The sequence below is a fragment of the Sinohyriopsis cumingii genome, chromosome 6 (assembly GCF_028554795.1).
Source record: "Sinohyriopsis cumingii isolate HCF-2022 chromosome 6, ASM2855479v2, whole genome shotgun sequence".
NCBI lineage: Eukaryota > Metazoa > Mollusca > Bivalvia > Unionida > Unionidae > Sinohyriopsis > Sinohyriopsis cumingii.
Window position 1 is genome coordinate 8,650,839 of NC_142966.1, and position 72,089 is coordinate 8,722,927.

At 36.3% G+C, this 72,089-nt stretch overlaps 1 protein-coding gene across 1 annotated transcript; it reads left to right on the top strand.

Moving 5' to 3' along the window:
• Window positions 1-27,002: 27,002 nt before the first annotated feature.
• On the top strand, window positions 27,003-36,686 carry LOC149796339 (uncharacterized). Its single transcript, XM_089961011.1, has 4 exons — window positions 27,003-27,138; window positions 29,892-30,016; window positions 34,021-34,146; window positions 34,658-36,686. Exons 1-4 carry the CDS (start codon window positions 27,006-27,008, stop codon window positions 34,826-34,828), a joined length of 555 nt encoding a protein of 184 aa, XP_089817137.1. The 5' UTR covers window positions 27,003-27,005; the 3' UTR covers window positions 34,829-36,686.
• The last annotated feature ends 35,403 nt before the right edge of the window (window positions 36,687-72,089 follow it).

Here is a 72,089-nt window from a genome sequence, read left to right on the forward strand (position 1 = left end):
ATAATAAGACCCGTTGTTTAAAATGCTTTACGCGCAACAAATAGGTTGCTTGTATAATCGTGCACGACTTTATGTGGCACCTGGATGATTTTGATATAGCGTCGAGTACATTAATTACTTCACGGCCACATATTGGCGGATCTGTCATTGTTTGTGTGGGTAGCGTTGAATACCAAACTTTGGAACCAGAGGTTCCTGCGTGAAGTGGTGCGACATACTTGATAAATTCAACAGGTGGAGCTAACCCGTACGAATCAAAATAAACAATTCCACGTGGATCAACCGCGTATGATACCCAATGAGTACCAGGTCCAGAACGTTCATCGAGATTAATAATACCTGTTTCAAGTTTGTTTGGGTGTTTCGGTAATTGATCTTGCATAAAAACACCTCTAAAGGCGGATATTTTTAATTTTTTAGCAGCATTAAGTAAATCAAAATTTGATGCTGGAACGTCTAACGAAGTGACCCTGGAAGCCTTAGGCCTCTCTCCCAACGAGATCCTGGCAATCTTAGACCGCGTCCTTTTTTTTGCTATATCGTCCACCAGTAATTTTATCAAAAATTTTTTTACCCGTCGCTCCAGCAGCTGTTCCAACAGCACCTAATGCGGCCGCTTTTGCTACGGCTGGAGCAGCTGCAGCTATTAATGCCGGAATGGCCGCGAGAAGTGGAAATATACCACCCGTTTTAACCATGTCTTTGATGGCGCTTGGGGAGAGATGGAATTGAACTCCAGGTTTTGATTCTAGGGCTTTATTGAAATGTTTAATCTGATTATTTGTCAGCGATAATTTGTTTGGACCACCACTAATATGATCTCGTTTTAGTGATATTTTAGTTCCGCATTTGATGGCGGTTTTTGATTGAAGCTTTTTCCCTGACCCGGGGTCAGAGTAACATTAACATGACTATACGACATTTTTATATAAAATATATTTTTCTAAATAACACGATTAAAGATTTTCCACTGGTGCATCAACAACTCTCATTCGACCACTACCACCTTCAAGTAACATGGCTTTGTCACTAAGTATGACCGCGATCGCTCTGTAATCAACACCACCGGTATTTAATGTTGCTTTGAGATGTATATCAACTACAGATTGTTTTGATAGATCAAGATGTTCTAATGAAAAATAATAAATCGGGTACAAGTTTTTAAAATCTAGTTGTGATATTTGCAACCCAGTATCAACATTTTGATCACGTCCCATAAATGACATCAAACGATGATATGCACGTCCTATATGATTTTGTGCATAATTTAGTTGTACATTCTCTGTTGGTTCTTGTTGTCCGTTTATCCGTAAGGAAATATTTGTGAGACCTAGTTGGTCAAATATCATATGAGAGTGAGTTTGTGAGTTTAAACGATCAGTTACCTGAAAAGCAATAAAAATATGTCGTGGTGCAGAAACACCCTGCTGTGATGCTATATGCCATGTAAACTGACTGTTAACGTTAGTTTGCATACTATCCGTGCTTGTTGTTAACCATGACAACAAGGATTTACCACCTGCATCCATGAAAGAAATCAGTTTTTGTTCTTCTGCGATCGTTGGAGTCATTACCGGCATCCATAGTGAATGTTTCAGTAATATTACTTTACCAGCGTCACCAACGGGTCTCCACAGAGCATCATTATCATCGTTTTTTCTTACAAGAACAACCGTGTGTCTAGCTCCAAAAATAACCTTTTTAACATTCCTGCAAAATCCAAAAATATGCGATAGTGGAATTGTACATGAAAAACCTCTATTGTCTCCTAGCAACATATTTCTACGTGCTGCAAATCCCAAGTTGAAATTTTCATTAGAACCATGAACCACTGGCCACACAGGAGCATCAGCGGTATTGGTATCATTTCTTGGTCGTCTTATATTATACGGATCACTTTCAGGGTTATCGGAGTTATCTTTCACAAACATCACTGTAGGACCTGCTGATCTTGTATAATCGTCAGAATATCTTGCTAATCCTATTATTGTTGTAGCAACGTCGACATCATTCTGAATTGATTCAATATTTTTTCCATCAATCATATATGTGGCGCCACTAAATAATGCCATGATCCCGTTGTTGACAAAACCAATTTTTACTGGATTTGCGTAATTAGTATTATCCGTTTTTATAATTGTACCTTCTACCTCAAGAAAGGCATCAGCGGGTAAAAAGTATCTACTTGTGTCATGAACTTGTAGTTCAATTCTTCCACGTTGATCTGGTTGTTTTGCGTCATAGGAATAAAATTGATAATCACGTACCGATTCATCCTTAAGGACGGGTGCTTCCATGTCAAATGCTGTGTCGGATACACGCTTGAACATTTTATTATAATTATTTTTCGTCTAACACGTTGATTACCGCTTTCGGGAAATTCCACCTCGGAAAGTTCCACCTCGGGAAGTTCCACTTCCTGATATTAAACTTGAGATATTATTTCCAAATTCACCGAGTCCTTGATCTGCTAACACCGCTAGTTTTTGATTTGCAGCTTGATTTATTATTTTGCTTACGTCTGCGGGCATCACCTCTGTACTTGCCAGTTTCACCGGTGGTTGTTGTTTTCGTCGCAATAATCGTGCTAGTCTTTCCTTGATCGCCGAGAATGCCTTACCAGCAACATTGACAATTGCACCAGGAGCTTTATCACGAACAATATCAATAGCCTTCATCGATAATTGTTTTGCTACAGGTGCTACTTTTGGAGCTATCCTTGTAAATAATCCCCGAATGACATCACCAAGTCCATTTCCGTAAATAACACTATAGATTGGTAATCGTGAGTTTACCGCTCTGACCTGTGCGGGTTTACGATGATTATCATGCACAATCATCTTATTTTATTTACCATTTATCTAACAACTAGTCATCAACGAGCTCATCAATAAGTTCTCGGTAAACGCCGATATCCATGATACCACCTTGAAATAGTCGCCGACAAATATCAGCTGCTTCATTGGTTATTTCTGGTGAATTATTTCCAGCTCGTTTTCCTCCTATGAGAACTTCTAACCGTGACACGTCATTGATGATATTATCAGGACATAGACCAGATCCTGTTTTAGGTTCATCTTGAGGTGTTTTAAATACTGGTGGTTGCATTACCGAAGTAAGTACTTCAGTGGTGGCCGGGGGTGATCCAGGTGGTGAATCTGTCGGTGTAAATGTCATTTTCGGTGCAGAAATTTTACGTAAAGGTGAAGGAATTTTCTTCGAGGAGGGTGATTTAAGTGACTCTTTAGCCCTTTTAATTTCCGACCTCAACCTTTGCTGTGGCGAAGAAGATTGTTGTTGTTCTATTTGTTGCAGAGGTGGAGGAAGCTGATACTGGGAGAGCTCTCCCTGTTCTGGTTGTTTCAGTCTCTCTCTGTAAAGTCTTTTTACTTCTTCATTATGTCTTTTAAATTCTTGACCTCTAGCTTGTTTTTTATTGTAATATACGCGATATATCCATTTAATGAAATCATCATCACCTGTTTTTCCATAAAAGGGTTTTAAAAAATTAGATTTATCAGATATATTATCTAATATCATCTCAGGTAATTCCTCTCTTTCAGTATTTCTAATAATATCAACAACTCCTTCGTTAAATCTTGCAATTAATTTTAAGCTCTCTCCTGCTGATTTGGATTTAGATGCAAATTTTTTTCTCACATCGGCGACTTCAGTACGAAGTTCTCCAATATTTTCAAGTATTTCCTCACCAACAGGTGGAGGTTGAGCCGCAGCTATGCCAGTTGGAAGGTCTCGTAAAATCTTCTTTGCCTGTTTAGTTCTTCTCGCTATTTTTTTCTGATACCGGAAGAAGATCTTCTTTGATGACTGTCGTAACTTTCTCAGTAGCTGCAGTGACGGGCTTAAATAGTTGTTTAGTTTCTTCTTCATACTCAACTTGTACTTCTTGCTGCGCTTGCAGATTTTTTCTAAATGAGTCTCTGACAGGAAGCAATTTTTTAATTGTTTCTAATCGTTCTCGAGCTGTTCTTACAGTATGAGATTCTGGATGTATCATTTTATTATAACATAATAATTTAATTAATATCAGCAGAAGAGGAGCAGCAGAGAGGGTGCCTACCAACGTTGGTCGTCAAAAAAAATAAACAAGAAATAAATAAACACGTAGAGTACTTTATTTTTTCAGCTACTATTTCAGACTGAGGTTTTATTAGTATAATCGTCCATTACAGAAGTAAAACATCTCAAGGAAAAGTTCATTTGTAAAATCTTGACCTTCTACGAGATGATTTTATTTGTTTGTTTTATTTGTTTTGTCGGAATTCTATGGTCTGTTCACCCTCTCTGCTGCTACACGAGAGTGTTTAGCTCAAATAACAGTTTAAGTAACAAGCCAAGTTAGGAAGAGATTTTGTTTGAAAAGTTGGAACCTATATACATCGTCTGAAAACGGCAAGGACAAAGCAAGAACGCTAGAGACTTTAGAGAAGTTTTTGGTGAGAAAAGTAATTGTACTAACATCTATAATACATTTGTATTTAATCATATATTCCAATTCTGTATTTTGCGTGTGATTATCCCAGCTGGGATTAGCAGGCAATCTACAAGATTGAGAAATATCACCTGCAATTAGTCTTTAACAGACTAAATACACACCTACCCCCAAGGGTAAACAATCCTTTATTGCTAAAGTAGTATATAAAGGGGTTACTTGTGGAATATTAGTGGGGTGTCCGCCTAAAATTACATACAGGTATCTATATAAGTGACCTTAGAATTAGTGTAAACAAAACAGTGTTGTGGAACCTGTAGTACTGAGTTGTGCTCAAGGGCCGAATTCACAACAATGGACACAGACACAGACACGATGGCTGCAAGATCGATGCCGCGGGGCACTAAGCTTAGCAACTATTTCCATACACGAGTCGTGGGCTCAAGGTTATATGCTGACCACCCAGAAGGATGCCAAACCTTAGATTTTGGCAGTGCAACATCCATGCCAAGGCAAGGGGAGGTCCTAATGGCCTTAAATACTCTCGGAATAGACATTGGAAAAATCGATGCCCTCCAAAACGGAGGAATAAACAAGCTGGTGTTATATCCTAAACAGAGTGCACCCCTTATCGAGACAGATACGGTGCAGATCAAGGGAATAACGGTATATGTAACCAAAACACAACCATTTATAAGGGACATTGAGCCAAGGACTACAGAGATTCATATAATGGGTTTGCCTTATGAAGTTGGAAATGAAGTACTTATCTCAAAAATAGAAAAGAAGTTTAATGCCAAGATCATAACACACAAGTTGGCGACAGTATGGGGTTTCGCCCCAATCAAGTAAGGAAATAGACTAATGTACACGAGCAGAGAAGATGCTAAGAAAATCCCCATTTTCTTTTACGTGATGGGATTCCGCTTAAAAAGCTGGCATAAAGGCTTGGAGAAGGACAGGGCCTGCCCCATGTGTTTGCAAACTGGCCACGGGCCAAGAGATTGCCCACAGACAGGAGCAACAGACGGGGCAACAACAACAACTTATGCCAGCAAAGCAACTTCAAAGAAGATGGAAACACACCACCACCACCACCAACAACAAAAAAAGAGATCCATGAGCAACAAATCCTAAATCTAATAAAGGATATTAGAGAAGGAAAACAATCAGAGGATAAAGAAACAGAAGAAACTCAAGCACTCCCGGAGATATATATCACAAGAGTAACCGATGGACAGAAAACCACTGAATGGGAGCAAATTCTAAGCCCCAATAAATCAGGGAAGATAACCACGCCAGTGAGGGAAAGACAAATACCGTTAAGAAACAGATTTGAAGTCTTACATGAGGAATCAATACAAGAAGTTGGAAGCAAGGGAAGTGACGACACGGGGTTTACACCTTTGACTTCGACCCCACTCCCGAGAAGGAATAGGAAAAAGAGGAAAGCAGACTCGGAATCGTCGCACGAAAAGAGTACAAATACTAAAAGCAAAAATGAGACGGAAGAATTAAAGAAAAAGAGCATTCAACATAAGAAGAAAAAAGAAAAAGATGAAATAGAGGGAAGTGAAATAGAAACAGAAATGGAAACAGACATGGAAAGTGAAACAGGAGATGATGATGAGGAAGATGAGACGGAGACAAGAACGGATGAAAATACGGAAGATACAAGTGATACAAGAGAAATGGAAACAACAATCGAAACAAGCAGTGCTATGCAGGAAACAAACTACACACAACATTCAGAGGGAGGGGGAGGGGGAGAACCAGTGCCCCCATCCATCTGACAAACGTATTTTTATAATATAAAACAAAATAAATATAAAACAAAAAATAGCATAGGAAAGTATAACCATATAGTGCGACAACCTGTGGAGAGATAGAAATGGAAGGAACGAACTTTAAGATTCTATCTATTAATGTTAATGGGATAAACAAGGATAAAATTCCTAAATTTCCAAAAGATATAATGTATGACATACTCTTTTTAAAAGAAACACACAACGGTTTTAATGCTGAAATAAAGGCTTTATGTGAAAACCATTTGGATGGAATAATTGTAACAAATAACTATGAAGGAAATGATGTTAAAGGGGGTGTTGCCACTCTAATTAAAAATAAAAGAGGTATTAAATAGGAAAGAATTGATGAAGGAAAATTCTTTAAAGGGAGATTACTACATACAATTATAGAAAAAAACACATTTTATCAATATGTACATGGCAGCAAATAGAGAGCATAAAAAATTGTTCTTAGAAAAACTCACAAAATATATGCAAAAGTTTACGTTGCAGGATGTGATTTTAGGGTGAGATTTCAACTGGATAGGCGAAAACATTGATAGGGAGGGGGAAATGACAAGTAACGACTAAAGAATTAAACAAGAAATTGAAAATTTCATATCTCAACATAAAATTGTAGACATATACAGAAGATTGAATATCCTTAGGAAGGAATATACTTATTTTTATAAATCTAATAAGGGGAGTCGTTTGGACAAATTTCTTTGTACTAATTATGATAACAAAAAATATAGGGAAGCAGGAATAACAGACCTAAACATATCAGACCATAAACTAATTTATATGAAAATGGTTTTCAATAATTTAAAAAAATGGGGAACAGGAAAATGGATGATAAACAATGCACTTTTAAAAGACGAAAATTTTACCAATGAGATAAAAAAGGAAATTAAGGATTTTAAAGAGAAAGGAAACATGGACATTATCAAGGAGTGGGAAGTTTTAAAAAAAAGGTTTTAAGGAAATAGCAATTAAACACTCTCGAATTAGAAGCACAAGACTAAAAATGGAAAAAGCAGCTATAAAATTTCAACTCCAAGAGGAAAACACAACAGACTTTGAAACAAAACTAAAAAAGAGATTAGAGGGAATAGTTGAAGAAGAAACGAGGGGGAAAGAAATTCGGGCAGGAAAATTCTCAAATATATAAAAAAAGCTGAGGGGTTAAACAAAAGGGAGGAGCTAAGAAGAGGGGGGGGGAGAGAAAGTATTAGATAGTTTAAAAACAAAAGATAGCAAAGTAATTACAGATAAAACAGAAATTTTTAATTACATAAAAGATTTTTATTCAACATTATACAAAACACAACATATTTCCGATATAGATGTTGATGAATACTTGTGTAACATCCCATGCGAGATGATATCATCAGAACATAAGGACTTATGTGATGATTTCATCTCGCAAGAAGAAATAATAGAAAGCATCTGAACATCCAATAAAGGAAAAGCACAAGATGGAGATGGACTCTCTGCAGACTTCTATACGAAATTCTGTGGGGAGTTGTCGCCAATACTTGAATGGTTATATAATAATATATTACTAAGAAATAAAGATATGTCAGAAAGTATGAGGGAGGGTGTAATTATTGTAATATACAAAGGGAAAGGGGAAAGAGAAGAACTTAAAAACTATAGACCCATCTCCCTCCTGAATATGGATTACAAAATACTAAGTAAAATTTAGCTGATAGAATGAAAAAAGAAATGGACAAAATAATTAACATGAACCAAACATGCGGGCCAAAAAACAGAGACATACAAAATAATATACTCAGTATAAGATCTGTAATAGATTATGTACAAATAAGTGGAAAAAGAGCTACCATGTTACTCTTTGATCAAGAAAAAGCTTTTGACAGATTAGAACATAATTATATACAAAATGTTTTTAAAAAAAATTGGCTTCGGAGAGAATTTCCGAAAATGGACTAAAATACTGTACAACAACGTAACCTCAACAGTACAGGTCAACGGAGCGATGACGGATACATTCGAAATACAAAGATCAGTGAGGCAGGGATGCCCACTATCTATGTTATTATACGTAATAGCCATTGAAATGATAGCCATCAGCATAAAACTGAATAAAGAAATAGTTGGTATAAAAGTTCCAAATGTAAAAGAAGAAGTAAAAATGCTGCAGCATGCAGACGATTGTACAAACTTTACAGAAGATCCTAATTCCTGTAAACACTTAACAAAGGAATTTGAAAAATTTGGAAAAGCTTCAGGATCGCAAATAAATCAGGAAAAAACAGAATTTCTGGAAATAGGAAACTGGCGAGGTAGATTTTGTTGGCATCCGTTAGTCTCGAGAGACGATGGAACTGCGCCCAGGAGAGATGTCCCGGTTGGTGGTTGTGCAGCGTCTGCTGTGGCTAAGTAGTCCAATGCGGGAGTGGCAGTCCTTGCTGCACTTGCTGCACTTGAAGGTTGTGTCAGGTGTTGGATGAAGCTGATTCTTCTTCCTCTGCGATCGTCTTTCATCAGCTAGCAAGCGTTGCTTGTCCTCTCCGGCTTTCAGACCAGTGATCAGAGCATGTCGCCAGCTTGATCTGTCTAGAGCGAGCTATTGCCAGGTGTTGACATCAATATCAACGGCTTTCATTTCGTGCTTGCAGACATCCTTGAAGCGGAGATGTGGCCGTCCGATCGACCTTTTGCTAGAGGCGAGTTCCGAATAAAGAATAAAGAATGTTTTTGGGGATCCGTCCGTCAACCATCCGATGTACATTGCCCAGCCATCTGATGCGGCGTTGGCGGAGGAGTGTGATCATGCTGAGAATCTTGGCACGCTCGAGCACCTCGTTGTTTGTTATTCGATTGCTCCAGGTGATCCCGAGTATGCGTCGGAGGCATCGCATGTGAAAGGCGCTCAGTCTTTTTTCTTGTGAGGCGTACAGAGTCCAGGTTTCACTGGCATACATGAGAGTGCTTAGCACGCATGCACGGTACACAGTGATCTTAGTGTTCATGGTCAACATGCTGTTGTTCCACACTCTCTGCGACAACCTGGAGAGAATTGTTGATGCCTTTCCGATCCGCTTGTTGAGCTCAGCTTCGAGCGAGAGGTTGTTGGTGATGGTAGAGCCGAGTAACATGAACTGACTCACCACCTCAAGTTCGTAGTTGTTGATGATGATGCTTGGGGGTTCCGCGTCCTGAACCATCACGTTTGTTTTCCTTAGGCTTATGGTTAACCCAAACTCATCACATGCTTTAGCAAAGCGGGCCATCAGGCGCTGAAGCTCAGCTTCTGTGTGGGTGGCTAGAGCAGCATCGTCTGCGAAGAGCATGTCCCTGATGGTTACTTCACGCACTTTGCTCTTTGCCTTCAGTCGTACCAGGTTGAACAGTCTGTCGTCTGATCGTTTGTGCAGGTAAATCCCTTCTGTGGACGTCCCAAAGGCGTGCTTGAGCAGGACTGCGAAGAAGATGCCGAAGAGCGTGGGGGCAAGGACACAGCCCTGTTTAACTCCAATGCGGATGTCAAAGGGGTCGGATGTTGAGCCATCGTACTGCACTGTGCCTTTCATGTCATTGTGGAAGGACTGGATCATGCTTAGCAGCTTTGGAGGGGAACCAATTTTCACCAGGATTGTGAAGAGTCCGTCTCTGCTGACCAGATCAAATGCCTTGGTGAGGTCTATAAAGGCTAGGAAGAGGGGTCTGTGTTGTTTTCTGCATTTTTCCTGCAGTTGCCTGACAGAGAGGATCATGTCGATTGTGGACCTCTCTGCGCGGAACCCGCACTGCGACTCTGGGTAAACTTTGTCAGCAAGCGTTTGCAGTCTGTTCAGGATGACGAGTGCAAAAACTTTACCCACGATGCTGAGAAGTGATATGCCCCTGTAGTTGTTGCAGTCGCTTCTGTCGCCCTTGTTCTTGTACAGGGTTATGATGTTAGCATCTCTCATGTCCTGAGGCACTGCCCCCTCGTCCCAGCACTGGCAGAGGAGGTCGTGCAGATGAGTGAGAAGCACGCTACATCCACACTTGATGAGTTCTGCTGTGATGCCATCCTTCCCTGGGGCTTTACCTAGGGACAGTTTCTCTAAGGCCTTCTTTAGTTCGTCTACAGTAGGTTTCTCGTCCAGTTCGGCCATGAGAGGGACGTTTTCGATGGCGTTGAGGGCATCATTGTTCACGTGGTTCTCTTTGGAGTACAGTTCGGAGTAGTATTCCACCCAACGCTCCATCTGCTTGCCCTTGTTGTGGATGGTATCGCCTGTGGCAGACTTCAGTGGTGCTGTCAGTTTCTTCGTGGGACCCGTTGCTTTCTTTATGCCATCGTACATGCCTCTGATGTTTCCAATATCTGCTGCTGACTGGAAATCTAATGTTTCCCTTGTGTCACACTTGTGCCGAAACGTGCAATCAAGACCAGCCTTGTCAGCAAGCCCAGGAAGAACGCACCTTGACGGGAACGTGGGTTAACGCGGAATTGTTCAAAGCTTTGGACCTGGGATACCAACTGTTAGAAGTATACGAAATTTACCACTTTCTGAAGACAAAAAATACCACAAGGGCGACGAGATTCAGAAACACATTTTCGCAAACTACATGGATGTTTTTTTTAAAACTGAAACAAGAAGCCAGCGGCTATTCTTCCTGGTGTCACACTCACTAAGATCAAAAGGCATTCAAAGATAAACACTGGGTACAGAAAGGTATCATTTTAGACCACATCGAGAAAAACGTAGGATTTAATCTTAATCAGCTACGAAGAAGATCTGGACATTGTTGAAGCCGACAAATTTGGAAATGTCATCATTGCGGCTTACATGACAGCCCAGGCTCTTTTAGAATTGTTCGAAGCTTTAGAACTGTTAGGTGATCGCGTCCTGTACTTTGACACGGATAGTTGCATTTACATCGATCGCTCGGATCAGCAACTCAGAGCGAAGGAAACCGTTTAGGAGCCTGGACAGACGAACACCCCGACGCGAAGAGTCTAAGTTTTGAAAGTGGCGGTCATACAAATTACGGCTACTAATACCGTGACAAACAAAGAGAAGTGCACATCGAGTGTAAAGTGAAAGGATTGACTCTCAATTATCGCACCAGTCCAGTGGTAAACTTTGGGGTATTGAAAGAAGCCTTCCAGTCTGGAGAGGATGAAAGTTTTTAAATTGACCATCTACGAACCGCACAAGATTGTACGTTTAGCCACTCACCAAATCGTCAGTCGACCCTCGAAAAGCTCTATCAAATCGTGTACCAGAAGCAATTTCGACTTCCCAATCACTTCACTTTGCCTTACGGTCACGTCAGTGTCGGACAGCATATAAAAAGGGACAATATGCAAGATCGATAGTTCAATGAAACTATCAAAACCGAACGAGAAAGATGAATCCTTTTAAATATGCATCATTCAAGTTGTGCCTTGCGATGAGAGCGATGCAGTAAATCATTATGGGAACTTTGCTATCAGTAGCTACTACAAATAAACCTACCATAGAAAGTGATGCTGTGTGTGTCAAACCTGACGGATGCGAAAGAAATGCTAATCGTTGTCGTGGACTCTCTACTGATTCTCATTGTCAGTGTTAACTTTCACGTGAGGCCATGAGTCTATCGCCCTTCGGATGTCATCCAAAACTGAACAAACACCTGCTGATATCACCCTGCCCTCATGAACACGAACCTGTGAAACACGAATATTCGTTCTCTGTTCGTTTGCCTGAATAGTGTAACTTTAAAAATCGTCTTCAAACCTTCCAAGGAAAATGGCCTATATATATGGGAGGACCACCACCCGAAGAATTAGCCAGAGCCGGACTTCTCTACTTGGGCGAAGGGGATAAAGTCAGCTGCTTCAGTTGCGGTGTGTCACTTCACCACTGACAGCACCAAGATTCGGCATACCTGGAGCAGGCTAGATGGTCCCCAAATTGTCAGTACCTACCGTTAGTGGGATCGAGTTATTCAAGTGACATACCATGTCCTTTAAGAAACCAGACTGGCTAGGAGTAAAACGTTGGACACCACAGAGACTAGCATTTAAACTCCATTCAAGTATTACCAAGCGAACTGCAAGAGAAGATCTACAAGGAAGTTTGGCAGAGACTTGCCAGAGCGAAATCTCAATGGGTGACTGTAGAACTTTTGTATCGAGAAATTCACAAGAGGAAAGTGAAAGAAGTCAACAAACGGATTAGATTTTTCTGGATCAAGTTAGCGTTCATCCTATTATTATGCGTTAAGCCGTTTACATTAGAAGATTTTACTGACAAACTAGACCGTTACCCTGAATGGAAATGATCAGAGATTACTCACTACGTTCATTATTATCGCTCTAGGAGAATATTTTAAATAAAATAATACTGACTGAGATGATCGTGGATACTTTGAAGTATTACATTCAGGGCTTGCCAGTGGAGTTGAGAGAACGCGTTTACCAAGAACCGGTCAAAATTCAAGTGAAGCGCAAAGAACAATTACATCCGTTACGTCACCGATGTTTAAACAACTGGTACCTGAATGCTATAATAAGACTAATTCATTTGAAACTGTTTCAGTGGTCAGACCTTGTTAAAACCTTCGTGGACGAGAAGTATCGTTCTGTAATGATTTTTGTTTACTACGAGGTATAAATATTGCAACGAATTGCAGAAGAAGAGTTGGAGGATTACAAAAGTCTTTTACACCAAGATATCTTAGTTGAAAAGGAAGCTTCTGAACGAAGTGTGATGTGAATGTTGTGACTGAACCATTTAGATTCGCTACTGGAGGACAATTATCTCCTAAAAACAGGCTACCATGTCACAGCCTTTATCTGAAGCGATACAACAGATTCCGTGGAAGGAAATCAATGACACTATTCAAACAGTAAAAGATTACCAACATTTACTTATTACGAGAGCTGTATCCATTGAATTGAGGACGACGTGTGACGTGTGTCTTAGTAACTTGTCTTCTGGGATGTCGTTTACCAGCCGATTCCTTGTGGACTCTTTTACGAACAGTACTTGCCACCAAATAAATCACGAAGGTGGTTCTTTCAAATGTCAGCGAGATAATTTTTCTGCTGAAAGTCTTGATTTTTCGTCTGGGTACTTCTCAACCTCTACAGGAAAAAAAGATTCGACAACGTTTAGTTACCTCAGATGTGTATGACGATGTATGTGTCGCATGTGACTTACACCCTCATTGGACAAGACTGGAAACATTGGGGTTTTGAGGCTCGGACCCAAGAAATGACCCATTCAATCGTCCTAGGAAAAAAAGTCACTTTTAAATCAGTATTAGTGACTTTGCCAGAAGAACCCGTCACCGAGGACAACCACTTCGTTCAGGACATGACTATCATGGACATTCCCGAAAGACCATTCAGGGAGGAGACTTGTGAGACATTACCCCATGTAGAGTCAATAAGAACATTACACACTATCCCCATGACATCTCGGTTACCAAAAACATGTTTTACAGAGTTTTGTTTATATTCCACTTTGATCGTTTGGATGTGTATTTTATCGTTGTACTTAACTATTTGGCTTTCATGTATTTTTGTCTTTCTTGTTTATTTTTAAAAAAATAATAAAAGAGTCCTGAAGAAAGTGTCACAAGCGATATTCTTGCACTATGGCTAAATCTGCTGTCTCTGCTCCCTCTTCCTCCACTTTCAAAGTCATCGAGGAACACTTGGATCGTGCCATTTGGGAGACCTTGTATGTTTGTCATCCTTTTAACATGTTAATTGCTGGACCTAGTGGTTCAGACAAAACCGAATTTTGCAATCGTTTGATCGAACATAAACATCATTTGATCGATCTTCGAACTCAATGAATCGTGTGGTGTTACAAACAGTGGCAATCGCGAGAAAGTCATGGCGATTCCATCGTGTTTATAAAAGGCATTCCTAACGACGACGATGGAATCGTGTCTGACCCCAGTCAAACTAATCTGGTCATTTTCGACATGTTAGGAGAAGACGAAGAAGAAATTAAGCTGTGGTTTACAGGCACAAGGCATCGTCGATCGTAATGCCAGTGTCATTTACATTACTCAAAATCCGTTTCATCAAAGTAAAGACCATCGCACCATCAGTCTCAATGTTCAATACGTGGTCTTGTGTAAAAGCCCTATAAATAAATCGCAAGTACAAGTCTTAGATAAACAGTTAGGAACGCATTGGCTGACTGATGCGTACGACGGTGCCACTCAAACCCCACATTACTATTTAGTCGTGGATTTGAAACCCACTAAACCCGATTATTTGCAATTTCGTACCCATTTGTTTCACCACTGGTGTCTAGACGGAGGGTCTGTCATGTACATGTCTCCGATGTCGACTCCATGAAAAAGAAATCTATGAAACCTCTTACACTTTTCGTCTGTCTCACACAGCGTCAACATTATATTGCTTCAGTCTCATATTCCCGTCAAATTGATTCGTGCAGTCGCAAACAAAACCCACAAATACGTGCTCGTGTCTTTGAAGCCAGTCTCAAAGAAGTCTTACGATGGTTTACGGTGACAGCACGTCAATTACTGCAAGGCATTATTCATATTCCTCATCAAAGCAAACGCTTTTTTGACAGAAACAAAGTAGCCTTGACGCAACTGGCCGATCCCCGTACCGACACACAAACCAAAAAGCAAATCATTTTGAAACTTGGAGGGAGCAGTTCACTACAAGGTGTCATCATTCGCTCCCTCCTAAAATGGGATCCTAACGCTCCAAAAGATCTCTCGCCACTTTCAAAAAAGCAAAACAAAACCCAAAGAAGAAAAAGAGCAACGCTGTCAAGACCAGGTCACAACCCTTAAAAAAAAAAAACACAGAAAAAGAAATAGAAAAGTCTACACGTAAGAGAGGCACTTCAGACAGGAAGCAACATTACATTCGCAAACCACGACTTGAAACGACCGCTACCGCGTCTCCAGAATAACTGACGCATCTAGATTTGCTCTAAAACTTTACACATGTGCATTATTTCTTTTTTAAGTTTCATAAATATCCATAAAAAATTCTCATTTCATTGCAAAACTTGCATGTACGTATTGAACATTTGATAAATATCCATGAAAAGCTTACAATCCATGTTAATATGCATGAAATATCCAATGCGTGATAAATATCCATCAAAATGATCCATCAAATGATCTCATTTCATTGCAAAACTTGCATATACGTATTGAAAATTTGATAAATATCCATAAAAAAACTTACAATTCGTGTTAATATGAATGAAATAACCAATGCGCAATAAATGACTCATCTAGATTCGCTATAAAATCTAATGCGTGAAAACTTATACATACAGCATAGCTCTAAAATCCGATCCGTAGAAGAATGTTCCTCTCACAGGGCCAAAATCCGATACCAAAAGCCCAATGCATTGCATACCTGCGCATTTAATCCGTGGCTTTGCTCAAGATCCGACAACAAAAGTGGCGAGACAACCCCAACAAAAACAGCTTCTACCCGCAAGAGAGGCACTTCGGACAGGACGCAACATTACATTCGCAAACGACGACCTGCAACGACCGCTACCGCGTCACCCGTAGCCTCAGGTTCATCCGCTTCTCCGTTGCTGGTGATGCCTGCCCAACACAATTTTATTCCAGTTCTTCCTCAGTTGATGAAACCATAGAAACCCGAGTCTCCAAGAACTTTACCTTCAGCGGTGACACCCTCCTCCTCTTTAGCTGAATTTGCAGCTACTCACAACGTGCCTGCTCCCAAAATCAAAGTCCAGTAGAGATCGGGCATTTTACAGAGTTTATTGGATTTTTCCAATCAAGAACTGTCCAGATTTAGTTCGTTGCAAACCCCTCCCGTACGTGTGATGACTGTCATCAAGTTGATACAACAAAGGCCTGAGACACAGCATGGGTGTCAGTGTTGCTGTATTCCTGAAGACCCAAATATGTCAACCACCAGAAAATATTCCTCTTCTAAACCCAAAGGAAAGAAAAGAAAAGGACTGCCTCTTCGTTTAATTAAACATAGGGACGTGCGCAAAATAAACTTCATTCATACTGCCTCCAAAGATGTCATCGATACCATGTGCGAATGTTGTTTGAAAGTCTTGAAAGGCACGATACCTTTGTCTAAACACCATAAACAATGCTTACACAAACATCGTCACGTTCTTCGCCGAATGGTTGAAACGAGAATACCCTTTCGTCATAAGAAGAAGATGTTGGTCCAATGCGGACGGAATGTTGCCTCTGTTGTTAGGACCTTTGTTGAAAGGAGTATTGGGAACCATGCTGGGAGAACTCGTGGGAGCAAGATAAAAGGGACCGCTGAAATCAGAAGATCTCGGACGTGACCCTTGAAATCGAATGGAAGGACGAAATCTGGTTTTAGTACCTTACAAAAGATGGATGGAATACCATCGCTGGCAAGAACAAAGACCCCGCATTTGCCTCCTAATCCAAATTTGACCGAGTTGTCCCAGTTCCAACCCGAATTACAGTCGTTGATGGATCGCCATGATATGTCTGAAACAGAAAAGTCCCAAAAGTATGCTCAGCTCTTGTAACGACTGCAACCATTTCACCAGAAAGCTCTAGACGAAACAGCTCCACCCACTCTGAATGATTTCAAAACCTTGATGAAAAGTCCATCACCCACATCCCCCCCCCCAGTGGTCATGGGTGACACAAACCCACTTAAGCCTGAGGAAGAAGAGGTATGAGAAGTCTTTCAAACACCGTCAGAAGCTCTCATTCCTAGTATGAGTACAGCGTCCTTGTTGACTCATTCCTCCCCACCCCAACGAGAAGAAATGAAAGCTTGGGTTAAACAGATGATGTCCACTCCTGCTTCGACAGAAGCGAAAAACGAGAAAGGGAAACCAGAAGTGAAAAAAGAAAAGAAGACAAAGGCCATTCCATTACTACATCCACCACTAGCTTCGACTTATACTCCAGTGGCCCATCGGACGCGTAAATCTATTTACAAACCACCCTTTAGCCCTGTCCAAAGAGTGGTTGACTTATTGACAAAAATCGAAAAGGAGTTAGCCAACATTTACTATGATCCATCCCATCCTGTGGGTTACGGAGGAGATCCGAAATTGTATCGCGCTGCGAAAACTCGATTGAAATGTCTCCGTTTACATCAAGTGCACCGAGGGTTACAAGTGCAAGCTACCTACACGTTACACAAGCCCATTCGACGAAAGTTCTAGAAGTTACACCCAAGTGGAAGACATTGATCATCAGTTAGTGCGAGCCCTCGAACTGGTGTTGAAACAAAGCGGTCGTCACCCTCTTCGATGGCAATCTGACAAAGGCACCGAATGTCTGAACCAATCTTTCCAAAAAGAGTTAAAGAAATGTGACATTCATTGTTTCACCACCGAGAATCCCGAATGCAAAGTCAGCATCGTGGAACGTTTTCAAAGTACCTTGAAGGAACGCATGTGGAAATATTTTATCCATCACCACACTCTCAAGTACATTGACTTCTTACCTCACCTGGTTCAAGCGTACAACCAAGCATAGGACGTGCCCCCAAAGAAGTGACTCCAGACAACGATGTGATCGTTTTTGAACGCTTGTTTGGTACGTTCCCGACGGTGGATGTCCTCGAGAAAAGTGGAATGTTGGCCGTAGGAGATTGGGTGTGCATTGGCAAACTCAAGCGCACTTTCGACAAAGGTTACTTAACCAACTGGACCACCGAATTGTTTCCTGTCACTGGATGAGTGCATGGTCGTCATTCTTCCGTCTATAAATTGGAAGACATGAATGAGAAAGTGTTAAAAGGAACGTTTTACTTGCCCGAGTTAAGACGCGTCATCAAAAAAGACGACGACGTGTACGATATCGAACACATTTTCGAACGAAGAACCCGTAAAGTGGGTAAACTACGTGCCAAACAGGTCAAAGTGCGTTTTAAAAGACATCCTCCCACTTGCGATTCTTGGATCGATGCTACGCAAGTCATCGACTATAAAAAGAAGTGAACATCACGCCTTTTCACACAGACTCAGCTACCACTACCGCTGCAGCGATCACTCCTACACCCAGTTCTTTTGTGCAAGATATACAAGGGAACCCTTGTGGGTTTTGTGTGGAGACCGTGTTCCTTAAACGCAAATAGTTTTTTTTTCTGCCAAATCTTTGTGGTGTATTGTGTCATCGGAGTAGCCATCGCTAAATTGAGCTTGCAACAAGGAGACAAACAATTGTGGACCATTTTATTGAGCAGTTGCATCGGTTACCTTCTTTCCAATTCTTCCTTGAAATACTCCTCTAACGGAAATAAGGGAAACCTTGCGTCATGTGTCAGTCACCACTCCAACAACAACAACCACATTTTGGACGGAGACACTCTTCTGACTTCCATTGACCCCTCGGAGAGCCACATAACTCTGGAATTATGAACAACAATAGCCAATTTTACTTAACCTTTCCCAGTGTTTCACAATAACACTTTGTGCTGTTACACGGCCAAATTACCTCAGGCCATCCAATTAGATCACGAAGCACATTGGGACGTGGCTTTGGTGGAAATCATTCACCATACACATACCAAAATCATCACTGAAAAGCAAACCACTTTCCAGGTCGAAATCCTCAATGCCCAATTGCAAGAATAAATAAAAAAAATCGGGTTTTCAGGGGACATCAAGTCAGCAAGCGATGCATCCTTCAATGTTTACACGTTGAAAATTCCTTCAAGTTATTATTTTAGTGGTGAACATTTGGTTGACACCCTTGTGGACAGGTTCGACTTATCCTTGGCAAAGCCCTGAACAGAGCCAAAAGAAGTAATAAGATTGAGTATCATAAAGTGGCTCGCCGCCTCATGATCACATTTCAGGATACCGACACACTGTCCCTCAGGTTTAATAGTGGTTTGTTTTAAATTTTGGGTGGACATCCACAGATGGTAGCACAAAATGTTAGTCCCAAAATCAATAGTAATCTTGATTTTGTTCAGGGCTTTTGTAAACCCGGTAGAAGATAACGAAGGACTCAATTTGATTTTTGTGTACTCCGATGCGGTGGAGTATAACGGGGTGGGACACACCTCCGTGCCGTTACTGTGTGTCATTCCTTTCAAAGTGGGTAGTACCACGGCCAATGACCAGGCATGTGCAAACACCTATCACCTACACCTTGAATTTGTACATCCTCACTATTTACCCTTCAGTACGAAGTATTTCGACACTGTCAACATTACTAGAACTGGGACAACATATTCCATTCTCCAAAGGAAAAGTCACGGTGAAACTACATTTCGAAAACGATTCTCCAATGAATCGTAAGTCATGTATCCAGTGTACGGAGGCGCCGCTCGACAGCGAGGACACGATTTAGGAGATATGTTGAAATCAGCCTTTCGTTCGGAGGCTCCGGTGTTGAAGCCGATGGTGACACGAGGATTACACACCTTGAAAGATGCCGCATTGACACAAGGCACATAATTTCACCAACATGTCATCATCGACAAACAAAACCCTGAAGAAGCTTTCTTGAGAGCAGGCAAAAATGTTTTGCTTCAAACAGGTAAGGACATTTGGGGCCAACGAGAACATCATATAGATGCCCAGAACGCTACTGAGTCGGGCATTGCCGCTTCCCTGCCACCACATCAAGGACAAGATAGAAAGAGACGACGAAGAAAACATCCCTTCAGAGGACTTCACACTCCTAAAGTTAGAAAAACAAAGCAAAAAAAGAGCTGCTCGAGACTTAGACGCTTTTGATTATTAAATCATATAAACAGAAATGATGAACCGAGAGCCTTGCATCTGCTCCAGATCGGAACTGGATCTGTTTTCCATGCCACCCACAATGTTGACAATGCATGAATCCCAATGGGTCGATTTTCATTCCGTTTCCTCTTTGAAGGACTCAGCTCTCATCGAGTTCAAAATCAAAGGACAACCCGAAGATTACATCGATCGGAATACCAGTTTGTTTTACCTAAAAGTCAAAGTCATCAAAACGGACGACACTGCTTCAGGAGCTGATGCTAGGGTAGCTCCCGCCAACAGTTGTATGCATTCCTTGTTCAGTTGATTTGTAACAAACTGGTCATGGATACTTAACCTTACGGAGCATATCTCTTGACGTAGGGAAAATATACCAAGAACAATAACAAGGATGTTAGCGTGATTTGGAAAGCTGAACAAAACAGCTGGTGAGAACACGTTTAACGACACAGCCTTGACAGCAGATGACGATCCTCACAATGTAGGCTTTAACGACCGTAGAAAGGAAATCCTACAAGGACGAAGTTTAAAACTGATGGATCGTTTGCACTTGGAGATGTGGTTGCAAGAGAAGTATTTGCTGAATGGTGTGGATATCCGCATTGAGACTGAATCGTAGCAGTACTTCATTCGATTTGATGGCCCATGCTAACGAATGCAAAACCATCATCCAATAATCCAGGCTCTACGTGCGTCGTGTGGAAGTGTTACATAAAGTGGGAAACGATAGCAGTGACACTTTGAGCAGAACGACTGCCAAGTATTCGATACGACGGATGGAAGTAAAAACTTTCATCATTGCCTCTGGACTCCGATCTAAGATAGAAGATCATCTGTTCCAAGGACAGTTACACAAACATTTAATCGTTGGCATCGTGAGCAATGCAGCACTGAACGGAGCCCAAGATAGAAATCCATTGCAATTTAAGCACTACAGAGTGTCCAAAATCGAAGTCCGTCGCGATGGCAAGGCCTTGTGTACTAGACCTGTCGAACCTAAATATACCCAGAAGAATTACCTGATATCGTACTTGTCTCTGTACTAAGCCACGGCACATTTAAGGACCAACACCAGTCACGGCATTTCGTACGATGATTGTACATTAGTTTACACTTTGTGGGCTTTTGATTTCACTCCAGACTATGGCAGTGGCCAGGGAAATTTCCACCCTATAAAATCTGGTCAACTGCTTGTGGAACTTCAGTTTGCTGAAGCTCTACACTAAATGGTGAATGTCATCATGTATTCAGAATTTGATAATACCATATAAATCAACAGTTTGAAGGAAGAGAAGTCATTCTCGACTATTAGAATCCATGGAAGACTGTTTTCCCTCTTTACATATTAGAGAATCTTTGGACATGGAAAGTGGGGAGACCGTGGAAGTAAAATTCCAAGACAAAGACGGAAAGGACATAGTGATAAAGTCCAGATGGCCAGAACAAGAACACTATTTATTCTCCTGTTTTGTCAAACACTTAGCAGAACACATTACGAAATTGATCAAGAAAGATTGCCATGGATGTAAAAACGATCATCCCAGTCAACTTCAACACGATAAATGTATGATGCTGAGTCAAGAAGACAATTTGGACTATTATCTGGAAGAAGCTTGGAGTCTCATTTCGGAAGAAGCCGTGTTACATCAGTGGTATAAAGACTTGTGTGATCATTCCTCTCCTCTATTGATGACTCTAGAGATCCATCACATCCAAGCTGTCTTGGGCCAGAGTGCAGAGACAAAACGAAGAATCGGTTACTTATCTGTCAAATTCAAAGAGAAAGTCAGGATTCAATTGATTACTTATCATTGCCTGTGAAGAAAAAAATCACAAGAAATGGATACCTGGGAACGTTATTGCCTTTTAAAACACAGTTCGTACACTGCTTCTTGGAATCCTGTTGTGCGCGCTAAAGATGAACTACCTCATAGCAAACCTCAAGACCATCAAGCTTATGTTATCAACACTGACGAAAGTCATCTCCCAGGAACCCACTGGGTAGCCGTCTACTTTCCTAAAGAAGGTTGTGTGGAGTATATCGATTCGTATGGATTGCCCCTTTTGGAAGACCATATCATTGACTTTATGGGAAAAAATACTCAGACAACACGATTCAATAATGTGAAATTACAACGCACATATTCCATGGTGAGGGGACAATATTGTGTGTATTTTCTGCATCATCGCAGTCTTGGATATTCTTTAGAACATTTAGTGACTTATTTTGATCGTTACTCCTGTAGAAACGATGAGAAAGTATATTGATGGTTTTGTGACCATTATGGTTATCTTTTGTCTTTAGCTAGAAAACGTATTAAACATAAATTGCCCAATGACTTCACTGGAAGTCTGACTTCAGTTCACAACGTTGTCAACCTTGCCCAAAATAGTTGGTTATTGGAAAAATATGTTTATTATTGATTGAATTGTTAATTAAAAAAAATTGTTGGTTGTTAGTTATTTGAGTCTGTCGTTTGTTTGCCATTTGTGTCATGAAGCATCCTTCAAATCAAACTATTTGAGCATTCCGACTCTAAACAGTGTATGGATGTTTTCGATCGCGTCGGCGCTTAAACCACATAAAGTCCAGTAGTCTACAGTCTGACCATCCCTTATTGACTCATCCTTCCTTGAAGATGTGCTCAAGATTAGCAAAGCTGAACGAAGCTTACGTGGATTTGAATCGTTCAGGCAAAGCTTGATACCGATTCCTGCAGAAATAGAGAAGGTCACAATGTTGAAAGTAACTGAAGACCTCATAGAAGAGCTCTTCAGAGAGGAAATAAACAATGAGAAAGAAGAACGGACGCAGAAGTACAGGCTTCAGAAACAGCAGAGATAGCAGAGAGAGCAGCATCAACAACATCAGCAGCAGGAACCTGACAGAGGTTTTGTCGACTGCCGAGTCAACACCGAAGAGTTCAAATCTTTAAGAAGAAGCAGGCCCTATCCTGTGGGAAAGCCTGTAGCCAGACGAGGCCGCAATATTAGATTATAAAAGTTTGCCATAGGTCCTCGTTCACAAAAAACAGTTTTTTTTTCATGGCTACCCAATACTCTAGAAGGAAGAGAAGAAGAAATAAGAAGATGAAAAATAAAAGAGGAATCGTATCTCACCTCATGCTAAGGCAAAGTTGTGAGGTGAAACCTTTGGTGAAGACACCTCCGCAGACAGTAACAGCACCACAACAGCGTCAACCCCAGCCACAGCCACTTCACCGTACAAAGACCAGTGGTTCGCCAGACTAAGAACTGGGAAAAAGAAATAAGGAGGCCACATCATCCACGCGTGTGGCATAGAAAAGAGAGAGAGTGAAGTTTCCCTTATCCCTCAAAGTGATGACTGGGATAGTAAAGCCAGTCATCCTCCCTCAGCGCTCCCATCCACACGAATCAGTTAGGAAACAATTGGAGTCGTCGATGTGTCTGCGGTGCCAGGCCTGGAAGATGTCATCATTAGCCAGGTGCATCTGGAGTTTGAAGAAAAAATCAGCCAATTATCAAGAAAAGAGATGATTCAAATTGCCACATTGTATGAATGTGGAGTAGTGTGATTATAAACACATACTCATTTTCTATTGTGTGCGAGTGTGTCTGTGTGTTTGTTTAAGCTCACGTACGTTTGTGTGGATAGTAGATTATTGGGGTTTGCAAGCGCTCACGTACGTTTGTGTAGATAGCAGAGTGATTTTTTACCTTCCCTTCTGTGTGGATGGCATAACTGTTTTTTTTTCTCCTGGTTTGTGGATATTATATTTTAGTTAAATTTGATTCTTCGCGTGTGTGATAGTAAATATTGTATTTTGTTTTGGCTTCTTCCGTGTGTGGATAGTATATTTTTGGTTTGATTTTGCTTCTTCGAGTGTGTGAATAGCAACATTGTCGGTTTTGTTGTTGTTCTTCCATGTGTGGATATTATAATTTGGGTTTGATTTTTCTTTTTGCGTGTGTGGATAGTATAGTTTGGGTTTGTTTTTTGCTCCTTCGCGTGTGTGGATAGTATAAGTTGGGTTTGTTTTTGATTCTTTGCATGTGGATAGTATATTTTGGGTGTTGAATTTGCTTCTTCGCGTGTGTGTAGTATATTTTAGTGATGTTTTTGCTCCTTCACGTGTGTGGATAGTATATCATATGTGAAGTGAGTGTATGGGGATGTTTTCCTTCACGTCCGTGCTTGACAAATATGCAGTCATAACGTTCGTTAATTGCGCCAATCGCGTTGAACCGAGTTAGAAGCACGACAGTGATGGAAAGCAGAGCTGCAATACAAAATCAGCCAGGCGTGATATAAAGATGGCTGCCGGCCTATGCATTATTACCTGCACCAGCACTAAGAGCCATTAGAGCCATTGAATTAAAACTGGCCTCTAATTGGAACTTAAGAGCAGGAGCAAAATGCACCACTCTATTACTTGTCTGGGATACCACTATTGAAGGAGAAAACACTATCGGAGTAGATGAAGACTTACATTTCGCGAAAAGGAAACAAAGTAGAAACAGGACAAGTGCACAGAGAAGGAAACTCAATCTGAATAAAGGGACTAGCCACTCTGTCACACCGGCTACTATACCTGACGATAAACTTGGCCACCTACACCTGATCCAGACTCCTCCAAAGACTAGTACTACAGCTACACAGACTATACAACAGCAGAAAAAGAAACAGCAAAAGGAGGTAGCTACGCAAAAGGGAGCTTCCACTTCAGACGCTGCTAATAACACTGAAGAAATGGAAGAAGAAGGCTTAACAGATGACATAGCAGCAGAAGAACTGGACACTGAGAGCGAAACATCGAACGAAGAACCGATAGCGACTTACTCGTATGAGCAACAAGCTGAAAACCTTGGACTATTGGAAACTCTGGATGACCCCAGAAAAGCCAATAACTTTATAAGCGCTGCTAAGTACATGGCACGGCGATCATTCAGGAAAAAGAAACCTACTATCCAACAATTGCAGTTTGCTCACCGGATATTATCTCTTTTCCATTTCTTCGCCTATGATAAGGCCCCACTGACTGCCCTGGCGGATTGTGCCAACGCTTTAGCCGAAAGATTTGGGTTGATGCATTACCACCAGAAACGTATCAGGAAATCTGGAGGAAGAAAAACAGCCGGAATACCTTCGGCCTGCTGAATTAAAAAGTCCTTTTTAGGCTAATCAAAATTGCCTATTATTTAATAAGGAACCGTTTTGGCTTGGTTTCCCTCCTTGACAAACTGTATTTGAATCCAATTTGATCCATTAGAACACCTCAAAAATCTTAAAGCTTAAGAAATCTAACAGTGACACAATTTTCTATATGTCGCATAGACATTTTAGTTAAATAGGAATTATAGGCTAAATTAGTTTGAACACTTGGTACTAGCATTAGATAGATTAAAATAGGAAGTAGGAAAATTATTTGACTCAAATGATTTGAACTAATTGCACAGGTGGCTGACACATTATTTGCAATTTTTAATGTCCATTAGTAAAACTGGACTTGAACTAAGATTGGGCTGGCGCTTTGGGGGAGTACTTGACGTCCGTGGCTGGCTTGCCGAGCATGTTTCCACCTTTATCACGCTCGGACATCGTACACGTGGCAGAATGTGGAACGATTTCCACCTGCCACAAGCCCAGGTGTCCTAATATGACGTCATCGCTGCCTACCAATCGTAGCGGGCGTCGCATACTGCTTGGGTTGACACCTGGGGCATTTCAATCCAACTAAGAAACATAAGTGTGTGGTGTGACTATTCCCACTCATGTTTAAAGCCTTTCAGTCATGTTGTTAGGGACTAGTTAGTCCTACACCTGAGTGGCTAAATTTAAAAGTACTCTGTGAGTACATAAAAGCTTAGGGGATGAGGCTTTCTTTCCTTCCCACAGGAGTAAATAAACATCACGCGGTGCGTGAATACAACAGTGATGCATGCTCCTAGGGAGTGAAAATCACTTTAATTCGAGTACGGAAGCAAGTTATTCGCGCCATTCTACAAAGAATAAAGGAAGATATTGTCATGAAAGTCTTGGAAGATATACTTCAGTGGACAGAGTCGTCTTTTGTAAAATGGGGACTGGAACAGATAAAGAAAGCAGAATAACTGATTAGAAATGTGTTGACACAAGAAATATAGAAGATTAAAGGAAGATGGTCAAAGGAAAGAAAGGAAAGAGAAAACATAAAGAAAAAGGAGAAGTTTGAGAAAGTAAACCAAAACTGAATAAAAGTCAAGGAGAAATTAATATCCATTGGCCATCCTGACTAGATGCCATATAATGTAGAAAAAGGAGAAGAAGAAGAAGAAAGGAATATTTGGAAATGTCAGAAGATGGTGTAAGAAGTGAAGAAATAGAAGAAGAAGCAGCAGAAGAACCCAAAGACCCTTTTCAGGGAGGCCACTCATATGCCCCTAAAAGAGTTGCTTTCTTGCCAAAAAAAATCGTTATATGTATAAGTGGTTTTCTGTTGTCTGTTGTCTATTGTATTGTTATATAAATCTTAGTCCCACTCTTTCGTCCCGATTGAGGTCAGTCTGGTGCACACCTGTACACCCGCTCTTTGCTCAGTACTGTGATGTCACCTCACATGGTTGCAACATTGTTACCAATCTCCCATACCGTGACGTCAGACGCTTTACAACTCCACTTTCCCTTGTCCCTATACAGGCCCAATATTCCCCATGTTAAATTCCCGTTGTCCCTAAACATCCCAAGGGGGGGGGGGGGGTCTGTAATGCATTAGTGTCCCCAAAGTGCCGGTCCTGTATTCCCATGTTAAATTCCCATTGTCCCTATACAGTCCCACGACCTTTTTGACTGTGTTTTCCATTGTCCATATACAGCCCCACTTCACTACTTATATATATATATATATATATATATATATATATATATATATATATATATATATATATATATATATATATATATATATATATATATATATATATATATATATGTTCCACTTTTTAAAACAAAATCTCTTCCTAATTTGGCTTGTTACTGAAACTGTTATTTTAGCTAGACACTCCCATGTGATATATTTGGGAGTTTCCAAGTTTCAGATGATATCAACTGATTGGTCGATACACCTACAATACAGTCTTATACTTCCTAGTCGTTGTATAAAGCCTCACACACGTGTTAAGCATCATTCACTGTGTTCTGTCATGAGTACCAACATGCATCGAGATCCAGGTAAGGTACACTCCATATAATAATGTGGGGGGGGGGGCTACTGGTAATGTACGTACGCATAGGAAACGGGAAAGGTGAAAGCTCAATAATAATTTGTTTAACATGTTTGAATTTTAGCGGACACTAGACAAACTTTCTAAAGTTACGCAGCTTATTTCCTTGATGCAGGCAGACATTCAACGTCAGTGGACTATCTGTTTTATAAAACACATTAGTATTAATCCTCGATTGGTTCTGTGTGGATTAAATATAGGCCGTTCTATAGAATTGGTACGTACCAAATGCTTGCTCCCCAAATTATAATTAACTGGTTACACTCGTAATAGATACATCAAACTGTTATATGCCAGCAGAAGTTTGTGCTGACAGAAACTCAATAATGTATAAATATTCTTATTATGTCTTGAAGCCTAACACTGGTTAGGCATTTGTTTAGAACATTGTGAGCACGCGAAGATATAGAATACACTTGTCAGATGTTATTTCACAGCAAATATTATGACACAGAATAATGTTGGCTTAAGTTGTTAACTATTAAATATTTCATATAAATTATTCCACTCATTATCAACATTAAACCTGCAAATTACAAAACAATTAATCAGACGCATTGATATTATAAAGAATAAATAAATAATAATGTAGAATGTGTGATGCCATTAAGATTGTCCAATATACTGTGAGAGTGATTTTATTTATCAACATTCAATCGTTGTTTTTGTTGTTGTGGGTTTAACGCCATTTTTAGCACATGATAGGCTATGCATGGCGGCCAGTATTAATGATGGAGGAAGAAACCGGGAAAACCCCAGGAAGAACCACTAACCCACGAGAAGCTACTGGCAAGCTTTCTCACATACCAACATATATATTCAGTGTGATATGTGACATAATATGTCTAGAGGGAATTTCAAAACAAGGTATAATAGTTAAGGTATAATTTTAAAAGGCGAAACCATGAAAACCTCGATATTTATTGTACTGTCAAATTAAATTGATATTAGCTTCTAATTATGCATAGCGTCTATCACTCCCCCCCCCCCACTCTCTCTCTCTCTCTCTCTCACACACACACAAACACACACACACACACTGACAAGAACACCAATGACAAACATTAAGTTATTGTGGGAATTATTTTGCAAAACGTGAATCTGGACATTATGTTTGCATGTGTATATATATGAATCTCCAAATAAAGCCCGTTTTAAATACGTAAATAAACACGTTTAAAAGGTAGAAAGATACTTAAACATACGTTGACCGAATACCTTAAGACGATTATTTGCTAACTTTAGGTGTGCCTATCGAATATTTAATATTGAACAAAGTCGTAATTTAAGGAGTTGAAATAGCTAAGGGTAAATTTTAAGTGATGTTTAGATCACAGGATCACTATTTCAGAAGATGACTCTTGTTTACTATTGAAACATAGATTCACTGAAATAACAAACACGTTGAAGACGGTCAAGGTATGGAAACATTAATAAAAATCTAACGTCTGTTTTCGCTGTCGAAATAGGTGCGTTTTAAGAGCATTTTTAAATGAGATCACAGTGTCATTGTGTTTACGTTCAAGTGGCAATTCGTTCCAGGTAATCGGTTATTTGGTAGTTAGTGGTCTCTAATTACTTAGTCTTGATAGTAGGAACAATGGGAATAGAGGAGCATATGTACCTAAAAGGGGTCTACAGTTCGGTCAAGTCTAATATATATTTTAGATTTTAGACAGGTAGAAGACAATGAACTGTAAATTAAGAAAACTATTTTGATACTGTAGCGATCGGACAACTAGTGGATGGTACAAAACAGGTGCAGCTGATTGTGGAGTAGTACTCGGTTCTTGACACCCTAAGGATAGCCATCTGTATGTTTACATTTTTGAAGTTTCTCTTGTTCATAGTGAAACAAGATAAATATAATGTACTAAGAAATGCACAAATGTTTTAGAGGCATCAAATAAACAATAATATGAATGCAGTGGGCGCCTCTCAGTTCCATTTATGCAGTTCTGTGTTTGTTCATGACGTGTTAATAATAATAATAATAATAATAATAATAATAACAATAATAATAATAATAATAATAATAATAATGGTGTGTATGTAATGAGGCATGTTGCATGACTTTATCTAGGATCTACACTGCTCTATGCCTTGTATAATTGTATCGATTTCAACTGAGTTGCTAGATTGTGTACATTATAATATCATCATACTACTACAATTGGTAATTCGCCAGATGACGATCTTAGACACTCGTTACTGGCTAGGTGTATAAAATGATTACATCTGGTCCAAAAACAGAATCATGTGGACCTCCAACTAGACTGGGCTCCATGTAGGGACACAATATACGTTTCGTAGACGAAGTATGACTGGAACCATGGTATGGCTGTATCGCCACTGTCAAATACATGGTTGAAACGTTTACTAATATACCATGGTCAGTAAACCACCACTTTTAAAGTCAAGAAATAAATGTTATTATTAGTGTTGATACTTTTATTCTAAATTAGTAATCTTCTGATGGCTATGGAAGGGGTAATATTGAACATTTGCAGAGAATGGTACGTTTTGAGGAATTACACACATTTGCTTCTTTATTTTTTTAATATTTTATATGGAATTATAAAAACGTGCAGAAACTTCGCACTTCACATAAATGTTGTTACAAACTTATCTTTCAATTGTCGAATACTATATTAAAATGGGATGAAAAATTCGCCAATTTTTATTTCTGCACATTTAAAGCGCCCATCCCCCAAGGTTATGGACAACCCGTTGAATATCGTCAGCCTCAGATGTACGGGCAACAAGTTGGATACGGGCATCCAGGTCAACCAAATATAATCACAACGCAGGGCAATGTAGCCTATGTAAGTTTCATATATATGTATATATATATATATATATATATATATATATATATATATATATATATATATATATATATAGATATGTGTGTGTGTGTAAGAGAGAGAGAGAGAGAAAAAAGAGAGAGAGAGAGAGAGAGAGAGTTGCAGTAAAATAGAAATTGTTTCATTTTCTCATTTTTTCTTTTACTTTGTAAGTTTTCTCAATAGCTCGATATTTGCAAATATCCATTTAGCTCTGGTGTTATGTATTTTGAACGAATTAATGGTAACGAATCAACCATATTGACAAGAAACCGATTTAATTTTTTATACATAAAAAATTGAAGATTGACATATTTAATTTAAGTATACTATAATCATCTTCTGGATCTAATAGACTTTATGTTTCTATGCTTTTTGAAACAATTTAAAGCTTTAAATCATTTATTCAACCAAAACTTTGACTGTCCCTAGATATGTTTCATGATTCTTTAAAAACACTCCTCTAACTATACGCATGTAGGCACGCATGTATGTAAGTATATTAGCATGTATGAATGTATGTATGTATGTATGTATGTATGTATGTATGTATGTATGTATGTTGTATGCATGTATGTATGTATATGTATGTATGTATGTATGTATGTATGTATGTATGTATGTATGTATGTATGTATGTATGTATGTTTGTATGTATGTATGTATGTGTGTATGTATGTATGTATATGTATGTATGTATGTATGTATCTATGTATGTATGTATGTATATTAGCATGTATGTATGTTTATTAGCTTGTATGTATATATATATATATGTATGTATGTATGCATGCATGCATGCATGTATGGATGTATGTATGTATGTATGTATGTATGTATGTATCTATATTAGCATCTATATATGTATGTAGGGATGTATGTATGCATGTATGTATGTATGTATGTATGTTTGTATGTATGTATGTATGTATGTATGCATGTATGTATGTATGTATGTATGTATGTATGTATGGATGGATGGATGTATGTATGGATGGATGGATCGATGGATGGATGGATGGATGGATGTATGTTTGTATGCATGCATGTCTGTATGTATGCATGTTTGTATGTATGTATGTATGTATGTATGCATGTATGCATGTATGTATGTATGTATGTATGTATGTATGTATGTATGTGTATGTATGTATGTATGTATGTATGTATGTTTGTTTGTATATTAGCATGTATATATGTATGTACGTATTTCAGCATGTATTTATGTTTATTAGCTTGTATGTATATATATGTATGTATGTATGTATGTATGTATATTAGAATGAATGTATGTTTGTTAGCTTGTATGTATATATATATGTATGTATGTATGCATGCATGCATGCATGCATGTATGTATGTATGTATCTATGTATCTATGTATGCATGTATATTAGCATGTATATATGTATGTATGTATGTATGTATGTATGTATGTATGTATGTATGTATGTATGTATGTATGTATGTATGTTTGTATGTATGCATGTATGTATGTATGAATGTATGTATGTATGGATGGATGTATGGATGGATGGATGTATGTATGTATGTATGTTTGTGTCTGTATGTATGTATGTATGTATGTATGTATGTATGTATGTTTGGATGTATGTATGCATGTGTGTATGTGTGTGTATGTATGTGCGTATATGTATGTACGTTTGTGTGTAAACGTATGTATGTATATTTGTGTGTGTGGCCGTATGTATGTTTGGAAGGATGGGTTGATCGATCGATTAAGGGATGGATGGATGGATAAATGTATTGATGAATGGATTATTAGTTGGATGGATGTATCGGTGCGTGCGTGCGTGCATGCATGCATGTATGTGTGTATGTATGTATATATGTATGTATGGATGCATACATTTATGTACCTACGTCTGTATGTATGTATGTATGTATGGTATGTATGCAAGCATGTATGTATGTATGTATGTATGTATGTTTATCTATGCATGTTTGTGTGCGTACGTTTGTGTATGTATGTATGTAAGTATGTGTGTATGTATGTATGTATGGGTGGGTGAATGGATGGATGGATGGGTAGATGGAAGGATGGATGGATGGATGGAAGGAGGGAATAATGGATGGAATGATGGATGAATGGATGAATGGATGGATTAGTGGTTGGATTGATGTAGGGGTGTGAGAGTGAGTGTATGACTGACTGACTGACTGACTGACTTTATTTCCTCTTTAAAAGAGATTACATCAGATTAAACAAATTCATGATAATACAAGATCATAAAATAGAACAGAAAATTGACATAAATACAATAGTAATACTGTGTCAGCTATCGTATTGACAAAACGAAATATCTCAATACCTGCAATTATGCAAATCTGCAATCATTTGGCTGAGCATGCCACTGATCTTTTAAACGTTGCATGATGATGATAATATTTCGAAAAGTTAATACGTCTATAGTGTTATGTGCTTAACATTAAGTCCGAGATAGCAACGAAAATGAAATGTAAAACTTATAACAGTGTAATTCTATATGTAGTTTCTTTTCTTCATATGACGCATGTATTTATGCATATATATACTTGTTTGCGCGTATGCGTGCGTGCATGCATTTATCTATGACTGACTGTCTAAATGACTTAGTAACCTCTACAACAAAGAGTATATCAGGTTGCTAAGATACATATTATACATATCATAGAATTATGAGACACATCATAGACGAGAACGCAAGCATGATATATACATCGTCAACTAATGCGTTTACAAAATGAGATATATAAATATAGAAAACCATATAGAAATCTCTTGGAAATAAACATAAACAAATACATAAACAAATACATAAACGCACACACAAACAGCTGTCAGACAACAAAATTTGCGGATATGACAAGAAGACTTTGGCCTTTAATTGTTTATATTTAATGTTAATTTACTACTTACTTTTAATATCATGTTAGGGCATGTTAGTTGATAGTAGGGCACACATTTTATTGTAGAATGAAGTTATGCTGTTTGCGGTCACCAACATGAGCCTATCTGATACGTCATCGTCAATAGACGACATGCAGTCAACCCTGCTTCCAAGAAGTGTCTCCAACAATATATCGTCTTCTTGATTGAATAAGTTAACCCCGTCTCTCACTTCTAAAGAGTCAATCACTCTCTCAAAGAAAACATTTCGTTCCTCAAGCAGCATTTCGCAGCCTAAAATAAGCATGTATGTATGTATGTATGTATGTATGTTTATCTATGCATGTTTGTGTGCGTACGTTTGTGTATGTATGTATGTAAGTATGTGTGTATGTATGTATGTATGGGTGGGTGAATGGATGGATGGATGGGTAGATGGAAGGATGGATGGATGGATGGAAGGAGGGAATAATGGATGGAATGATGGATGAATGGATGAATGGATGGATTAGTGGTTGGATTGATGTAGGGGTGTGAGAGTGAGTGTATGTATGTATGTATGTATGCATGCATGCATGCACGCAGGCAGGCAGGCATTTAGGTAGGTAGGTAGATCGGTAGGTAGGTTTACATGTATATATATATATATATATATATATATATATATATATATATATATATATATATATATATATATAATCGCTGTCATTATAATCCTCTGATATTTGCCATGATACTTTAAACACAGATTCTCTGTCTGTTCGTAATACTTCTAATACTACTACTACTGCTAGTACTACAACAACAACTACTACTACTACTACTAATTATTATTATAATTAATATTATTATTATTATTATTATTATTATTATTATTATTTATTTATTTATTTATTTTAAACGAACAAACGTATATTTTGTATTACGTTTTGACATTTCGAAAATAAAATACATAAAGTAAGGAAGTGAGAAACTCGTCTCATATGTAAGAAGGTCTTTATTTTCAAAATGTACATATCACAACCATTTTTTTACTCAGTTTATGGAAATAAGTTTTGTATTTGTTCTTTTTACAATTACTCAATTACATTAGGTATCCCCGAACACTGTGGTAGTATCAAGCGGAGTGCGACCACCAAATGGAACTGTGCTAGCGATCCTTGCGTGCATCTTCTGTTTTTGGCCAACAGGTGTCTGTGCCATCATGTATGCCAGTCAGGTGTGTAAACTAATGCTTAATTTCAGCATGTGGATCATGATTCGCTGTCTCGTATGTAAACAGCATATGGCTAAATTGGTCCCTATCTCTATTTATGCTTTTAGTTCTTAATATCATTAAGATAAAAGAATAATTTTATTTTTCAAGATATATTGTCTTGTCATTTCTTTAGGATTATTTTTATTTTGCGAAATAAAATCAGTTAAGGTATATCTATTTGATGAATTCGGCCTTAAATTTGTTATCATTGTAACTGAATTTTGTTATATATAAGAGAGAGAGAGAGAGAGAGAGAGAGAGAGAGAGAGAGAGAGAGAGATGGAGGGTGGGAGATGGGGTAAAATATCTTGAATTGTGAAATGAAACAGTAATATTATCGTCGGTGATACTAATTTATCCACGATGACCGGAACTTCCTGGCACGTTGCATCATCATACTAGTTAATTTCTTTTAATAAATATTCCTAAGAGCTATAAACCTTACTATCGTTTGATTGATATCTCGTTTCAGGCTAATAATGAGTCCGATAACAACGTGGCTTGGAGTAAATATAGAACGTCCAGGACACTTAGTATTGTTTCCATCATTGTGGGGTTAATTTGGATCGCAATTGCCATCTGGAGGATTGTGGTATCGATGTCCTATACAAGCTCATACTACTCGAAAACGTACTACGGCTAACCAAGTAAAAAAGTATACAGTTAAACAGACTAGTGTAATAACAAACTGCTGAGATGAAATACTTTATTTCTTTTGGGTGACATTAACTGACTTTGATACAGATCTGTAAATATTAGATTGCATGTCATTTAACATCATGACAATAAGGGGGCATTTTTGATTTAGTGAAAGTGTAGCCCCAACTGTCAAAGTTTATTATTGTGGAACCGATGTTTGCTCAAACTAATACATTATTCAAGTTTGGCATGTTTGTGAATATAATATTTTGGTGTGCAACAAATATGCAAGAACTTAAGTTTTTTGATTATATTTTCAATTGCCTTCAAAATTCTAATGAAATAAGTTCTTTGTCTAACATAGCAGATAACTGTAATGCGTACGCGTGTGTGTGTGTGTGTGTTTGTGTGTGTGTGTGTGTGTGTGTGTGTGTGTGTGTGTGAGGATATTAAACTAATTTTTAAAAAGTTAAGTCATATTGCTACGTTGTCTGCAGTGTGGCAGTTTATAGTGATGTCGAGCAGTCCTAACACTAACCTCCTAATGCTGAGTGCCAAAGGATGCAGTTGTTAGAACCACTGTTTTTACAAGTTTTTGGTACGATTCGACTTGGGTTTGAACCCGCGACCTTTTCCGTCAGAGGCGGTCGTTCCAACCACTATACCATCGGAACGGCGTAAACTGAAATGTACATGCATGCTTCTCATAAAGCACATACCCGTACAGTTAGTCTGTGGAAATTGTATCAATGTAATTCCATAATATTTTAACATGTTATCATTCCATTTTCAAACTCAAATGTGATATGGTTACATAAGATACAGAATCCCCACACCAATAAACAAGGATTTTTGAATGACCTGTAAGAACTGTCTTGCTTCTTGTATTCAATTCTCATTCAAAAGACAAATGTTAGATATTAATTTGTATGTTCAGTTCATTTATAAATCAGTGCAAATAAAAATTACATTGCTTATGTCGGGTATGTTAACCTCATTATTCCTAACGAAATTAAATATATCGATATATGCGCATGCTTATAGCGCATACAATTCAATTAATCATACTTATACACTAATATAACTGCATGTACAGAATATGTGTACATATATACATACACAAATATAAAAAGATCTATATCATGTGAAAGATATGTAGCATAACTGTTGTCATGATGAGTTATACATATATTTCCAATTGCTATTACTAATTGTATTCCTCGGAGAGTAGTGCGTGTATAACACAAATGCCAATAAACAATCCTTATCACTGAGATACAAATAAATTAAGATAAATTTTTAACATCTGTAAAGACATGATACTGTATATATTTGTATAAGAAATACAGGTTCACTTAAAGATATTTATTGAGGGACATATCGCTGCACTTATAAATGTCAGACCAGTTTACTAGTCCAAATAGTTTATAAACAACTAAAATGTCGATATGATAGTTTATACAGGACCGCATAGGATGCTTTACAATTTCGTTTTCGTCACATTGACCTACACTATATCTACGATAATTTGTATAAGACTGAATAGGACAGAACCAAACGTTGTCTATAAAATTTGGGAAAGACTGCATAGATTGCTCATCAATATTTCATTGAATTGCTCTTAAATAATTATCACATTTTAAACACATTTATAGGTTACTGCATTTGTATGGGAAAATATGAACGAGTTTTGGCATGGGATACTGCACGAACGTGTGAGTGCAGTATATCCTTCCAACAAAACGAGTTCATATTTTCCCATACAAAAGCAGGAACCTTTTTATTGTATGTTCATTTTTATCATATACTCATTTTTTTATAACTACATAAGGCTTATTAATAAAATACATTACAAGAAACAATGTATTTGATTTATTCTTTTTCACAAAATAAATTCATAACCGTAGATTGTTCAGTACACAATAACAGTATTCATGCGCACATAGCTCCGCCCACCGACCTTTATATTTCATATTGTACCTGTATGCTCAGTCACTCATTTGAAAAATAAATCCCATTCTTCTCTATTTGAAATTAAAATTTAAAGTCATATTATGAATGACTGCGCCATTGTACAAAGTTCCCAGCTGGTCAGGAATGGAGGAATTGAGCTGTTCTGTCAATCCAGTTAAATTCTGAATATCTCCATTTGTGTGTTTTCCGCACGAAGTACTTGTGCATGTGACTTGAGGGACTGGCGTTGACAACAAGCTGAACAACTGTTTTTGTTCTGCCATGGATAATTTTGAGTCGTAAGCTGGAAAAATATGAAAGTTTTAAAATCTAAATTCTTAATAAGATGCTGGATCCAACATTTTATTTTTAGAGAACAACAAATTCTTTTCATTTTGGAGTGCAGTACAGCCGACTTTGTAATGTGATTTCGATTTCAAAAATGTAGTCTGGATTATAGGCCTATATATTACAGTACATTTCCGCGATGTGGATCAGTATTTGGAAACCACGTAATTCTTATTAGCAGAAAGAGCCCAGAAAGTACATTTTGAGGCGATTAAAGATGCAAAAGGGCAAGTAGATTTATTCTCATTATTATTACCATTTAGAGATGGCATATTTGTATGCCCAGTCACTTCCATGATCTTTGTTGGAGGGACGCCAGCTTTCGACAGGTTTGTTACAGTAGGAATTACTGAATGGTTGGTAATTCTCCCCTGCATTTCTGCCCTTTTTGCGGCTCGTTTCATCAAACTACCCAGTTGATTAACCCCAATGGTCTCGGATAATACCTGCAATTTGTAATATTTTGCCCAGTAAAATATATTTTTATGTTGTTGAAATTTACACGTTCATAAAAATCTGTTTTCTTATATTTCACAAGGTTTAGTATTCGCAGAGTACAAAATGTATTCCATATTTTCCGATATGTTTTGTTTACTTTCATATAATTTTGTTTTCATTTATTCATTATTTGTCGTAAATGTTTTTACGAATATTATTTTCTGTATTTATATTTTTATTTTAAATAAGGACATTAATTGATTCTTTAGAAATATAATTACCATATCTGGGAAGTTTCTGTCAGTTTCTGAATTAGAATTGGTGTCAAATAAAAGGGGCTGTCGGTATCCATCATTTCCAAGGGCCTTCGTTTCAAATATTGCATGTAAAGATGAACTGGGTCTCGCTTCGGTGTTGTTCCAGTAGAAAACATGCGAGGTATTGTTGATCTGTATTCATCCTTCCCAGTACCGTCGAAGGTTTTGTTATCCCTCTCAGCATATTGAAGACATTTTGTACAGGTTGAATCGGTGAAAAATGATACATCTCCAAACTTTAATTTTCTGTGCTCGTCTCGGCCTTTAAATCCAAACATTTTTCCAAAAAACATAGTATAGTAAAAATTGCAAGATCGGCTCTGATGCTCTTGATTTTCTTCCAAATCGCATTCAAAGTGACGTTAAGACTTACCATGATGAGCATAAAGTCAACCCTATGGAAAACGCTGCTCGTACAGCTGACGAGTATTCATTATGTCATAAACTTTATTCTGTCAGTAGCACTTCCATTCATCAGTCGTATGTGCGTATGTGTGTTTGCGGTTTTGATTTCAACGTAGCCCTACTAATGTTCGAGTCATATCGATACGATGTGTGCAGCGTGGCAGCTTCTAGTGATGTCTAGCACTGATGCATCATGCCACCGACATGTAGCATCATGTCCAGCCCAGACGCATTATCCTGACATCAGGCCGATTATATCTAACACAAATCGCATAATGCTACCCCCACCCATCCCCAAGGCAGCAGCGGACGCTCTAGCCCCTTGGGCTACCGAAACCGTCCTCAGTCTTCTGGTAAAAAATTAAAAAAAATGTTTCAGTCTAATACAAGAACTTCCCAACCTCAACATTGCACAGCATTCAAGAGTCAAGAGATTGATATCATTGATCAGAACTACTTATCTCTTCCTACGTTTACTTATTGCACACAAGAAAGGGCACGTTAATTTTGATTGTCGCAAATTGAAATATAATCAACCTAATCAAGACAGACCTATTTCAGATGCTTTTATTTCTACGAGATCAAGGTGATGGTCATATATTGAAATCAATGCATGTTTGTTCAAACAACAACTAGTCTGATTTTATTAAGAGGAATTATAAATCATTCATTTCGAGATGTTCTATATCACCCTTATAGATATTTTAGGGGACAGGTGATCTTATCAGGGACTTTTATTATCAGATACTATGCCCCTTCCTGAGAAGTCATTTTCTGATCAAAGTGTTTGGATACAGGGAGCAGAGTGCGGCTTTGTTAATGTTCCTCTCCATTGTGTAAATTTGTCATCAGACGTAATCTCAGGACCCGTGACAGTCATAATAGTGTCGTTATGACCCAACATGAATAGGCAGTGACTGAACCGAGGATGAGGTTGTAGTTAATCAACTTGTAACTGACAAACTGACAAACGTTGTCTGTTCTTTGACAAAGAAATCCCTGATTTATATGAAGACTTGTGCAGACACATGAGTCGTATAGATAGGACACACCCAATCTATATCTATATCTATCTATCTATATATATATATATATATATATATATATATATACAAGCAAACTGGCTTTTAAACTGGTGTTATAAAACATTCAGATATACCAATAGAGTGCATATCACTTAGGAAGACATTGGGTTTGTAAAAACACCACATTGGAACAGAGATTCCTTTAATTCGAATCATTTGGACCTTCCATCCAACTGTATTAGAAAAACACTACAACTATAGGTACTTTTTTAAAGCAAGGACATAACAGGACACCTCATCCCAAGAAACAAACAAATTGAAAATAATAAAAATGAAACAAGAAAAAAAGAAACATATAATCTGAGTGAATATATATATATATATATATATATATATATATATATATATATATATATATATATATATATATATATATATATATATATATATATATATGGATAGACCAAAGCCTAATGCAAATAAATAATAAAATAAAATATAAATACATACGTATGCATTAGATTTTGGCTTGTATTTAATACTAAAAATCTATCACTAGGTATGATTAATGAAATAGAACAAACTAATAATAAATATTAATGGGAGATAGTGCAAAAATATTAATAAAGGAGCATTGATGAAATCAAATGGAAAGGAGGCTTTACAATACGCAACATAAAATCATTGTTTTCATTTGAATAAATAACATAACCATAACTATTGGCAACGAAGATTCTTTGCTATATATCACTATTGGCATGGAATAGGCATTGCTATATATAACTAATCATCTAAAGCAATAAAAGTAGCCAAAACATAAAAGCATACAAACTATCTTGAAACAGAACTTATAAATATTCCGGGAATATAGTCAGCGACAAATATACAACGTATATATTATACAATAAGGAGTTAAAATAAACCCACACAAGATAACAAATGAAAATAAATATTCCGGATGTAAGGGTCAGAAATATGGAAAAACGGGGGAAAGTCTTTATATCAATCTGCACGATCCATAATATTTGTGGAACCAGGATTCCCTGGAGATGTGCTACACAGTAAAGTCCACCCGCATAGCTTCAACATACTATACAAATTTCATTAACACATACCTGCTGACTTCTGTGTGGCAAAACAGGCACACATGCGTGATTCGAATGGTTCCAGAAAGGCAACGTTCGCTACAACTTCTGGTCTTTCTTTTGAAATGGAATTATATCCAGAAAATACAAAATAACTTTTTTTCGTGTTTCGAATATAGTTGTGTCCTAGCTAGAATGTAACGAAATTAAAAAGGATTTGTTGTTTTTGACCTTATAACTGATGCATTTAACACATTACAAATGTAGAACACTAAACGACATATAGAAAGAACTTAAATAGCGTAGTGATACGTTATGCAAATACTCTAATAAGTTTGAAATAGTCTTTTCATCCAAACATCTGAGCACATTATCAATTCGTGCTTATTTCTCTGTTTATCTGTCTCTTTTGACACATGCACATTCAGAGCCGCATATCGTCAGTCTCGTTTTTATCCAAACATCCCTGCAACACCGATACATAAATGGCTTATTTTGACGGCTATTTCGCTCCGTTTTCTGTCTGTCCGTCTATTTCCTTCTGGATCTCCTTCTGCACACACAATCGCATATCAAATTACGTCTTCACCCAAACACCGGAACACATATATATGGACAAGCAATTACATTGTCTACAATATTTACCTTACTTTATTTGGCCCCTTCCGATTGTTTGATTCTGTTCTTTTAAAAATACAGACACAAGCACGTCAATTCATGTGCATCTTCTATATAGGAGAATATTCTAATTGTATTTGCATCAGGGTTTGCAACCACTGACACCCCATCCCAACCACATTATACTAGATTTTGTTTGCTTATACACAAGCACGTGTCACCCTGGTCAACATATTGTGACGGATAGATTTATATTTGACACGTGGTGTCTTCCAAATACATTGTGAGAGACCAGGCTGTTGCTAAAATTGATTACACATTTAAAACATATAGCATACACTATCTGCACACATTTAAGTAAATTGAATTTGAGATGAATTGTTTCTACCTTATCCTTGACAAACATTAAGAGCAATCAGGGCTTCTAAATGTTGTTTATTTAATAATTATATGTCATGGTTTGTAGTTGAGACATGAAAAATGATCCAATGACAAATTCAGTTTACCTCAACATTATCTACCACACTGCTATTTATATTGACGGATCAAGCCAGATTCAATAACATGAGCAGAGCGATCCAATTTTGTGTTTTAAAAATTAAATTAACCTTTTTTGAAACGTAATAATTTAAGTATAAAATTCGTTTAGAAAGCACGTAAAATCTACAGAGATAGCTTGTATTTAAATTTAGGGGATACAATAAAAGCTGATAGACTGCGGTGGCAGTCTCTCTTGAAGTCAAAAGAACACTCGTGAAGAACTGTCTACCGATTTTGTTTTCAACTGTTAAAATAAATACACATTCAGTTTCAAATACCAATATGTATATATAAAGACACTTTAAGCATATACTGAAATGCACGTCAAAAACGTTTGAATGCTAAATTCGAACATATTCTAGAAACATTTTGCTACAACTTTATCATTTGCAAAGATTTTGTTGATGATGCAATAATTGAGAATGTCGGCTTTTAATGCTAGCAACCAATGAAAGAATTATTTCAAATATACAAATAAAAGAATGCTCTTATGACACAGGGATATAAGTTATAATCTTTCGATTTAACAATCAGGTATGTCAAAAGAACACTATTTATGTGTACAAAGCTTTCCTTGGCACCTCAAGACCAATACACGTTGATCGATACACTTGCATGTTTAGATCTAAATCTAAGTTGTGAAGTGTAATTAATGAAAGACTAAGATATACAAAACAATAACCAGAAGAGACTGTGGATCATTATGACATAGAAAAAGTATTTAAAATTCCCGTTTTCAAATTGATTTGACCATTTCGTGACATTTAAACTCGACGTTGCGTGATTTAAAATATATAACAAGGATACGTGCAATTTTAAATATCATACATTCTCAATTATATTTATTGTAGTAAAGAGACATAAATCGGTTGAAGAAAATATCGATAAAACTATAACGAACCGAGAATACGGCTAAAAGATTCGAAGAATCGGAAGACTTCCTGATTCATTACAAACAATAGCTCAAAACTAACAATGTTCATTACCATCCGGGGACCTAAACTATAAAGTTTTACATCAACCTTAGACTTATATACCTAGCACACAATGTCAGCTGTTTTGATATCTAATTATACGCATCTCGACGAAATTGATCCATAGCAGTTTTAGTGGCAATAACACATGCCTCGTATAAAGTATACCAATGTAGGTATTTCTTGTGAATTCAAGACATATGGACGTAATTTAGGCAATCAATTTGAAAACAGATAAGGTCAGTTAACATGCATTCTGTTCAGTCAATTAAATGTATTTGCTATAGACATATATTCCCCAGTCGCAAGAACACATTTGTTAAATATCTGCTTTAGCTAGCTAAATGTGCCTAGGAATAATAAAAGTCATAGCAACTTCATGACCCATATCCATCTGTTTGGTGATTAATGCATAGATTTGTTTCGTTTTGCATTTATTCGGTCGAAGTGTTATTGTTTTGAAATAACAAGCAGCATTCAATCCAGGGAATAAAATGATAGGGTTGATACAATGTTACGCCTTATAGAATGAGCCGATATTTAATGAGTGACTATGACTGTTACTCATAAGTCTCCTACTGTGGCCATTATGCATACACTCTCCATTTACATACCGATACAGAGAAGAAAACAAGTCTGTTTTGTCGCAAACTATTGTGGTAAAAGTGTGAAACAAAATTATTTTTCTTGGAATTCTATATCTTCGTTCAACCAAATTATTACCTGCAAATACAAATAATTTGTAAGAAGTTGATCTTGTATCGGCACGCCAGGAAAGGACACGAACACATCAAGCAAGTCGTCGTGCCAAAAGAGAATCGATGTGAAGTGTTGAAACTCACGCATGAAGTCTCTTTGGAGGACACATTGGATTTGCCCATATGCGTGATTACTGGCCGTGAGTCCAGGAATATGTTAAGCGGTTATGTCTCTCCTGCTACAAGTGTCAGAGAATGGCATCGAAAACGGGTCATCGACCCTTCCCATTGGGAAGTACACCCCTTATGGATGAATAATTTCGACGCGTCGCGATGGATTTGATCGGACCGATAAAACTCGCTTCGTCGCAAGGAAATTTGTGTATTTTAACCGTAGTAGATTACGCTACACGCAATCGGAGGCTGTCGCGTTGCGTAATATTGATTCAAAAACCGTCGCTGAAACGCTGTTTGGGATTTGGTCAAGTGACGTAATGTCCGACGAGATCCTGATCGATCGAGGGACACCATTAATGAATCGCGTGAAGGCATAGGTGAACCGACTGATGTCGTTTAGCACCTCACGACTACACCGTATCACCCTTAATGTAACGGACTGGGTGAGCTGTTTAATGGGACTCTGAAACAAACGATTAAGAAGATGCGTGAATACGACCTCAAATATTGGCTTTTCGCATATCGGGAAGTATCACAGGTGAGTTTAGGGTTTTCCACAATTGAACTCTTGTATGGGATGACCGAACGTGGCTCAATAAAAGATGCAAAAGAAGCCAAGCTGAATTTCTTGTAAAATAACTGCAGAATGTACATGCTAAGTAATTGAAATAATAAAAACGATGCGCTGCATATATAAACTTACCAGAACGCTCTCACTGATTTCATGTAGAAGGTCAAATCGATTCTAGAATAGAGAAATCCAAGGTAAACTGTAAGGGAGGCAACTCATCTGGTAACATCAAATGTATGGACCAATCTTTTTAAAGTGAACAACATCAGTTGGGAAACTTAAACAATGAAATTCTATATCTAGATTCATCCCGTCTGTTGATAAAACAATATTCATGGATAATGTATTTTAAGAACACTACGAATGTCACCTTTAATTCATTTTTCATACTGGCCGGCACATACAGTTATTGAAATTGCTGCTATTTAGAAGTTTGTTTTGCTAGTGATTGTCACCTGTATAGAAATGAATCTAAAGCAAATAGAAAATCATGCAACATAAAATAGAGGAGGAGAAAAAATAATGTATAAAGGGACATCCATTTAACATAACTCACCAAAAACTTCAGTGAAACTTACCCATATATAATTGTTCCTGTGAAAGCTCCACAAGAATCGGTGTGTCTGACTCCCAATAATTTGTTGATGTTGTCCTGCTTTTAGCAATATCACTTCGGCAGGTGTGCTCCCATAAACCATGAGGCCTACAAGAAAATATAATCCTGAACTTCTTATATATAGGTCATTATAACTTACATTTCTGGAATATATGTATTGAAACATTACATATGAGTAGATATGTATGTAAAAGCATTAAATTAAGGCACCAATCATTACATTAGGAAAATATACTAAGTATGTACTGAAAATATTGAGAAACTGAATAAGTACGTAAAATACTTTAATTAAATCACCTTGCATGAAACTTATAAGCCTTTTGTTGTTCATTAGGAGAATGGATCAGGAGCAATACCTGATAACAATAAAACTGTTGAGTTAACTCCCTTCTTATACTATGATGACGTGCTATCAAATCCAAATGAATTGTATTTTTGGAATACCTAACTATGTTAGATTCAAGACATGGAGGTAATAAGGAAATGATTTATGGCACAGTGATTCAATTCGACAAGACTGAAAAAATGAGACCTGTTCTTAAGGTCTTACTGGACAGTTTATCTGGTGAATTTGTATCCATCAATGAAAATTACCGAAAAATGAAAATAATTTTACACTTAGGATACAAATAAAAACAAGCTAATGATTTTTGTAGAAAGCACACATGTAAGAATTTGCTGTAATCAGGTTAATTATTCATGCAACTGGTGGTTTTTATACTGAACCAACACTGCCACCAACCGTTAAATTTTACGTTCATGTTAGACAAGAAAGAGCTATTTTGAATATTTTTCTGTGACTAGGCAGCTAAAAGAATCAGTATGTACCTTATGCATGAATAAGGTTCACTAGTACCATAACAAATAAGCATACCTTTCATCACCCCATAACCATCTAGAGTTTTAGATATTTATCTCTGGAGCAGACACACGTAAATACGTAAGCAAAGTCGGCTGCTCATTTGCAGCCCAAGTTACGCATTTCATATCCAATGCTCAACTAACTGTTACAGGCAGTCACCAACAAGCAAACTCATTTTCAAGCCTAAATCAAAGTAAATCTAAACCACATTACCGCTTTAGCTTATGCGTGAATTTATAAATGCTAGGCTTGTGATAATTAGGTTCGTGCCTTCTGCCTTAAAACTTACTTATGTGTCAAGATAGGATATTATCCAGTGAGACCTTAATAATTCAAATAGCAGTCTGATTAGGGAAAATCTTCTTATTTTCAAAACTTTGGCCAATTTTAAAAATAAAACGCAACCTTAAGAAGTTTAAAATTCAAATTTGTTTGTTTCCTATAATTTACTGAATTTATGGATGTCCAAAAGCTTTCAAACAGAGCAAGAACTATGAGACAACATAATACTTCATGTATTACTTTCCCCTCTGAAACATACAATTTCCTTAAGATATGTCAGTTTCATCATTTTTCATAGCTAATACACCCTGTGTTGTTAATGCCTGGTGATATCACATATATCTGAGAGCACTACAACTCTTCATGTAATCTGAAAAGGTAGTGAATAAAAGATTGAAAAGAATCCAAGCTGAAGTAATTGTAAAATAACTGCAGAATGTACATGCTAAGTAATTGAAAAAATAAAAGCCATGCACTGCATATATAAACTGACCAGAACTCTCTGACACATTTCATGAAGAAGATCAAATCTTTCTAGAATAAAGAAATCCAAGGTAGACTGTAAGGGAGGCAACTCATCTGGTTTAAAAAAATGACACCGGTTATTAAGAATTCAAATAGCAGTCTGATTAAAGGAAATCGTTCTTATTTTGAAAACTTTGGCCAATTCTAAACAAAACGCAACTTTAAGAAGTTTAAAATTCAAAATTGTTTGTATCCTATGAATTATTGAATTTATCGATGACCAAAACTATCAAACAGAGCAACAACTATGAGACAATTTCATACTTCATATATTACTTTCCCCTCTGAAACATACAATTTCCTTATAATATGTTAGTTTCATCATTATTCAGAAAGAAAATCATAGTTTTCTGAACCAACGTCATCATCGATAGCAGCGTGCCTGTAATATAAAATGGTTTTACGAATCCACATCCGTAATCAGCTCTACAGCTAAAAAAAATGCACATACAATGGTTATTGGGATATATATGTAACGTACTTGAGCTGTCACCCATGGGAAGTATATGGGACTTAAGAAATAACAAACATGAATTTGAGTGCCAAAGAAAAAGAAATGTATTATTCCCTCGTACTAATGATTATAATATCGAGATACAGGACACTGAAATAAATACAAGAGTACATAATATGGACCGAATGGAAAACAATGAAGAAAAACTATATAATTATTTGGAATATTCAATGACTCTGTGACATTATCTAGGACACTCAAACACTACCGTGTCTCTTGTCTCTATATACTGACATTTCTCTTTATAGTCAAACACTATCCCGGCATTTCTCTTTATAGTCAAACACTATACTGACATTTCTCTTTATAGTCAAACACTATACTGACATTTCTCTTTATAGTCAAACACCATACTGACATTTCTCTGTATAGTCTAACACTATACTGGCATTTCTCATACATCTGGCCAATGTTTACTTGACATTTCATATGATGCTCTTGACCCGTTTTCCCGGCTTGGTCACTTTAACCATTCAGGCTTTCCATGAGTACACACGTTGGCACTTCTCCTGACGGTCTTTCATCTCTCCTTACTACAGTGGTCTCTATAAGGACCCTCGATGAAGGCGTAATTAAGCTAAACCTAACTTGGTTTATTCTTGTGTTTTGAGATAGCCAATGAAGAAACAAATGCAACGACTCATGTTACAATCCTAGTACAGTTTCGTTGGTATACAAAGCATTGACATTAAATTCACACAATTCCGAAAAAATATATTCCCCTTAAAGAAAATGCGAAACAGGTGATCAGGACACGCTTCACAGGTACTTTGAATGCTATTTTAAGGTGTCTATGCGCTAACTCCACAAGTGAATCACTGTTTAAATACCCAAAAGTCTACTCATTTTTTTGCACCCTATTGAGTACTCAAATGCAAGTTCTGTACTGAGGTCATCACTTAGTTCGCTATCAGTTCAGTGCAAATAGTACATAATGCCTTCAATACGCCTTTGTCAAGTGTTTGATCAGGCTTTCCACATATCATTTCAGCATATTGTTGCGAATATATGCTCTTAAAATAAGTACCAGACAAAAATGAAAAGCATCAGGCTTTGCTACAATTCAACAAATAATTTATTTCCCTTGAATACAATGAAAAAAATGTAATTAAAAGGAACCTACAGTATTAAGAAGTAAATCCCAAATAATCTTAGAATTACTGACTCAAGTCCTGAATAAACTTTAATAGAGGTTCAAATTAAATCAAAACCTGAAGGTGATGATATGTCTGTGTTAGCTCGTAGTGTGTTGATATGCCATCAGTCTTTTATTGAATCACAAAATATAAATCCAGCTTTTAATTCACCTTAATTTCCAGTAAATGTCGCTTTTCAAGAATTGTATCATTGCACTTCTTTTTCCAGAGAAAATAATCTCTTGAATTCAAGAATTTAAGGACAATATTTTCCATCCCAAAATTACTGGTCATAACATATAGTATAGCTTGTATGTCATAGATCTGTAAAACATGAATTAATTATCCCTGTTAGTGACAATATTATATAGTCTTCTACTTGAACTCAAGTCACAATTAGCATTTTCAAAAAGAAACTTATACGTAATAGAAAATAAAGTAATCCTGATGTTTACAAAATAGAAAATGTTAATTATTGTTAGAAACCTATTACTAAAATGAATATATAGAACGTGGATAATACCATGCTCACAAGGTAATTCCCAATAATTGCGACCTAGACCCAAATAGACATATTTGATTATATTAGCAATTATATTGATATTAATCCCATACATATATAAAATGATCTAGCTATGAAATAGTTATTTATAGAATGAAATATTAGAAAATAAGTTCCTGTCAAGGATTAAATAGAAAAGCCTAAATAACAATGTAAATTAAATATATATAAAAATACCGACATGAAATATGCTCTATCTATTGTATGTCCAATCGGTAAACCATTTCACCCTTGACATGACTTGATAATGTCTCTTCAACTAGACTAATAACGTTTTTGTACTATTAAAGAGAACTTTGTTTTCGGTTGTAAGGCATCGCATACTCATGTCGCGATCTCGCAAGCTCCTTGTGTTCCATCTGACCAACGGTTTTCAAATCTTTCGCGCTAACCGACAGGTAGGTATTGCTAGTTTTATTTTTTCCTAGTCCGCGTCCTCAGAATTCGTATAAAAATTAAAACATAAATCTTCCAAGCTTCAGCATGTTAACTTGCAATGAGCTAACATAATCGAATTCAAAAAGCCACCTGATATTCGCTCTAGTTGTATTCGTTATGGAGCAACATGATTTGGTAAAGCATCGCCGATTGTAGGCAAAGAATCCACTCACGCCTGCCTGGTTGTGTGCTTTGAGTTGTTATTTTGAACGGAATACACAAGATGCTTTAAGATACTGATGTGATAAGAGATAAGTGACATTTAATTATGTATGATTGGAGCAGTTATAAACGTGTAATTATCTGATAAATGTCCATGTTTCATCACACAAGGCTAGAAACCTGACATTTAGGATGTATTGAAAATTAGTTTTGGTTTTAGATGGCAAATCGGATAACTACTCACCATAAGACGGAAATTAGTTTTGCCGAATCAAACAGACAAGGACGCGTATATTCAATATGCTTTTCATCAATATTCGATACCAGCATAATGTGTAAAAATTATTCCAGAATAATAATAAGTGTCACAAAAAGGATTGACGCATTGTTTAAAAGGCTCTATGTAACGCGAACATTTGACATTTTTGTGCGGGCCATAAAGCCATTATATTTCTTCTCATTTTTTCATCGTACAGAACATCGTTTGAGGTTTTCTTCTACCACCCACAATTAGTCGTACTATCAAAATAATGCAAATTAAATTGACTCCCTTTTCATATCTCCAGAACACAATTTATTGTGTTGGTGGTTTGTGATATTCGAGTTTGAAAACATCTTTCCGCAAACGACCTAGATCACTATAGACATATGTTATACAGTTTTTCCTCTAATCTGCCTCCGCAAGATCTTGTCACTGTAACACCTACGAACCCGGTGTGTATATGATGTCACAATAACATCATACAATTGATGAGAGTTACACTTTCGGATAAACGTACACATCTATTTCATTTACGCGGTGAAACAATTATTGTTAGTTTGTATATCAGGGGCGCGGATGCGTAGCTCACTGCGACAGTGAGAAAGTTTACAACAAATTAATTGCTATGCTGATTATATAAAACTGATGATCATGCATTATTGCGGAGCTAGCTAGGTCTGAGGCTAAACTCACGCTTGCCTGTGAATCTAGTTTAATACGCAGGTGGACTTGGCAATGTTTTCCAATGGTTATTTAGCATACTTGGGATATTGCCTCCAGAACACAGAAACTATTTGTCCACAAATATCGATGTAGAGTGCATTGGAATTTTCAATGATAAAGTTATTGATGAAGCAAGAGGTGTTGCCCGAATTAGTTTTCCTGCGATGTAGGTTAGATTATCCAAATTAATTTTGCGAGAAATAATCCCCATCTAGGTAGACACTGCCAAGCGCGGTACTCTCAAGTACTAGAGACATGCCACCAGACAGCGTTGTTGAACACGTTAGCAGCGAATTTATGCAATGAAATTTCCCCGTCCATGCGTTACGAATAAAGCAGCTACGGCAAAAACCCAACTGATCCTTGTGAATATGATAAAAATGATGAAAGGTGTATGGGATTCCGCATTCGTTTATCAAGGTTGATGAGATCCTACGTAAGCGAGACTTTCATCCGTACGGGGATGAGGAACGCGGCAATTTTGTCAACAGCGGTGTGATTTAGTTATTAAACAGTGCTCCTTACGTCATTTGCGGTAAGGAAATTGAGGCCTGCCTAAACAACGTTGATGTTGATACAACAATACATGGTCTTGCACGATACTACAATGATTATCGTCTAAGTGCAGGTCCGTTAATGACGTTCATTAAGAACATCATATATGATGTTGGTGATCGCCCGTATTATATCAAAAGACTCAGAAATAATGTTATTATTGATGATGCAGATGTATGGACATTATATATCATTCAACCTTGGATTCGAATTATGTCGAACTTTTATTAATGCGCAAGTTGATTTAATTTTGCATTCCACTTTCACATATTTTTGGATTGGAAACAATGTCATGAACAGTTATTTTCGGGACAAAACAAAACAGTTCTTCCAACACGACGGGGCGCTGAAAACAAGACAATTTGGAACGCTGAAGGTGCAAACCTAGATGGGACTGCAGAGCATAAGGGCAAAGATTCCTTGACAAAGTTGTCGCTCTGGATGCCCATGTTCATACTGTCTCTAGCACTGGATAAACAAGTGTTGAGCTTTTAATTGGGCCGCGGTCACTCTACGTCGTCATGGCTGACAATGACCACAGAGAAGGTTCAATGTGCAGCAGCGGGTCTGCAAACCGGACAGGTCGCTTCTTAACAGGATGTTTTAGTACCGTGACATGTATTTATAGCGTATCAGAGTGTTGCGAGGCTCAACTCGCAAATTAAAATTCCACTGGTGTTTGACCGTCTTAAAGTATATAAAGTAAAGCCGGACCAAACGGGAATCAAGAACCATTTTAAGAAGTCCTCGTAGATTTTGATCTGATTTGTTGGCTTTTAGGAATAGAACACGAACTTCACACATTTGTATAGTTCTACCATGCTGTCGCACCGGAAATCTGGAACCACTGAAACATCATAAAAAAAAAGAAACGTAAAGTACATGCATACACAGTGAATTGATTTAAAGCTCCAATGCAGCCTTTACGGTCGAAAAGTCGTATATTTCAAATCATCTTAATAATACATGAATCTTGAAAGATATTAGTCCAAAATATCTTTCATTTCCATTGAAACCAGATATTATTGACATTTCCCCACATTATCAACTATGTAATTTCACCCTCCAAATTAGAATCGCTGCCATTTTTCAGTTATGTACGAATTAATCACATGTTGATCGACGACATCCGTGAGTGAACCTATTCCACTCGAAAGCTGTCTCACAAGATTTGACGACGTCACCATTGTAAAAATGAGCTATATCGGATTGTCGTCAGACCAAGTTCGCCATTCATTGAATATTCATCCAATGTATAATCTATCGACGCTGCTGATCACCAATATTCATCCGAATCTTTTAAAAAAAATATAATCCACGCTTTTTCTTTTCAAATCCGCTTTATAAAGCGGACCTTCCTATCTTTATTCCCTCACGAATCAATTCGTGCTCCAAGTACGAAGGTTAATATTTGATTAGTGTATAACGATTTCATCGAACGTATCACACGACTGCTTTTGGAGCACTTTGGTAAAACATCGGAATTACATGACTTCGTTTACTGTATTAAAGGGTGGCTTCTCTTAATTTTAAACTGTACACTCGAACATCGTTTAAACCTAACATCTTGATTATTTCAAAGAACAATTTATGTCAGATAGATTCTTTAACAAATTATTCCCTTCCTTACAAAGTTTAGTTAGATTATAAGAAATTTGAAATTTACGAAAAATAACGGGCATTAGGGTTTCAAACTATTTGTAAATTAGTATGGTCATGATTTTAAAAAGTCGTTGGTCTGTTTTTGATAATACAAATCCATGCATTATTATTATTATTATTATTATTATTATTATGTACCCAGTAATATCACCTTTGCGTAATAAGTATGTCAAGTATATTATTATGAAGGTAATTGCAGTTCGAAATACATGACATTGCAGTTCGTTACAATACTATATTGGACTGAAGTATTTAACAGAGTAATGTTATACATGTTATATGTATTTTACAATGCAGGATGAGATAATTAAGTGGAAAACTAAGAAAAGCATTTTGTTTGTCTCGTCGTTAACTTTGGCTGTTTATCTGTGAGACTATCTGTTCGTTTCCTAGAATTTGATGTTGGTATAGACCTTTTCTGCTCATTGTTGTATATATCTTCTAACATAGAAAATACCAGAAGGCAAAGGAAATGAAACTGCTAGCAAAGTAGATAACCAGGTTCCATCAAAAGGGTAACTATGATTTTAATTATGTAATGATCAAGTAAATTATTACGTTCCTTGAAGAATGAATGGTCACAAATTACTTAGTTTAGCAGCGAAATGGTATTTCATACAATTAGGAAACACACACACACACACACATGTATATATATATATATATATATATATATATATATATATATATATATATATATATATATATATATAGAGAGAGAGAGAGAGAGAGAGAGAGAGAGAGAAAGAACGATATATATATATATATATATATATATATATATATATATATATATATATATATATATATATATATATATATATATATATATATAGATAGATAGATAGATAGTTAGATAGGTAGATATATATATATATATATATTTTCAGCAATGAAGTGTTAACATTTTATGTTTGTATTGGTCACTGCCTATCATTAAGAGCAGTTGTTCCAGTACTTTGATGACATGATAATATTTTCTATATGGAAAGAGAATTTAGTATGTTTTTTTTGTAATTTAAGTGATTCTCAGCTGCCCTTTTCTGTTACATTGTTCTTTCTTATATATGTCTGAGGTATGAGCTTTTCTGTTTCTAAATGACAGTAGCATATAACATCCTTACGTGATGGAACATTGTGAATTAGCTAGTATTAAAAAAATAAGGTACTGAATATTATTTTATTCCTTTTTCAGGGTAATATTATATTACCCTAATGTAGTTTGTGATATCGATAAAGTCAATATTGTGAATTACAGAGTGTTTCTATTATATATGCGTAGTCACTGCCAAAACCAAAGCGCATGCGGAAGCAAACAAACACGTACATCTAGGTATCAAAGAGTATGTCAATCCCATATGAATGTGATAATTATAACTCACTCAAAGTTGAATGGAATAGGATCATGTCGATTACATGCATTAATGTTAACATCCAAATCAATTTGCTTATCGTTTTTATTGTATGATTTCCAGACGCATTACCTATAAAGAAATCATAAGTTAACACGAGAATCTTCGCAACTTTTCACTTTGTCTTCAGAGAGCATAATGGGGATAAAGAAAACAGAAGAATGCAGAAGAATGAAAAATCTAGATTCCACGTTGTAGTCATAAGAACGCCTAACATTGCTGGGATATAATTGTGTCGTTGATTTAATGTATTTCCGTATTGCCAAACCTTTAATTTCAATTCCTTATTTCGTTAGATCGGAATTGATAATAATTCCAAATTGAAACAAATTAAATTGTTTTCGTTCAAGTGTTCATATGGGTCTTTCATTCACAAACATGCGGCATGTCAATCAATAATGTTAATCTGGTTTAACGTATTATCTACAAGCACTGACGACAGTATCACTTCAACACGCTCATTATTGATGCTGCCACAGGAGCTCCAATTGCTTCTCATCTTTACGCTTATAACTCTCTATCACCATGCCAAACGTCCACGAAAGTGTTAGATATTAAAAACATGGATTGTTTCAACTTCCTTAGCGAAGTATTCTCATAGAGATCATCTGAAAGATTATTACACAAAAAGTGACACTTGATAAACAGTCTTACATGCAAAACAATGTTAACCACAAATAATGTGGGCAGCTTTGAACAGTGTGTTCTTCATATTTTGATCGAATTCTTCTCACAACAACTGGTTCAAACTACATTGCTATATTTCTTTCAAGGATATAATATTTATGAGGTACAATTTTTGTGTTTGGGAAAGCTTAAACTTTCTTAACAATGTTATGTCTTCAATGTGGTCGGTCCAGTTACGAATATGATGAATTAGTAGTCCAAGTTGTCTGTAAGAAGGAAAAAAAATGTAACTTTTAGCCATCTTGATAAAGTTAGATGCTTGTATACCATGAAAGCTCTGCGAATATTACTGTCGCATTCGGTAAAATAAACCACTAATTTGACAAATCATTTATATTTATTTATTTATTCATTTAAATCAAGGTCAGTCATTTCCTTAATGTAAGTATCGGAAGGAGATTAATAGTTCAACGAGGGGTCGTCTGCCATCGGACGAGTTAGGAGGTTACTTGATTCAGCAATATCAAATGAATTAACAAAGAATCTTCAGGGGTCTAAGAGTGAATTTTGAGATTCTAATACACTTAAATTTCTCACGCTTTACAATTATTTGCTTGATAAAGATAGCTTTCCATCCAGAACATTAAGGCAATATACACTCATGTTCATCAGCTCTGAATACAAGTCCTTGACGTCACACCTTGTCTAATGCTCTTGATAGCTCACAGAACAACTTGCAATTAACTTCATCTCTTTCTTTGGCTAGCAATAAAGTATGGAACTAGTTTTAAATGCATGAATGAAGTTATATATATATATATATATATATATATATATATATATATATATATATATATATATATATATATATATATATATATATATATACACACACAATGATTTTGAGTGGTTTTTCGGAACAGCTTTAATATATATCGGTCTATAGGTTGATACAAGACTTGCAAGGCATTTCAAGATTGTTGCTGCATTAGCTAATCTCCATGACATAACGAACAAATATAGTGCCCTATACAGAAAGTAACATACAAGTATCAACATATTTTGGCTAATGGCGTCAGCATCGGTCGGCGTATTCACGTCTAAATTCTTTGCCTAATATAAGACAACCTTGTCTTAAACCTTGATAGTTGTGAGTTCATTTTAAGACCTAACGTTGAGTTATGGAAGTTTTAGTTTTGATCCTCAATTGCCCATTTTGGAATGAAATAAAAGTGTAGATATTCAGCGTGTCGATATATATATATATATATATATATATATATATATATATATATATATATATATATATATATATATATATAGCACTTGCACGAGTACTTGACCGCTGTCTGGGAACTGTACGCAACAAGTTTATTTTGCTTTACATATTAATTGGGGATTTCGAAATACAAGTTTATGATCAGTACCCTTTGACTATTGTGCGAACCTTAGGGATTTCGAAATACAAGTTTATGTTCAGTCACTGAAAGCAAGCAAAAAGAGTCTGCAATGGAGAATGGTGTGAGAGTTAGTCACTTTCCCAACGTTATCTGATCCTTAATCCCGCCACATCCAACATACTGAAAACAAATTTAATATCTTGGATAAAGAAACTAGTGATTTACACGAGCCTCCAATTACTATTAATACTCGAAGTCTTAAATTATGCAACAGAAGGTGTGTGAAACCATCAATTTAGCTAAACAACACTAGCATATAAACTTATATATCCAGGAATCAACATATCATGAACATTTGTCTTATTCATACGTCCAGCAGCAAGTCTAGACCAACACAGCCTACCTCTAATTTTGATACGTATAATCCCAGGAAACCATCCGACCTCTTCATCATTAATATATATGTGGGCCTCGTTTTCTGAAAAATGAATCGTAGCGTAAGCGATCAGTGTGGAAATATTAAGCAATATAACTATGAATACAGTTCTGACATATATTATCCACGTAACAGAACAAACACAAAATTGTTTTCAACTCTTAAATGTCAAATCAATGATTAAAGGATAAGTGTTATTATTTTATGCAGTATAACTCATCTGTTGTTCTGATTGTTTGGATGTCATCATTTTGATCGAATGGAATGATCACTTGTGTTTAAAATGTATGGCTAAAATGAAAAATAAAAACGATCGTATATCTAAAGATGATGTTTTTCCATACGCCCCTGATAATCTGAAGAGAGAATAAGATATGTATTTCAAATTTATTTTGTTTTGGATTATACAGTTACTTAAATCCATTAAGAGCTCTTTGTTTCTCGTTTTACACAGCATGCTCATTGCATACTATTTTAAACCTGAATGTACCCAATTGTTTAATAAATCGGAAATTGTCTGAATCCAGTATATAAAGATTTTTGACAGATATAGCAAATATATTTTTGACAGATATAACTAGCTCTCTCTCTCTCTCTCTCTCTCTCTCTCTCTCTCTCTCTGTAGACATTTAGAACTACTTGTTTGGCCAATCTGAAGGATAGTAAAATCTTAATCACGGTTTGTTGCGGCAGAGACTTATCAAAACGAAACATGTATATTCAGTTACTGTTATTTTAATTAAGTAAAACGTATACCTGCTTGCAAAGAATGCGTTATAAATAATAATTCATATATTTGAACCTATAAAGTTATATTAAACCGTACTGCCTTTTTTGTTTTCTTCTTTGTATGGCTATCGTAAAACAAATAAAATTGGACTCATATTTGTTACGACTCAAGGTTCATAGAATATGGATCATAATGAAGCCAATCGAACAAGTTTTGTAAAGCTTAAAATATAATTTAATTAAAACAGCTATACATTGAAAATGGAAGAGAATCCTAAAACATTATATTTAGGTACAAATGAATCGAATATTCTAAATGAAATTCAGTTCCTCTAATGTAGATAATGGCATTGTCCAGAATTCCTTTGAATTCCTTTGAATAATTCACAACAGTTCCAGAAAAAAATTCTAGTCCAATTAACACTTTGCAATATCAGTGATTGATCCTAACAAACCTTTCCTCTCAAGTTATATAAACAAAGCATTACATACATATGCATGCTGTTTTCAAATAGGAATCCACAATGATCAATTCACATTTTGGATTTGTTCATGAATCCAAAATATGAATTGATCAAATTTCCCAGTCCTGTCCTTAAATACACCTTCAAGAGTCTATTACGACTATGTTTCTCAATATACCCCACGTGGCAGATCTTACTACTCAATCTAACATTTCAAAATACCTATTCATGTGACCTAACCCATTCAATGGGATATACCTTAACTCTTCTAAGAATCCACGATCTTTTTCACTGTGATTTCCATAGTTGCTGTATCTTCCCCTAAGTTGCTGTATCTTCCCCTATTACTACTACTGTAATATCTTAATATATACTTTTATTCTCGTGGTTAAAGTTAGGTATGTAATATTGTATATTAGATAATCACAACAATTTACAGGTAATAATAGATATTACACATAATATATGTACAATTATGAACCAAGAGCTACAAATAATATGGAAACAAAACAGCTTATCATATTGGACTGCAATGAATATGGATATTGAGAATAATCAGAAAGATCAAAAACATCCCGATATTCATAAAATTCTTTCTAAATATCATCACTTTCTATCTTGTACATATGAAAATCAGTGACAGTGAACATCAGCTCTGCATCAGGCCATTGCCTCTTAACAAAATGATAATGAAAGTCGTACATCAACCATTTCGATATCTCAGTTACTGCTATACCAACATAAATTGGTTTATTCAACTTTAAGTTTGTTTTTCTCTTATGTTTCACGACAAGAATTTTATTAAACATTTTCATAGTAGCAAAATTTTCAGATGATATTACGACGCTCAGCGTTATTAACAATTTATAGAATGGCTCGCTTTCTAATGTTCGATATGGTCTTGCCAAAGACGCTATTGTTCATGAGCTTAATTCAGTTTTTTTTTTCAAATTCTGTTGCTGCAACTGCACTTCGTCTAGTACTGAGTCGATATAATCTTTCATCCAACGCTACTGATTAAACTTTAATACACGATGCATTTTTCTTAGTACCAGACCATTATCAAGTGACTGTTTCGGAGTTTTATAGTGCAAATTATATCTCCGTTTATCAAAAGATTAGGAATTAGTTCATGAACAACAGATCTACCACAAGTGCTTGAACTAGATGAGTAATTACGTTGCTGCTTTGATAACAAACTATAACAAACTATAGTCAATTAGAATTGACTCAGGACAAAATTGATACTCGTTTTGTGGGTCATGTAGTGTCACATGGTAGTAAAGATCAACATTAATAAAATAAGCAATATTATCAGGTATAGTTTTATCCGTTTCTATGAAAAACTGTCGCAGACTTATCTACTTTTAAATCCACGATACAGCATTGGCTTGGACATTGCAAATCCCTAAATATTATTCCTATAAACTATGAAAAATGACGTAAATGTCTTATGTCACGCTGCCTGGCCGCGATTACATATGTCAAGAAGAAATGAATTGGTTAGAAGCCATGTATATATGTTTGACCTCGCGGCTATAGTGGTCCTGTTCGGAATTGTTACGAGAGCCCTGCTCGTTGGGTTTCAAAACATAATATGTGGACGTTGAAAGCTTTCTTCAAGAACAATGGGCCCTTATTGGCGTCGTAAATTTCATTACGTTGACAGGCGGCCGGAGCATTGCCTGCTAAGTTGAATATAACAGGGTAGAATCGATATCCAATCGGAATTGAGAGAGGGTGTGGTCACCATTTCAACCCGAGTTTAACTGAATACGGTAGACTAGAAACCCCCTGTAATTGTGAAACTTCGTGCTGAGAAGTTGTAGCAATAACTACGTGAAGACACTCGTGAATTGGCGAGAAAACTTAGGAAGTTCCAAGAAAAGACAAAGCTTCGTAAAGGTCAGTGAGTTATTTGCTCGATTGTTGCAGAATATTACGGCATTGTAATTGTACTGATATGCAGTATGTATACTTCATTACTAGAATCGTTAGTACGTAGAATTACCTTTGCAGTGTTAATTTACATGCTTATTTGAGAAATGAGCTATGATTATATAAAGAATTATGTAGATTGCTATCTCTTAGTTAGAATTAATATTGTAATTCGCTATTTAGTTTATTCGTAGTAAACTAATGCATTTATTCATGTGATATTCTAGAGTTTGCAATTGTTGAATTTAATTGTAACTTTGGAAAATGGTTGCGGTGTGGAAAATTAGTTATTATGAATATTTGAATATTTGTGTACAAATGTGGGAGTGTAATGCATAGAGATTTGTCTGATTGCTGCGCTATTGTTCAGTATACTGAAATAAGGAATATATATATATATATATATATATATATATATATATATATATATATATATATATATATATATATATACACACACACGGATTTGACGCAATAATTGATGTCTGCATGATTAAGTAGTTGATACCGTGCTTTTATTACGACGTTGTTTACCATACAAGTTCGTATGGGGATGTGCACGAATGCGTGACCGGACAATGTAATAGCCTTTATCTGATGATCGATTGTTGGTTTAGTGTGAGACGGGATGGCTAAGAAAATATGCTAAAGTCCTGGTGTTTTCACAGGAAGCTTTTAGGGGACAGACTTCCGGTGTGGTTAGTACCGAGTCTGTAGGAGAGAGACGGAATAGAGACTAGTGGAGACGTCGATTTTGAATCGAAGGATACTCGGAGGAGTAGGAAAAGGAGTAGAGGAGGAGAAATTGGAGGAGGTCAGTGAAGCAGAAGGAGATTTGAGGGAAGTCGGAAGGAGGGAAGGAATTGGTGAGATAGGAGAGATACAGATTAGTAGAAGACAAGGAGAGGTGGAAAAGCAATCCCACACTATGAATCACAGGATGCAATAGGTTATCACTTGGTCGAGAGGGAGAAGAGTGATTGGGAAATTGTTATCCTTTGAATATTGAATTGTATTCAATTGCTATTCTTTTGAATTTCAGCTTTGTGTTCTCAATAATTTAACTGTCGGCATTGCTGACTGTGGGATCGGAGCTTTACCTCTCTATGTCACTAATTTAACTTCCTACAACATCGAGCCTGGGTGCAAATTCCATAGTAATTTAAATAATATATTGGGAACACCCCACCCAAACTCTACTAAACCCCACATCTTATCATGGCTGCTCATGTCATTGCTTTTAGCTTTAGCATTTCTTTTCTTGTTATAACTCTTACTCCGCCTTTGATTGCACGTTATATGAAAGAAAATATGTCAGGATCTGTCAGCAACTCCAGTTTTACTTTGCCGTGCTTGATTATTGTGTCCGAAGACAATCTCGGTACTGAATAGTACCATGCCGGATCATGTCCTTAGGTATCAGCGCTGACATCTCTAAAATTCTCAAATATGTCTGCGAGCAACAGCACATCTGTGATTAAATACAGGTCATCGTAATCAGCACAGTTTTTACCCCCTGATATATGTGACATCTTTATGCTGAAGCAAATTACGTTTCTTGTTTATTTTCGTTGTCCAATCGAACTACATCATGATGGCATCAACCTCGTTGATACAATTTCTCAGGAGCCACAGAGCAGGATTGACACCACTATAAGGTTTAGCGAGTTTTGATAAACGTTTATCAACAGTACATACAACTTTGCATGGGACCCCACAAGGAACATGTTCTTGTACTTGTCTTGTCGAGGATTGTTCAGGGTTATTTTCAGCTCATATCACAGGATACAGAATAGACTCAAAATCGCAGTAGATTATAAACGGCCCTTTCATCTTGTGTCTGCAATTTGTAAACTGCAATATATTTCCATGTTTGCTTGGCATAAATATTAGTTTTACGTTAGAACAATACTCGAGATGACGATCTAATACCAGCTGGGACTTGCAGCCCTGTAAACATTTCATACAGAAATCTTTATTTTCTTTATATTTGTTATACTGCCCACCGACAAACACGTTAAAGTTTCAATCCATGCGTACAGATTTTATTTAATAGATAAAAAATGTATTGTTGTTTGCATGGATCTCACGAGATCTGATGCGTGTCGATCGATGATATATCTTGGATAAATACTTTGTGTATCATCATCTACTCTAAACACGTTAAAAATGTCGGGTAAAAATATTAAAATGTTCGTTTCTCAGTTTTGGAATTTGAGACTCAGGAACGGGAAATACTGTATTAGATTGTTGGAATGACAGATGTAATTTGTTACGCTGTCGGCGTCCTTATCTACCTGGAACAACGGTGATAATATGGCCCACTGGAAACATTTGTTAAAATGAGCTAACTCGAAGATGATTGTATTTCCTTGCGTGATATAACATTCCTGTTATTTTATCGAATCTCCAACCCGATTCGGATATTTTTTATTCATCAACCTTTTCCTGTATCTCCTGAAATATATCATCTGACAATGACATTAAAATTATTTGTTCCAATCAAAACTCGGCGAGATAGACATTAAGTTTATTCCAATCAAAACACGGCGGGATAGCGATGTAAAAAAGTACCAGCAAGTTCTTCAAACTGATGTTGTTTTTAATTGTTATTGATCGACTAGCCGATCTAGTGATATGTTCATATTTGAAAAACTAACTTGTACAATAATATTTAGACCTTTGTGCGATTCAAGCTCGGATTTTACAGTTGGTTGAAATAGATGAAACAGGTTTGTAGATGAGAAATTTGTTAGGTAAATTTGATTATCAAGTCTCCAACTATTACTGAATCCGGCAAATGATGCTGCAATTATTTGGGACTGATATTTTGTCACGAACAAACTTCGTTTCTATATATCTAGAAGTTTCAACAATATATAATATTGTTTTATACTTCTTTAAGACCATAAAAGGAAATTGCCAATTAGATATTTGAAAAAAGAATAGGGTATGATGGGAAATTTATACAGACGACCTATCATACTGATTAGTCTTGCAAGGTGTCTCGAAATATTATGGTTGCATCCAAAATATAACTCGTTCGCAGGCAATGAACTTGGTGTCCTTATAAATCTTAAAATTAAAAATTCCATCGGACTATTAATATCGGACGATTACAGGATAACGGTAAAAACAGAAGATGATGATAAATACACAAAAGTATTTTTAAATGACTTTTATCTGAACATTGTTCATTGACAATATTCCTGCTAGAATGCAGACGTATCACGTTGAAGATCAGGTCACCGACAATAACATTGCAAATTTGTCACAAAAAGAGCGGTTTAAACCATATTCGATATATCATCTTTACGAGGTAGACATAAAGTTGTCATAAACATACGAACGAAAAATGTATTCGGTCCTGTCTGTAATACTGACTATTAAAATGTGATGATCAGAGTAAAACATTTTAATTTTATTAACTATCTTTCGCATCGTTTTGTATTTAAGGCATTTATTGGTCATATTCCCGAGGGTCTTATCTCGACCACATTAACGGTATTCGAGTAGATAATCATCTTAAAAATCTTGACATTGATACACCCGAGGAGGTGGTATTAATTATAAAAACCCATCTAGACCTATAATATCAACAAGCTCTGACATAGGTGAAGAAATATCATTTCCTTCAATATTCGCGGCCGAAAAACACTTTACGATCAATCAAATTGGTACTTGTAAATGCGCTTTGTCAATATCAACATTTGATAGAATCTTATTTCGATATTCACTTACCATTTAGTATAGCGGCAACATCTCTGTTGGTCAAACAGCAGTTTACATACTGTTTTAGAGATTCTATTGTCGTATTCAATCCAAAGTTTACCATATGTTAGCATGTGATCTTGCTCAATGTTACTGGGCAAAATGCGATTACTTTTTTAAACGTTTAACTTCAAAGCGGACAACTCATTAACATCACCGTGAAACAAGTTTCGTATAGCCTCATCAAGCTGATATGGGTTTGTAACATTAACTGGAGCAACAAACAATTCCATGTTATTTAATTTTTTAACACGACACTGCTGATCACATATTAATTTTTAGGATATCCATCGATTTCCACTTGTCAAGCGACAATGAGCCATTTCATGACAGTGCCCTTTTCATATCTGACAAAGTTCTTTTTATCTTTCTGAAGTTCCGATACCTCAGAATCTCTTGAGATAATATCAAACGCAGCGTAAGGATCATATACAACTTTAAGATTATCATTTTTGAGATCTGTTTTTATTTGCTCATAAACATTTTAACCTCGTCAAACAGCAGTTTCACATTCAATATTTTAGCAATACTCCTTTTTACGTCCGGCATTAATTACTTCTATTAGATAAAAGCTTTATGAATAATGTCGCTGATAAAATATATGTTTCAATGATTGTCTGATCTTCGAGATTATGCTAATCATATGACACAAAGTATACCCCAGACCGCTAGTGGTCCACTGATTAATAATGGTGCTTTACACCGGATTGCAAAGCACTCTATGTTCCATGAAGAAAAATATTTGTTTCCTGTACCTGATGATCATCTTGTCAATGAAACAGGTATTATATCTCAACACGAGCAAGATTATTTTGCAGCTCAATCACGGTATGATGTGAAAAGCATCTTGCAAAGAAGATAATACAATTTAATTTTACTGTCACAGAACATCTGATATTGTGGGACATGTTAAAGCCGTTTATGCGTATTAGACAACTCGAAGTTTATGACGTCAAAAAATAATACAATTTGACTTTATTTTTTTAAAAGATTTTAAACTTGTTGACAGATTTAACAGAAGATGGATTACAGTATTTACTACAGTTCTGTAGTCCTGTCAAAGTCAAGTCTGTTCTGCTAACATATGAAGTCCTGTCAAAGTCAAGTCTGTTCTGCTAACATATGAAGTCCTGTCAAAGTCAAGTCTGTTCTGCTAACATATGAAAAGATCTACGGAAATATAATCGGATTTCTTGCGATCTAATCAAAGATCTTGGATTTCGCTATTTGGAAACAAACTGTTAAACATTTATTACCACGTCACTCGTTCGATTATAAATATATATTATTTTGTTCGTTGAAGTTCCTATTCGTAGAAACCCCCTATTACATCTTCGTTTGCAAGATCTTTTAGCATGTATGTTAACGGTATTGTGATTAGAACCTTCTCAATGACAAATACTTCCTCAGACCAGTTTGGAGAGAAAACCTTTTTCAAATGTTTTTATTTACGTTAATGAAATTTTCACACGATCACTAAGTTAAACTTGTGTCTGCGATATCTCTCTCTCTCTCTCTCTCTCTCTCTCTCTCTCTCTCTCTCTCTCTATATATATATATATATATATATATATATATATATATATATATATATATATATATATATAAATTCTCGTTTGCAAGAATAGGATTTTCATAGCTTCGTTCGGTGAGATTCTATTTGTCTTATACGTAGTTTGAATGCAATCTGATATTATTGTAGGCAGATCGCCAATATATATATATATATATATATATATATATATATATATATATATATATATATATATATATATATATATATTTGTTTTGTTCGCTCTTAGATATATGTATATTTCTTTTATCGTACGATTAACTCGTTCGACAGAAACATTCTTTTCATATTTGTGTATGTTGTTTTGTATTAGAAATTTCTAAAATTAATTGTTAAAAGACTCTGATCCGTGGTGGGTCTAAATCTTATTTTGATTTTGCGTTGAAAAAATCTCCTGACGCTTTTTAAATATTAGATCCAGTTTTATCAGCAACAGGAACGCTAAACGCATATTTATTAAAAACGTCAATAATGTTCAGCATATATTTTTTTGTTATCGTTGTGCAATGTTTTGAATATCTGTGTTTCCTGTCTTTACGGCTGTAAAGATATCATCAACTGCGTTTGCTACGACCTTTCGTCGAATAAACTATTTTTAGGTTTGTGAAGGTCATGAGACAGAACGTTCTGCATTCCACTAATATCTGACGCATGCTTGCCAGGCATCCCAATGCCGAGTTTATAATTTGTTCCAATGATACCTTGAACAAGCTTTCGATCAACTCATTCTCTCATTTCGCGGTTTCATCTGTCGTAATTTGTCAAGCTTTACACGATCACGCCCTAGTTTATCGTCGACGTGATCACGGAAACAAATGTCTTGACGCAGTGAAATTGCATCAGCTGCATTGTAAGGATCTTTGTCCCGGTAACGAATTGTCATTTTCGTCGAGTTGCTGATCAAGTGAATTCCATATTTATATCCTGGCAATGTCCAACCTCCATTTGGTTTTTGTAATTTGACAATAATGTTATTTATATCCAATCGTGATCCGATGATAGCTTTGTGATAGCAACGATTTTATTTTGCTCAATAATATGTTGATAAACATGCTCCTTCACCTGCAAAGACATCACATATACTTATCAGGATGTCAGAATTAATTTTGTTGGAACGCAGGAATGATTTACAGTATTGTATGTTCCCTTTCACATTTTTGAGGTAAACGGAATTTTCAGTAGATTATTTTTCAAGTGTGAAGTGGAAATATATGTTTCAACTAAAATCTATGAAATACAATTATTACATAAACAACATTTAGAAGCCATCAAGGTTCTTATTGTTGGTCTAGGATAAGGTAGAAACAATTCTTCTCCAATTCCATGCACTTCAATGTGTGCAGGTAGTGTATGTTATTTGCTTTAATGTGTAATCAATTTTAGCAACAGCCTGATTCTCCACAATGTATATGGAAGACACCACATGTCAAGTATAAATCCAGCCATCACAATATGTTGACCAGGGTGACAAGTCCTTGTGTAAAAGCAAACAAAATCCAGTATAATGTTGTTAGGATGGGGTATCAGTGGTCGCAACCCCTGATGCAAAATAAAATTAGAATATTCACCTATATAGACCGATGCGCATCAATTGACGTGCCTGTGTCTATCTTTTTAAAAGAACAGAATCAAACAATCGGAAGGGGCCAAATAAAGTAAGATAAATATTGCAGACAAAGTAGTTGCTTGTCCATGTTCCGGTGGTTGGGTGAAGACGTAATTTGATATGCGATAGTGCGTGCAGAAGGAGATCCAGAAGGAAATAGACGGACGGACAGAAAACAGAGTGAAATGTTCGTCAAAATAAGCCATTTATGTATCGGTGTTGCAGGGATGTTTGGATGAAAACGAGACTGACGATATGCAGCTCTGAATGTGCATGTGCAAAAAGAGACAGTCAGATAATCATAAATAAGCACGAATTTATATTGTGCTCAGATATTTGGATCAAAAGACTATTTCAACTTGTTAGAGTATTTGCATAACGTATCACTATGCTAATTAAGGTCCGTATATATGCCTCTTACTTTTCTACATTTGTGATTTGTGTGTGTGTGTGTGTGTGTGTGTGTTTGTGATTTGGATTTTTAACGTAGCTTTAACAATTGTTCAGTCATATCACTACGATGTCTGCAGTTTGACAGTTTATAGTGACGTCTAGCACTAGGACATCATGCCACATACATGTAGCATGATGTCCCAATCAGTCACATTATCCTGACACCAGGCCGACCAGTCCTAACACCAACCTCTTAATGCTGAGCGCAAAGCGAGGCAGCTGTTAATACCATTTCTGTCAGTCTTTGGTATGACTCGGCCGAGGATAAAACACAAATCCTTCACCATCCGAGGCGGACGCTCTAATCAATAGGCCATAGGAGCGGTGTCATTTTTAATGTATTAAATATATCAGTTATAAAGTCAGATGCACCAAATATTTTTGATTACGTTACAAGAATATAAGTTATATTGTATTTTCTGGATATAATTACATTTCAATAGAAGGACTAGAAGTTGTAGCGAACGTGGCATTTCTGGAGCCAGTCGAATCACGCATGTGTGCCAGTTTTCCCATACAGAGGTCAGGAGGTATATGTATTAATACACTTTTTATAGTATGTTGAAGCTATGTTACTGCTGTCGAATGTAAGTGGACTTCTTTACTGTGTAGCATATCTCCATTAAAAATCAGTGAACATTGTTGTTGATTTTCGAACAGATGTCAGTAAGATCCAATAACAATTTAATCTCGAAAGTATATATTACACAGCTCCGTATTCTTTATCTTAAACTTTATTTGATCTCCTTCATTTTTTCACGATTTTCATTCTGAAGATAAATGTTTCCTTGTCAATTGATCAGTCTACATGTTAAAACATATTGCCATAAAAGGGAATTCTAGTTCCAAGTTCATTATGCATCGTACAGATTGATATAAAGACTTTCCTCAAGTTTTCGATATTTCTGACCCTTTGATCCTTATTGTATTATATATACGTTGTATATTTGTCGCTGACTATACTTCCGGCTACTTATGTTGCTTTAGATGATTATATATATATATATATATATATATATATATATATATATATATATATATATATATATATATATATCCCATTTCGATGCCAATATATTCGTCAATCTTATTTACTCAAATAAAATCATTGCTTTTATGTTGCATATCTAAATCCCTCCTTTCGATTTCATTTCATCAGTTTTTTTCAAGGGCTTCTTTCTTCATATTTTGCAATACCTCCCACACATAATTTGTGAGCAATTTGTTCTATTTCATTAATTATACCTAGTGATAGGTTTGTAGTATTCAATACATGCCACAACTGACTGCATAAGTATGCACTTATTATTTATTTTATTATTTATTTTCATTAGCCTCTGGTCTATCCATATATATATATATATATATATATATATATATATATATATATATATATATATATATATATATATATATATATATATATATTCATTTTCATTCAGATAGCATATTTCTTTATTTCTTGTTTCATTTTTATTATTTTCAATTTGTTTGTTTCTTGGGAGGGGGTGTACATTTATGTCCTTGCTTTAAAAAAGTGCCTACAAGTTATAATGTTTCTTTGATACATTTCGATGAAAGGTCCGAATGGTTCGAATGAAAGGAATGTCTGTTCCAATGTGGTGTTTTTGCAAACCCGATCTCTTCCTTAGGTATGTGTATTCTATTGGTATAACTAATTGGTTTATAACAACACTTCAAAAGCCAGTTTACTTTTATTATATATATATATATATACATTACGTGTTTCCTGTCTATACGGCTCATGTGTCTGCACAAGTGTGCGTATAAATCAGAGATTTCTTTGTCAATAGGACAAACATTCTGATCCATAACAAAGATGAAACCGTTGATCTTGTGCAAATCATGCTCATCATGGAGAAGAAAAAAAACTAAATTTGATATTTGGTAATATGTTATTGGCACATATTTCTTTGGTGGCTTAATCAATAGAATAATATTCATAATGAAGACCATATAATAAACTACAAGGGATATTGACATTTACAGTAATACAACGTGTTGTAACATATTTTTATCATCATGTGAAGGCCATCCTATTTTAATTAAATACAGAGTTACTCTTAATTATGTTTCATTGTAACTATGTAATTGTTTCTAAGTATCATAATGCCATGAAATAGTCAATCTATAAATCTTATGTACCGTCAGGAAAGAGAAATATCTTGCTAACATTGTATGCATTGTAATCATTTCAGAATCCGATAGCTGGATATCAATTGATAATGAAGGTCTTGCGAGTCTATGTGACACGTGATGAATGTTACAATATTCATAAATTATCTTACTCAAAACATTAACACATTTTCTGGTTTCATTTAGGGTGAAGTAGCTGCACATTCTAGGTTTAGAGTATTATAAAATGTTGTTATGGAGTGTTCTAGTCTTAAAGTAACTTAAACTGTTACTCTACGATGTTTTGGTCTTGGAGTATCTTAAACTATTCATCTGCAGTGTGCTGGTCTTAGAGTAACTTAAACTGTTACTCTACCATGTTCTAGTCCTAGAGTAACTTAAACTGTTCCTCTACAGTGTTCTGGTCTTAGAGTAATTTAAACTATTCCTCTACGATGTTCCACTTTTAGAGAATCTTATACTATTCCTCTACAGTGTTCTAGTCTTACGGTATCCTAAGCGGTTCCTCTACAGCTTCCTGTTTGTCTGAGTCAGTTGAAAAGGAATTAATATTTTCCTTTCCTAACTAGACCTTATTTTTTTATTTCTTATGAAACTAATATCGCTCATCAAACTGTACCTGTTCAGTATTCGCTCTTTGAAGATTTTTAAACGCATATTGCGGTGTATATGTCACCTCCCATTTATGTTGTTGTCCTTGGTACTCTCTATTTTAAAAGATATGTATCTCTAACTAAATGTAAATAAAGAGTTTAAATAGTGTTGTTCATTCTTTGAAAACAAGGACAGTGTATTATTACTTGCGGAATATGAGGTGTTCCTTAGCGGTACTAGAAGAAACATTAGGTCTTGAAATGAGAGAAACAGAGTAAAGTTAATACAGCTGCAAAAATAATAAAACTGTCACATTTACAAGAATCGATATATGATAATGACAATGACATTGACGGCAGTGGCAATAACATATCTTGAGACAACGAAACAAGATAATAGTAATACTTTGCATTGTTGCATAGAGTTTACATACAAATATCATGTATAACTGTAGACTGTACACATTGTTATGCAAATGTCAACGATTCGGACATTATCTATTTGTGGAATTCCCAAATCGTTCGAAGCAAATCTTGTAATGCTGCACATGAAAGAAGTGGTGTCCAAACTTTACAAGCATTAGTGTTCATTAAAAGAATTAATTAGCATGGGTATTGTATCAAAGTGTTTTGACAGACTAGTATTTTGAAACAGATTACAAAATTAAACAACTAAAAATTGGAAATTGTAACGAATATTCAAAAGACTCTATCATATTCCACAGGTAGAAGAATGAAGATGTTTTGTTTTTAAAAGTGTTTATGAAAGACAAATATACGTCATTTATTCAACTATGTAGGGGACTAATTACATGGTTGAGTGCACACCTGTCTCAATATATATTAATCAAGTAATTTCTAAATGTTATTAAAGAGAACATAATGTGTTTAAAATGTGATAATTATTTAAGAGCAGTTCTACGAAATATTTATGAGCAACCTATACAGTCCTTCCCAAATTTCATAGATAACTTTTGGTTCTGTCCTATTTAGTCTTATACAAATTATCGTATACATGTTGTAGGTCAACGTGAAGAAAACGAAATTGTAAAGCATCCTATGCGGTCCTGTATAAACTATCATTCTACATTTTAGTTGTTTATAAACCATTTGCACTACTGAACTCGCCTGACATTTATACGTACAGCGATATGTCCCTCAATAAATATATTTAAGTGAACTTTTATTTCTTATACAAGTATATAATAATAATAATAATAATAATAATAATAATGAGGACTTTGTAGAGCGCCTAATCTTTAGAAGCTCTAGGCGCTTTACAACATTAGACAACACGTGTAAGATTAAAAAAAAACAAACATATAATGATATGATTACAAAAACAAACACCATGAAATTAGAAAACATTAAAAAACATGCTGAGAATATTTAAGGTATGAAACATTACTGGGTCTTTAAGTTTGTTGTTGCAGTCGAAAAAAGTGAGTTTTGAGAGTCCTTTTGAATGTGATCACTGTGTCTTTGTGTCTAAGTTCAGTGGGCTATTCATTCCACGTTGATGGGCCCTGGTTTGCAAAAGAAGCTGTCGATATGACTTTGTTTTCATAGTGGGAATAATAAGTATACGATTGTCAGAAGAGGTGCGTAAGTATCTTGCTGATGTGCACACATGGGTGAGGTCGGATAGGTATGTTGGACTAAAGTTCGACAGTGAAACGTAGCACAGAGAACAAAATTTGTGTTTGATTCTGGATCGAATGGATAGCCAGTGTAGGGTACAGAGCATCGGGGAGGTGTGCTCTGATCGTGGTACTCTAAGTATGATCCGAGCAGCTGTGTTTTGAACTTTTTGAAGTTTCTGTTGCAGATATTGACATGAACCAAACAGAATTGAGTTAAATGGTCTAGTCTTGAAAGTACTAATGAACACACAAGTATTTTAGTGGCACCAGCTGAAAGATATCTGCGAATTGAGCTGATGCCTCTCAGCTCAAGATATGCAGCCTTGCTTATGTTCATGACATGTTGGTGCAATGTGAGAGTACTGTCCAGAGTAACACCTAGGTTTCGTGCAGATTGTATGAATTTAATGTTGGTGCTGCTGATATTTATTGTTTGAAGTAAAGGATGTGAATGAGAAAGTCTTTGTGTTGTGATCAAAATGGCCTCAGTTTTATCATCATTCATCTGCAGCTTGTTATATATCATCCATGATTTTACATCAGAAATGCACCTCTCTATACCTTGGATGGTAGCATCAACTTCAGTTGGGTGGCTAGATTTGAATATTTGGGTGTCATCAGCGTACAGTTGGTGAGACACTGGATGATGATCTATGACACTTGAGAGTGACTGAGTGTACAGAATGAAGAGAACAGGTCCAAGAACAGACCACTGTGGAACACCAGAACATAGATCAACTGGCTGGAGTGTATTCCATTTGCAGATACAATTTGTGTCCTGTTGACCAAGTAGGATTTGAACCACAGTAAGGCTGTATCATGAATGGCAAATACATGTTGGAGACGGAGAAGTAATATATCATGGTCTATTGTGTCAAATGCTGCAGACAAATCAACGAGGGTGAAGACTGTAATTTTTCCTTTATCTAACGCAGAGAGAATGTCATTAACTACTTTCAGAAGAGTAGTTTCAGCACTGTGGCAAGGGCGATGTGCAGATTGTAAATTGCTAAAA

Excerpts from the sequence above, each read along its gene's own strand:
- LOC149796339 (XM_089961011.1), top strand. The coding sequence starts at position 27,006 with ATGATATCAACTGATTGGTCGATACACCTACAATACAGTCTTATACTT. Across the intron at positions 27,139-29,891 it reads CAACATGCATCGAGATCCAG|CGCCCATCCCCCAAGGTTAT; the intron begins GTAAGGTACACT and ends GCACATTTAAAG. Across the intron at positions 34,147-34,657 it reads CCATCATGTATGCCAGTCAG|GCTAATAATGAGTCCGATAA; the intron begins GTGTGTAAACTA and ends ATCTCGTTTCAG.